The following is a 72089-nucleotide window of genomic DNA, read 5'->3' on the forward strand; positions in this document are numbered from 1 at the left end:
TGTCTCCCTCTCTCTGACTCTCCCCGTTCATGCTCTGTCTCTCCCTGTCTCAAAAATAAACATTAAGAAAAATACATTTTAAAAACTTATCATGAATTTCAAGATGGCAACAGCAGAACATTAAGCCCAGCAGGGGGTTATTCTGAACTCGGGGCCCTGTGTGACTGCCACACGCTGCACATCCACGGGACCTGCTCTGCTATGAGATACAGACCAAAATATCAACTGTCTCTGAGACACCTCCACTTGGTTGTCCCACAGGTACATCTCCAACTCAAAGTGTCCAAAACTCATCTCTATGCCTCTATTACGTCAAAACCCCTCCTTCTCCTTTGTCTTGGGAAGCAGCAAATGGCATTGCATCCCCTTAAATAGCCAAGTCAGAAATCAGAATGTCATTCTTACCTCCTTGGTTTTCTCATCATCTGCAGTCCCAGCGATCCAGGGTGATTCTGATCCTTCATACTCCATCCTCGCTACGTCTCTGGTTTCAGACCCCACTGACTCTCATATAGATGACCCCTGCATCTTCTCAGCTAGTCTCCCTGCTCCTGATCCTTCTCTTTTGCTAATCTATTTTTTCCTACCGTGATGAAAAAGATCATTCTGTAGTCTAAATTCAATCCAATACCTTCCAGCTTATAAACCTTCAATGGTTTCCTGCTGCCTTCAACATAATGTAAGTTGGGTAGCTTGGCAGATAAATGTCCTCATGATCCAGCACTGGCCCCCACCCATGGCCATGAATATTGGACCACAGGACATTCCACAACCCTTTCAGCAAAGAACTACATTGCCAAATAAAATTGTTTTAACCAGATTTCCATGTTTAGTATCCCTGACTCTCTCAATCCCCTTTCCTAATTCTTCTTGTTCTAAAGGCACACCAAGGGCAGGGAATCTCTCCAGAGGTGGTAGCTAGCTGTCTCTGATTGGCCTCCTTATATGGCTATTGTTTCTGTTGAGCAGGGAGGTCCTGGCCATAGGTCAATTCACCCATACCCATAGTTAAATTTGATTATGAGAACAGGTTAAATTAACTTCTGGCTTTCAATGTCTGTGATTGTTAAATCACTATCACTGACACTCATCATTCATGTGGAACAAGAAATGACTTCCATACACCTATTCTGTGATCCAACAATTCCATGCCTATATATTTCAATAAAAATAGAAACACTTATTTCAAAAGGACAAAAATCTTCCCACAATGGAACACCACTCAGCAAAAAAAAAAAAAAAAAAAAAAAAAAAAAATGGATGTGCTACTGATACATGCAGAAACAAAGACAAATCTCAATGACATTATGTTAAATAAATTTTTGAAAAACTGCAAAATAGGGGCACCTGGGTGGCTTAGTTGGTTGAGCACAGGCTCATGGTCATGATCTCACAGTTTTTGAGTTCAAGCCCCACATCAAGCTCACTGCTGTCCACACAGAGTCTGCTTCAGATCCTCTGTCCCCCTCTCTCTGCCCCTGCCCTGCTTGAACTCTCTCAAAAGTAAATCAAATGCTTAAAAAAAAAAAAAAAAGGAAAACAGCATCTATTTACATGAAGTTCAAGGACAGACCAAACAAGTCTATGATGACAGAAATCAGAATAGTGGTTACCTTCTGGCTCCCTCTGAATGGGAGGAGGATGAGGAAGTTCCCCGGGTGGATTATCATGTCAAATTAATCAAACCGTTTGTTGAATCATATTATATTGTGCACTTGAAACTAATATGTTTAACTGTAATTTAATTATATGTGAATTTAATAATAAAAAATAATCACAGTGTACACTTAATATTTGTTCAGTTTATTATAGGCTCAATTTTTAAAAAGTAAACATTGGGAAAAATGAAAAATTAACTAGATAAAATACTAGGAGTGTTTATCAGATCACTTAGATTTTTCTTGTGAGGTTAAGTAACACTTATGGAAAACCATTTTTTAATTAAGATTTTGTTTTAATTCCAGTGTAGTTAACATACAACGTTATGTTAGTTTCAGGTGCACAAGATAGCAATTCAACAATTCCATATATCACCCAGTGTTCAGCAGGACACATTCACTCCCCAGTCCCCATCACCTATTCCCCCATTCCCTCACCTCCCCTCTGATGACCATCAGTTTGTTCTCTAGTTAAGAGTCTGTTTCTTGGTTTCTCTCTCTCTCTCTCTCTTTTCTCCTTTGCTCATTTGTTTTGTTTCTTAAATTCTACATATGAGTGAAATCACATGGTATTTGTATTTTTCTGACTGATTTATGGAAAACCATTTAAAAACACACCAAAATATGTAGGTGAGCAAAGTTCATGCATCATAAGTGTATGGAAGGAAGATCTGTCTTAAAGACATCAGGTAGTAAAGCATCCAAGTGGTTCAGGCATTAAAAAGCTGGAAGCAGAAGCAGTCACATTAACTACATTCCACTAAAAGTTAGAGGTTTTGGGTGTAAAAATGACATGTTGAATGCAGTCTGAGCAGCCTTTTGCATAGTCCCAGTAGCATACTACACTCCTGTCAATGCCCCAAAGTAGACAGACTTCCAGGATCAAGGAGATTTTCACTAGTTTTATCACTCTGGTGAGAATCTAGAATAGCAACTGATGCCTGTATCGGCCACAGCAGCTCCCAGGTGGAAAGCACTGGGCATGGCGAGGAAAGTGACACAAACACAGGCTTTCCTCCCAGGGCTAATCTTTGAGTTAGAGCTCTAGGAATCTTAACAATTGAAAAACCTGGAATCATCATGGCTTGTTGAAGGGTTCCCTACCCCTATCACCATGATATCTTTTAGGAATTCTTTCTGTGACTCCCCTCAAATGGCAACTCCCTCCCCTTGCTCACCACCAACCACAAAAAAAGGGAATGGAGTTCAGGAAAGGTAGGCAGGAGTGGAGATCGACCAAAAAGGCCCTGATATCCATGAGTGCTAGGGAGAGTTTTCCTTCTAGCACATACATGCTCTAACGAGGATGCTGTGGTACCTGGTCAGGGCAGGACAAGAGGATCTGCCTTTGTTCCTGGGAAACCACCTTTGGATTAAGACCCACTAGGGAGATGGCAGCGTAGGAGGACGCTGGGCTCACCTCGTCCTGCTGATCACTTGGATTCCACCCACACCTGCCTAAATAACCCAGAAAACCACCAGAAGACTAGCAGAATGGACTCTGCGGAGCCCAGCATAGACAAGAGACCCACAGAAGAGGGTAGGAAGGGTGGAGAGGGGGTGTGCGCTACATGGACTGGCGGGAGGGAGCTGGGGCCGTGGAGGGGCAGCCTGCCCGGGAGGCAGAGCCCCTGAGTCAGACTTGCAAAAGTGGAGGGGCCAGACTCCATGGGTTCTGACAGCCAGTGGGACTTAACATCTGGAATGTTAAAAGTCAACAGCTCTGCTTGGAGAGCAGGAGGGCGAGAGGACACCAGGAGGGAGAGGTGTTGAGCCCGGAAAACAGAGCTCGGCTTGGTGGGGAACAAAGGCGCTGGCCAGCGCCATCTCCCTCGCCCATCCCCCAGCAGAAACCCCAAAGGGAACCAGTTCACCGAACTTGCTTGCACCGTGCAAACACCCAACACAGTGCTTCTGTGGATCCATTCCTCTGACGGGTCTGCCTGCCTCCCTCCCGGTGCTGCAGGGACCCTCCTACAGGGGACCACCAACGGCAAAGTGAGCTGAGCCTGCCCCTCCCGCCTCTGTGCACCTTGCAGATCCACCCCAGCTAATATGCCAGATCCCATCGAAGCAGCACCACAAGTCTGGCAGTGTGCAACTAGCCCAGACAGGGGCCACACCACTCCACAGTGAGTCTCGCCCCTGGGAGAGGGGAAGATAAGGTACACACCAGTCTGACTGTGGCCCCCCATGTGGGCTGGGGGCAGACGTCGGGTCTGACTGTGGCCCCGCCCACCAACACAAGTTACTCCAGACAGCACAGGGGAAGCACCCTGCAGTTTGGAGCCACCTCAGGGACTACCCAAAATGACGAAATGGAAGAATTCTCCTCAAAGGAAACTCCAGGAAGTAGATCAAAAATGATTTAAGCAGTATAATGGAACAAGAAGGTAGAATAATAGTCATAAAGTTAATCGCTGGGTTTGAAAAAAACATAGAGGACAGCAGAGAATCTATTGTTACAGAGATCAGGGGACTAAGAAATAGTCATGAGGAGCTAAAAAATGCTATAAGTGAGGTGCAAAATAAAATGGAGGCGGCCATAGCACGGACTGAAGAGGCAGAGGAGAGAATAGGTGAATTAGAAGACAAAATTATGGAAAAAGAGGAAGCTGAGAAAAAGAGAGATAAAAAAAATCCAGGAGTATGAGGCGAGAATTAGAGAACTAAGTGATGCAATCAAACAGAACAATATCCGTATCATAGGAATTCCTGAAGAGGAAGAGAGAGAGAAAGGGGCTGAAGGTGCACTTGAACAAATCATAGCTGAGAACTTCCCTGATCTGGCGAAGGAAAAAGGCATTGAAATCCAAGAGGCACAGAGAACTCCCTTCAGATGTCACTTGAATCGATCTTCTGCACAACATATCATAGTGAAACTGGCAAAATACAAGGATAAAGAGAAAATTCTGAAAGAAGCTAGGGATAAACAGGCTCTAACTTACAAAGGGAGACCCGTAAGGCTAGTGGAAGACCTATCTACTGAAACTTGGCAGGCCAGAAAGGAATGTCAGGAAATCTTCAATGTGATGAACAGAAAAATTATGCAGCTGAGAATCCTTTATCCAGCAAGTTTGTCATTCAGAATAGAAGGAGAGATAAAGGTCTTCCCAAACAAACAAAAACTGAAGCAATTCATCACCACTAAACCAGCCCTGCAAGAGATCCTAAGGGGGATTCTGTGAGTGATATGTTGCAAGGACCACAAAGTACCAGAGACATCACTACAAGCATGAAATCTACAAACATCACAATGACTCTAAATCCATATCTTTCAATAATAACACTGAATGTAAATGGACTAAATGCTCCAACCAAAAGACATAGGGTTTCAGAATGGATAAAAAAAACAAGACCCATCTATTTGCTGCCTACAAGAGACTCATTTTAGACCTGAGGACACCTTCAGATTGAAAATGAGGGGATGGAGAACTATCTATCATGCTACCGGAAGTCAAAAGAAAGCTGGAGTAGCCATACTTATATCAGACAAACTAGACTTTAAATGAAAGGTGGTAACAAGAAATGAAGAAGGGCATTATATAATAATTACAGGGTCTATCCATCAGGAAGAGTTAATAATTATAAATGTCTATGTGCCAAATACGGGAGCCCCCAAATATATAAAACTATTAATCACAAACATAAGCAACCTTATTGATAAGAATGTGGTAATTGCAGGGACTTTCATACTCCACTTACAACAATGGATAGATCATCTAGACACAAGATCAATAAAGAAACAAGGGCCCTGAATGATCCATTGGATCAGATGGACTTGACAGATAATATTTAGAACTCTGCATCCCAAAGCAACAGAATATACTTTCTTCTTGAGTGCACATGGAACATTCTCCAAGATAGATCACATACTTGGTCACAAAACAGCCCTTCATAAGTATAAAAGAATTGAGATCATACCATACACACTTTCAGACCACAATGCTATGAAACGTGAAATCAACCACAGGAAAAAGTCTGGGAAACCTCCAAAAGCATGGAGGTAAAGAACACCCTACTAAAGAATGAATGAGTCAACCAGGCAATTAGAGAAGAAATTTAAAAATATATGGAAACAAATGAAAATGAAAATACAACAATCCAAATTCTTTGGGATACAGCAAAGGCAGTCCTGAGAGGAAAATACATTGCAAACCAGGCCTATCTCAAGAAACAAGAAAAATCCCAAATACAAAATCTAACAGCACACCAAAAGGAAATAGAAACAGAACAGCAAAGACACCCCAAACCCAGGAGAAGAAGAGAAATAATAAAGATCAGAGCAGAAATAAACAATATAGAATCTAAAAAAACTGTAGAGCAGATCAATGAAACGAGTTGGTTTTTTGAAAAAATAAACAAAATTGATAAACCTCTAGCCAGGCTTCTCAAAAAGAAAAGGGAGATGAAACAAATGGATAAAATCGTGAATGAAAATGAAATTATTACAACCAATCCCTCAGAAATACAAGCAATTATCAGGGAATACTATGAAAAATTATATGCCAACAAATTGGACAACCTGGAAGAAATGGACAAATTCCTTAGCACCCACACACTTCCAAAACTCAAACAGGAAGAAATAGAAAACTTGAACAGACTCATAACCAGCAAAGAAATTGAATCAGTTATCAAAAATCTCCCAACACGTAAGAGTCCAGGACCAGATGGCTTCCCTGGGGAATTCTACCAGACATTTAAAGCAGAGATAATACCTATCCTTCTCAAGCTGTTACAAAAAATAGAAAGGGAAGGAAAACTTCCAGACTCATTCTATGAAGCCAACATTACTTTGATTCCTAAACCACACAGAGACCCAGAAAAAAAGAGAACTACAAGCCAATATCCCTGATGAATATGGATGCAGAAAAACTCAATAAGAATGTAGCAAGTCGAATTCAGCAGCATATAAAAATAATTATTCACCATGATCAAGTGGGATTCATTCCTGGGCTGCAGGGCTGGTTCAACATTCACAAATCAATCAATGTGATACATCACATTAATAAAAGAAAAGATAAGAACCATATGATACTGTCAATCAATGCAGAAAAAGCATTTGACAAAATTCGGCATCCTTTCTTAATAAAAACCCTTGAGAAAGTCGGGATAGAAGGAACATACTTAAACATCATAAAAGCCATTTATGAAAATCCCACAGCTAATATCATCCTCAATGGGGAAAAACTGAGAGCTTTCTCCCTGAGATCAGGAACACGACAGGGGTGTCCACTCTCACCGCTGTTGTTTAACATAGTGTTGGAAGTGCTAGCATCAGCAATCAGACAACAAAAGGAAATCAAAGGCATCAAAACTGGCAAAGATGAAGTCAAGCTTTCACTTTTTGCAGATGACGTGATATTATACATGGAAAATCCGATAGACTCCACCAAAAGTCTGCTAGAACTGACACATGAATTCAGCAAAGTCGCAGGATACAAAAATCAATGTACAGAAATCAGTTGCATTCTTATACACTAATAATGAAGCAACAGAAAGACAAATAAAGAAACTGATCCCATTCACAATTGCACCAAGAATCATAAAATACCTAGGAATAAACCTAACCAAAGATGTAAAATATCTGTATGCTGAAAACTATAGAAACCTTATGATGGAAATTGAAGAAGATATAATGAAATGGAAAAAACATTCCACGCTCATGGATTGGAAGAACAAATGTTGTTAAAATGTCAATACTACCCAAAGCTATCTATACATTCAATGCAATCCCAATCAAAATTGGACCAGCATTCTTCTTGAAGCTAGAACAAGCAATCCTAAAATTTGTATGGAACCACAAAAGACCCCGAATAGCCAAAGCAATTTTGAAGAAGACCAAAGCAGGTGGCATCACAATCCCAGACTTTAGCTTCTACTACAAAGCTGTAATCATCCAGACAGCATGGTATTGGCACAAAAACAGACACATAAACTAATGGAATAGAATAGAGACTCCAGAATTGGACCCACAAAAGTATGGCCAACTAATCTTTGACAAAGCAGGAAAGAATATCCAATGGAAAAAACACAGTCTCTTTAACAAATGGTGCTGGGAGACTGGACAGCAACATGCAGAAGAATGAAACTAGACGACTTTCTTACAACGTTCACAAAAATAAACTCAAAATGGATAAAGGACCTGAATGTGAGACAGGAAATCATCAAAACCCTAGAGGAGAAAGCAGGAAAAAACCTCTCTGACCTCAGCCATAGCAATTTCTTACTTGACACATCTCCAAAGGCAAGAGAATTAAAAGCAAAAATGAACTATTCAGACCTCATGGAAATAAAAAGCTTCTGCACTGCAAAGGAAACAATCAGCAAAACTAAAAGGCAACCAACAGAATGGGAAGAGGTATTTGCAAATGACATATCAGACAAAGGGCTAGTATCCAGAATCTAGAAAGAACTCAACAAACTCCACACCCAAAAAACAAATAATCCAGTGAAGAAATGGGCAGAAAACATGAATAGACACTTCTCTAAAGAAGACATCCAGATGGCCAACAGGCACATGAAAAGATGCTCAACATCGCTCCTCATCAGGGAAATAAAAATCAAAACCACACTGAGATACCACCTTACGCCAGTCAGAGTGGCTAAAATGAAAATATCAGGAGACTATAGATGCTGGCGAGGATGTGGAGAAAAGGGAACCCTCTTGCACTGTTGGTGGGAATGCAAACTGGTGCAGCCGCTCTGGAAAACAGTGTGGAGGTCCCTCAAAAAATTAAAAATAGATCTATCCAGCAATAGCACTGCTAGGAATTTACCCAAGGGATACAGGAGTGCTGATGCATGGGGGCACTTGTACCCCAATGTTTATAGCAGCACTTTCAACAATAGCCAAATTATGGAAAGAGCCTAAGTGTCCACCATTTAGAATGATGAATGGATAAAGAAATTGTGGTTTATATGCACAATGGAACACTATGTGGCAATGAGAAAGAATGAAATATGGCCTTTTGTAGCAATGTGGATGGAACTAGAGAGTGTTATGCTAAGTGAAATAAGTCATACAGAGAAAAACAGATACCATATGTTTTCACTCTTATGTAGATCCTGAGAAACTTAACAGAAGACCATGGGGGAGGGGAAGGAAAAAAAAAGTTAGAGAGGGAGGGAACCAAACCATAAGAGACTCTTCAAAACTGAGAATAAACTGAGGTTTGATGGGGGGTAGGAGGGAGGTAAGGGTGGGTGATGGGCATTGAGGAGGGCACCTGTTGGGATTAGCACTGGGTGTTGTATGGAAACCAATCTGACAATAAATTTCATATTTGAAAAAAATACATATAAACATTAAAAAAAAAAAGACCCACTGGACCATGAAAATGGCACTAGGATTAGGCACATCGCCCAGTTTCCACCAGTCGCATTCTTAGAAGGGAATGTCACAGTAGCTAAGTATGTGGGTAGTGGTCCAAGAGAACCCTTTCCAACACTCCTAATCTTTTCAGAAACACTGTGTCCAGATGGAGCTCTTCTTTGATCTTCTCGATCAAAATCAAGACCTTGATTTCATCATTTATGTGTGATTTTTAGAGATTTTAGGCAAAACCATGTATTCAAGTGGCCATCATGATACAATCTTTGCTTTCCTCGGGTGCCTCATGGCTCAGTCAATTGAACATCGGACTCTAGTTTTTGGCTTCGGTCATTATCCCAGGGTCATGGGATCGAGCCCTGCATCAGGCTCTGTGCTGAGCATGGAGCCTGCATAGGATTTTCTTTCTCCCTCAGCCTCTCCTGGTTCACATGCTTTTTCTCTCTCTCTAAACACACACACACACACACACACACACACACACACAACCACAAAAAAACAATCTTTGCTTTCCTTAAAATGCAATTTGCATCAATTCTGTGCAAGTTGTTTTTTGCTTGTGATTATTGTATTGCAATAATAACTTTTCATGGTTATAAGTGGAAAGGAAAGAGTTTTCGTTTAAGTAGAAGATGTTTTGGAATATACTTGAAAAACCCAATTTCTACATATTATAACAATGCCAGAGTGATATCTACTTACAGGCTACCGGCCTTGCGAAATGAGCGTCTATTCCCAAGTTATTCTGCCTTTATTCTCCATAACAACTTTTGTTATACAAAATGCTATCTCTGAATGTGCCAGTTAATACCCTGAAGAATGGTCCATGTCTCTCTTGTTAATCTCTGTGCAGGTTGTTGCCTCGTCCTTTAAAGATCCAGTAAGTGGGTCTTTCTTTGGACCAGAAAAGTTCAAGAATAACTAAATCTTTTGGCACTGTCTTCTATTCAGAGAGAATAATCGGTCTTTATTTCTACACAATTGCAATTACATTAAGATGCTTCTTAAGCTCCAGACATGTGCATTTTTAAGATCCTGATTGCCGTCTTTTTCACTGAAAGTGGCCCAGATGGGACTGGACTGAGAAGTGTTAATGAAGAGGAGGGACAGGAAAGCTTTGGATCATACCTTTAGCAAATCAGGAGGCTCCTGCATGTGCCAGGTGCTGTCTCAGGATACAAAGATGGAGTAAGTCCGGGTTCCAGCCCTCAAGGACCTCTTGGTCTCAAGGTGGAGAAGGACACAATAAACACATTAACATACCCCAGGGCTACAGAGGAGGTATGAATAGAGAGGGGGGAAAGCCAAGGGCCCTGGGCGGTCCTAAAGAAAGGACCTTCTGGGGGCGCCTGGGTGGCGCAGTCGGTTAAGCGTCCAACTTCAGCCAGGTCACGATCTCGCGGTCCGTGAGTTCGAGCCCCGCGTCGGGCCCCTGTGCTGACAGCTCAGAGCCTGGAGCCTGTTTCAGATTCTGTGTCTCCCTCTCTCTCTGCCCCTCCCCCGTTCAGCTCTGTCTCTCTCTGTCCCAAAAATAAATAAAAAAACGTTGAAAAAAAAATCAAAAAAAAAAAAAAAAAAAGAAAGGACCTTCTGTAGAAGGAAAATGTCGATTTCTTCCTAGTGGCACTTGCTATCTGCACACAAGAGAAAGAATCCCCTTGATTCTGTGAAGTTCCCGTAGTGATGCTATTGGTGTCCAGATCCCTTTTATCAGGCAGGTGCTCCCATAAGCAGCTTCTGTGAATGTCAGATAGCTGTCTCTTTATCCCAAGATATGCCCTTGGTCTGTTGGGAATCACTTCTGGAAATGCCTATCTATTACGCCCTTTCCACCAGTGGCATACCAGTCACTGACTGACACAGGGTACAGAAGGCTGACCCCCTGGCCTCAGGGAAGGAACCCTGTACTGTACTCACCCTTCTCGTGAAGTCAGGCTGAGGCTAGACTTCAGCTGACTCACATCTTTGCCTGGCTTCTTTCCCTCTCCTGCCTGCTCTCCTCCCTCTCATGGGAATTGAGATCATTCCTTCCATTATTTGCAAATAAGCCATCTCAGGTTCTGCTTTTAGAGAATCCACATAAGATAGTTTTCTATGTTTACTCTCAGATTGTTGGTGGTATGGCTCTCATGAAAGAAGGAAAGAAAGAAAAAAGAAAGAAAGAAAGAAGAAGGAAGGAAAGAAGGAAATAAAGAAAAAAAGGGAGAGAAAAAGGAAGGAAGGAAGGAAGGAAGGAAGGAAGGAAGGAAGGAAGAGAGGGAGGGAGGGAGGAAGGAAGGAAGGAAGGAAGTGAGGAATATTATAGGGAGAGAGGGAGAAATGGAAGGGAGAGAGGAGGGTCAGGGAATAATCTTATCAGGGCATGTCTCAGCTCCATACCCCTCTTCTAAGTGAAAGGACCACTGTTATAAGGAGCAAGGTGGCATGGAGGGAGGATCTGGGAGGGAGGGCGTATACACGGAAGGCTGGCCTCCTTCTAGAATCTGAGAGACCCTCAGCCTATTCTAAAAGTTAAATTGAGAATTGATTGAAGTTAGGAGTGAAATCACTTGGATGCTTGAGGTTTCAAAATTCACTTCCATGGCAATAAAAAAGTATATATCCTGGAGGAAATTGAACTCATAATCAATTTGTTTATGATGTTCTTTGGCTTTAACTTCTGACTTTCACAACGGATTTAAATCCACCCAGGACTGTCCCTGAATTCCCCATAGACCAAAGCCCTCCTTCACTGGGACGGCTGGGGCTTGCCCCGGGGATCAGCTGGAACAGAAGTTGTACTTTCTAAGGAACATCCTGGCTACCTAGGCAGGCAGTGCAGACAGCTGAGTCCACTCAGGAGAGAACATTTATCCAGAAGAGCTTTCATTCTGAGCACAAGCCCTGGAGGAGGCACTTGGAAGTTTTCTTGGATAAAGTGTTTTTGTATGCATTAGCAGTTTTTCATTAAGAAGATTGGAGCAATTAATGTTATCTTGATTAATGAAGCCAAATTAGCTTTCTCATTTCTAATGCTTCTTTCTTCTTGCTAGGCAAGAATTTGGAACTGACTTAATGCAGCCCACCAGGCAGACTTTTACACAATGCTGGAAATTGGCTGCAGCTGCTTTTCAGTGAAGTAATCGGCAAAGTCAGGCCTGATCTACTTGTGTATAAAATTAGGCAAATAGAGAATAGATTTTAAGCATCCCAGACCTGAGTGCAAGTTCTTGCCTGGTCACCACCAAGCTTCAGTTTATTAAATGAAAAATGGACATCACCCTAACACCATCCTCAAAGTTGCTCTAGATTGATGGTTCACATAGTACAGTCCTCAGACCAGAAAAGTCAATGGTCCCTTGGGGCCTTGTATGAAATGCAAAATTGTGGTCCCCACCCCAGATCTACTGAATCATCAACTCTCAGAGGGAAGCCCAGAAATCCTTTTTACCGACCCTCGGGGGCATTCTGATGCACGCTGGTCTAGAAACCACTGTCATAAGCCATGGTGCTTCACTCTGGTTGTGTTCATTACAAGCACCCAGTGAGTTTTTAAAATGTACTAATGCCATGTTCCAACCCCAAGCAAGTCCACTATACTGATCCCAGGTGGACCCACCAAGTGTTCTTTTTTAAAAAAAATTGTTAATGTTTCTTTATTATTTTTTATTTTATTTTTTATATTAAACATAATTTATTGTCAAATTCGTTTCCATAAAACACCCAGTGCTCATCCCAACAGGTGCCCTCCTCAATGCCCATCACCCACTTTCCCCTCTCCCCCACCCCCCATCCATCCTCAGTTTGTTCTCAGTATTTAATAGTCTCTTATGGTTTGCCTCCCTCCCTCCCTGTAAGTTTTTCCCCCCTCCTGCTCCCCCCTGGTCTTCTGTTAAGTTTCTCAGAATCCACAGATGAGTGAAAACATATGGTATCTGTCTTTCTCTGTATGACTTATTTCACTTAGCATAACACCCTCCAGTTCCATCCACATTGCTACAAAAGGCCATATTTCATTCTTTCTCATTGCCACATAGTATTCCATTGTGTATATAAACCACCATTTCTTTATCCATTCATCAGTTGATGGACATTTAGGCTCTTTCCATCATTTGGCTATTGTTGAAAGGGCTGCTATAAACATTGGGGTACAAGTGCCCCCATGCATCAGCACTCCTGTATCCCTTGGGTAAATTCCTAGCAGTGCTATTGCTGGATAGATCTATTTTTAATTTTTTGAGGGACCTCCACACTGTTTTCCAGAGCGGCTGCACCAGTTTGCATTCCCACCAACAGTGCAAGAGGGTTCCCTTTTCTCCACATCCTCGCCAGCATCTAGAGTCTCCTGATTTGTTCATTTTAGCCAGCAAGTGTTCATATAGTTAAAAGCTCCCAGGTAATTCTAAAGTGTTATCACAGTTGCTCTGACGATTAAGTGACAGGCACAGTGCACAGCATGTAGTAATTTCCCAAATGCTATTTATCATTCACTTATCGTTAATAATATAGACGAAGGTATTGCGGGTGACACTTGAGTAACTGCATTTACTGGGCTTTTCTCACCTCTGCAGGGAGTTGTACCATGAACCCCCACACCCACCCACTCAGGCTGTCTGCTAAGTACAACTGTTGCACTGGGTTGCAAAGTAGAAAAGATATTGGTTTTGGAGGAAGTCGGACCTGGTTTGAATGTGAGCATTGCCTGGCCATGCTGGCTAAATCACCATAGGGAAGCCACTTAATGTCTCTGAGTTTAAGGGACATCACCACGAAATTAAGATGAGACCATCTCACTGGCTGGCAACAGGAAGCACTGTGACCCACCTGTCTATTCTTTTCCTTCCTCTTCGTCCTTCCCCCAGACTTTAATCACTCTCTCTTCCTCTTCCTTGAGTGCCAAGACAAGTGGCACTCCAGTCATGGGTGCATTTCATTCTGAGTTTGCTCTTTTCCCTGGATACCTGTATATATCCCTATGTTCAAGAGTCACCCTTTTCATTTTGTGAAGTTTCCAGGAACAACCTCTGACCTCTTTCCTTTCTGTGGCCCAACGTACCAACGCAAGAGGAAGCATAGGAATGACCATCAAGTCTGAAGATGATGTAAATCCAGAAAGAATAGGAAACAAATAAACTGAGCAAATACATGGGTTGTGCTCCACATTACTCTAAATCGAACAGAGGAACATGAATGAGGAAGACTTTAAGGTTCCGGGACTCAAGATTCAAAGACAGTGGTACCAAACACTTCCTGAGACTAGGGACAAGACATCCGACACACCCTTTTACATTTTTTGATGTGCTTCTTTTCTAAGATTTGGGTTCTGTCTGAATATTGACTCTTAGGCACAAAACCTGGTGTTGCAGAGAACAACAGATGCTGTCAGTGGCTCTCTGCATATTCCCTTGGGCCTTAACATTTTAGTGCCCACTGGCCAACGTCCAGCTATAACATCTGCATTCTCTGGACGCTGGGGTCTTCTGCCTGTGTGCAGAGCACGTCACAAGCACGTGTCAAGAATTAACATAATACTCCTCCTTCCTAAGAGGCAGCAACCCCAGGTGGGTTAACCCAGTGTGTTCTATGCTGGTTCCCAGAGCCCCCCAGTGGAATGCACCTGCAGTTAGCCACACAGCCACTAGCTTGATAACGAACCCTTTATCGGCTGCCTGCCCCGTTTCCCCATGCCTCTCTCAGTGTCTCTTGGCATCATCTCTCAAGTAAATGGCTTGCCTCAAATCCTTGCCTCTGGGTCTGCTTCTGGAGAACCTGAACTAAGACACAGAAGAATCCCACAGTTGCACTGTGGTTACTACCTTCAGTAGGGATGTGGGGCCGGGGGCCACTCTACTGAACTTATCACCACAGCTTAAATCTAAAGCCTGAGGCTGCTCAGGGGACAGCCTTATTCTTCCAGCCTACAAAGAGTTAATTTTCTTCTAGTCTACAATCTTCCAGGGCAGACAAAACAAATTGAGCTCTTGGAACAGGCATAGTAGAGATAAATTTATTAGTGCCCATTGAATTAGGAAGGAAGTTGACTGCTTGTCCTGTTTCCCTCTGCCTCTGTTCTGGGTGATGACTCATGTCCTAAGTGTCCTCCCTTGGGATGGATGTGACTAACAATGGCTCAGATAGCAGTGGCTCCTGAATTTCCAGTTCTGAGGAAGGCTAAGGGACAGAGAGGTGGTCTCAAAGATCGGTCATTCAACTGTGATGAGTGTTATGGAATAAGGGGTTGGGTTATTTATAGAAGTTGGACATTGCCCAACTATGGGAAAAGCAGGGGGAGTGAAGTTCTGAAAGAGATCAGGAGCTCAGAGAAGCCCTCACCAGACGTCCTGAAGCACAAGTCAGGTGGACAAGTCAGAGGCTGCAGGGATCTCTGAGAAGCCAAGCGTGTCTGGTTCCCCAAGCAGATCTGTCGTGGAGATAAAGCTGTTGTCTCTCAGCCACCATCTCTGCCCCTCCACAGTCACATTTCTGGTGGTGAACTGGGGTCGTTGTCGGTCAGCAGGACCAGCTGTCGGGAAGAACCAGACAAGGAGTGGAAGAGAATGAGGACAAGCTGGAGTTGGCTGTGTGTCTGCCCCCAGACCCTGAACGTCTTCTGACAGTGATGGCTGGTGCCTCACTTTGGCCTCCCAGATTCGATGCAGGTTCCTCTGTTGACCAGCCCTGTCTGAAGCCGCTCAGGGATGGGGCTTCTGAGAAATCTAGTTCCAGCTTACAAAGTTGACAGCAGAAAGACCCAGCACAGCCAACTCAGGGAGACGTCCTCATGCTGAAAGACCCACCCTGCGCGCTGACCAAGTCTTGGGCTGCCTTTGTTACTGTTTTCGCTTGTTTATTTTTATCTATTCTCTTCTCAAAAGTGGGGGACTATTTGCTATTGATTTATCTACTCCAAATGCTATGATTCTAAGATGAATTCACTAGAACATTGATTCTCCGTGGGAGGTGATTTTGCCTACCAGGGGACATTTGACAGTGTCTGGAGACATTTTGGATGTCATGACTAGGAGGTTAGTAGACCTGAGGGATGTGGCTAAGTATTCTACAGTGCACAGGACAGATCCCCACAACAAAGAATTACCCCACTCAAAATGTCGATAGTGTTTAAAACCCTGAACCAGAAGTAAATGCCTACCTCTGATTTATTCACTTCCTTCATTTTGCTTCATCAAGCACATTTAGAAATACTAACAGAATACAAAAGCATCTACTGATAACTATGGTGTCTTAGCTCCTTCCTTTACCCAAAGCCATGCATCCCAGACCTAAACTTTGGTAATAATCTCAGGACGCTCCCCTTGTCTTTTCCTAACTGGGTATCATAATGACATCATTCTTCAGTACATCTTCCCTAAGATGTAAAGTTACCCCCAACCAACTCAGATCCCCATTAGTGACTCTTATGATGTCCTGAATGCTTCCTTTTCATCATTCATCACAACGACAACAAACACTTACCAGTATGATCATGATTTGCTGGATGCCCGCCCCACCACAATGTAACCGTGATCTCACAACAATCCTATGAGGAGCACGTTCTTATCCCATTTTACAGATGAGGAGACCGAGATTTAGAAAGGTTGAATGCTTTGTCTAAGCTCACCCAGATAGCCTATGGAGAAATCCAGTATGTGCTGTAGTAAACAGTCCCGAGAACAGATAAAATATTACTAACACAAAAAGCAAGATGGAATATCTGCTTCATAAGTGTTTTCCCGTAAGTATTTAAATGATGCTCTGGTAAAATCCCTTCTGCCTGCAGGTCTGTGGATAGAGGCAGACCCAGCTCCCAGAATCATTAGCCAGCATGTCTAAGCTCTTCTCGACATGGCTGTTCGTAACAAAAATGCAAATGAGGGTGCCTAATTGCAAATTGCTCCCGCCCCATTTTGAGACCTTCTGCGTGACTGGGCCAAAACTTCCTCCTAAGCAGACAGATGTGCTGGCTTCTCTGTTCTGGAGCTTAGCTGTTTCCTTGGCAGGGAACCAAGCCTGTGGCAGAATGACATTGCTGTGCCCACTGAAGGACATCTGAAGATTGTGGTCCCTGCTGGAATCCACCCACCGAGGGCACAGCTGTGAACAGAGCCCCTCCACGTGTGCTAAGAGTACAGGACCTAGAGCCCTCGCTTCGCTTTCAATTATAAACCGTTATGTTCCCATGTTAAATGGTAGTCAGTGAGAATAGCATCAACACATATTAAGACATAACGCGTTTAGACACACGCACATGCACAGGCACGTGTATACAGGAGGATGTATAACTATATGGTATGGAAGTGACTAGAAAAGTCAAGCCTTTCCAAAAAGGAAAATACAATGCCTGGAAGATAACCTTTCTTTCAAATCTCACACACTTACAATGCAACAATGTCTGGTGTCTTGGTGTTCGTGCAGGACTTTCCCATGTTAAGTTAAACCAAATGAAATTGACGTTTTCGTAGGTTAAAAAAAAATATATGGATAATATGGTTTAACCGAATATGTAGTGAGCACCCAGCAGGGTGGAGTTAAGAGGAGCCCTTCTCCAGGAGGCCCAGCAAGTGTGAGGACCCCAAGCTAGGAGGAAATGGGGAGGCTGCTTGGCCGGAACCTAGTGAGAGCTTCATTCAACCACAGCTGAAAGAAAGCGCCCAGCCTCCAAGGACCAGGATCAGCCAAAAGGGCTGCTCGGGGACAGGGGTCAGAGAAAGTGGCATTGAGAGGGCTGGCTGGGCCCCGCCCTGGAGCTCCTGGCACGGTGACCCTCGGGAAGGACCACCTCTGCCCCGTATAGGTTGAAGGCAGGAAAAATGTCAGCTGCAGATGGGGAAAGCATTACAGGGAGAGATGGATCAGATGCTGAGTTCTTCCAGAAGCAAGTGGTGATGGGGTGGAGGCAGAGGTGAGATGGGGAAGCCGAGTGGCCTCTGGACAAGAATGTGTGCAGGAGAACCAGAAAAACTGTGCTCGTCAGTGGGTAGCACAGAGATTGCATAGGGCAACCAGGAAAACTATTCTCATTTCAGACTTGCTCTCAGCTAGCTGTGCTCTTTGGCAGACGGCTCTGAGCCTCGGTTTCTTCATCTAAAATGGGAACACAGTTCAGTTTCTGGGTCCAGGTTACCCAGCAGAGGACTGATGGCTGGTCAGAAAGCGGCTCACTGGGGAAAAGAAATGGCATTCCAGAGTATTTTCATTTATCTCACCGAGGTGTAATTCCAGAAAATGGAGTCATGGCACCCAGGCATATTTTAATCTAAGTAGACTTCTTAGAATCCTAATTTTTGAATCTGACTGCCATCACATTTGCTGAGATTTCTTTTGTTTGTTGCTGTTTGTTATGAAAAACAGGCCCATGATTTAAAGAACATGTCCAGGACTCTCTCTTATGGGGACGTTTGTATGGCCACAGATGAAAGTAAAAGTTCCCTTTTCATAGAGAAGAGATGTCTTAAACCGTGGCCCCCTCCCCCAGGGAAAAGCTGAAGCTCACTTCAACTTGGGACACAGTTGGAGTCATAATGGCATAATGCAGATTGCCATAGTTGGTGCTAACAGTTATTTCTAAGAGGCATTTATGCAACTTCGGATTTATGTGTACTAATAAATTAAAGCCTAAAGGGATACATGGAAAAACTAAAAAATTCTCTTCATTAAAGCATTTTTTGGTATACATAATTTGATCATAATTTCCAAAATATTTAAGTATTGGCATGTAGTTATATATGCTCATAATTTTCCAACTTATGAAAGAATTAATTTAATGCAGAAAGCTTGAGGGCACACAAACAAAAGTGCACCTCCTGGCCCCACCATCCAAAGTTAAGTATTATTAAAATTTTGGTATGTAAATTTCCGGTCTTTCATTCATTCCATAAAAATTTATTGAGTGACTACCAGAGCCAGGCACTCACTGTGTTGTGTGCTAAGAAGGAAATGATACTATGGGTTCCATTTCTCTTTTCTTACATGTTCCACCCCCCTCTTTCCCATGCAAGTTTGTACCGGAATAAGACCAGGGCAATATGGCGCTGTGGCTGGAGGCAGGCGCTGGCCCCACTCCAGCCTTACACATTTGTTGCAGGGATTATGATGAATAACTAAGGAACCTGGCAGAGAGCCTCCCAGAGCCCCAGACTCAGCAGGCGCTCAATCAACAATAGCTATTATTACTTTGTATTACTGTTATTTTTATGTGAAGGTTCTTATTACCAATTGCAGCTAATTTTAGGTCTGATTCTAAGATTTTCCAGATGTAGTTTTAAGTGCTGAGTCTCCTCCATGGAGTGTCCTTCCATGCCGTCTCCAAAGTTCTTGCTGCTGGTTATTTATTTCCCCCAGAAATGGCTTTTCTTGCCATTGTGGGGGGGGGGGGGGTTGGGGGTGGTGGTTAGCTTTTATTATTATTTTTTTGTTTCAAGTTTTTATTTAATTCTGGTTGATGAACATAGAGTGTAACATTGGTTTCAGGAACAGAATTTAGTGATTCATCACTTACAACACCCAGTGCTCATCACAAGTGCCCTCCTTAATGCCCATCACCCCACCCACTCCCTCCATCAAAACTCAGTTTGTTCTGTATAGTTAAGAGTCTCTCGCTTTGGTTTTATACTCTATGCTGTTTGCTCAGCCAGTTGTCTGCCTGCTCCCCATTGTGGAGGTAAGGGTCAATGTTGATGTTACACCTCACCCCTTTGGGCAAAAGAATGACCCCAGGTAGGTCATTCAGTTAAGTGGTGAAGGATGGTCCTCTGGGGAAGAAACAATGCCGTTTTTATATTTCCTGTAGTCCCCTGCTCAGACCTCCTAGTTTAAACAACTCAGTAGTTTAACCACATATGAATCAATCATGGGGCTGCAGAGGACACAACCTCCCGGGCATTTCCAGAAAGAGCTCTCCTTGGCCAAAAACAGTTCTTCTCCAGGGAAGTGGACAGTGGAGAGCCATGTGAGGGCACACACCCACTAGGGGATGGGTCCATTGGCTCCATTAAGGGGTTCTGGGACAGGAAACACCAACACTGACTATACCAGCCTAAAGCACGGCTCCCTTTCCCCAAAGAATGAACGTAAAGAACTCTGAATATTCCTACATGCCACTTGATATAACTCAACTGTATATACAATTGTAGCAGTAGTTATTTCTGTATTCCACTTAAGGAACTGGGTCCGCCTCATGGAAAGAGGGGAGAGTCAGGGACTTGGGGTTGGGCAGAATCATGCTTTATTAAAAAGGCAATAAATTTGGTGTTACTCTAGAAAAGAAAGGAATGAGAGAGAAAACAGTTAATGATTTTCATAGAATGTTGCCAGATACCACAACCCCCTGTCCCAACCACTTGGAAGATTATTTGAAACATTGGGTAAGCACTATCTAAATAACATAGAGTACTACATTTATTTATATATAACGTCTCTATATTACATATACACATAATAGTATATATATACGTAGTATTATATAACACAACACACAAATATATATATATATTATATATATTATTTACATATATACACACAACACATATAAAACATTAAGCATGTAGTTTGAAAAGAGCCACTGGGAATTTCTGGGTGACAAAAGCATGCACAATGTACTTACCTCACCTCTCCGTAGGGCCCCATTCAGATCCTCAGCTGTCCATGAGCACAGAATTCTATCATGTCACTCAGTTTGGTCCCCCCTGTGACCAGATGGCTTTTGTCACTATCTTTTTCTCTCTGTCTGTCTGTCTTGCTCTTAGCCATGGTTGCTAATTTTTCCAGTTCTCTGGGTCCTAGTATCATGCAGGCTTTTTATGGTTTTTCTTCCACTTCAGGTCCCAGGCCAATAGCCCCTTCCTTCTGTCCCAAGAAGGCTGCAAAGGAAGTGACTCCATTTCGCTTCCCCTTTCCATTTCATTGGTCGGAAGGATGCCTTGGACACTGGAAATACTCATCAGGCCTTGTTTCTTCCAAGAATCCAAACATTCTTCTTTACATTTTGGCTACGATAACCTGATTCTGATTTTTCCTGGAGCCACTCCAATCTCACATGATGAATCAGTGTCCCGAAATTATTTATCAAACCATATGTCTTCATGTTGAAGTTATAATGCTGTCATTGTAGTTGGCCTGATTTCAAATACAGTCTCCTTTACCTCTTGGATCCTGAGTCTATTAGAGATGTTGTCCCCATTATGGATGGCTTGGGACATCGAAATACTGTTTGCTGTGCCTGGCAACCAATTAATTAAACAAACCATTAGTCTAGGAGCAAAATGGTCAACATTATTAATTTCCTTATCATTGTCACTCCGTAGCTAGACACAGTAGTGGTCCAGCAACTGAAAAATGAAAGGTACGGATGTGTAGCTCAGCTGCCAAGGCAAAGACAGACTGGGTATTTCAACCTCCTTACCCCAACTTTGGGGCGCTTTTTAAAATGGAAAAAATTAGAATATAACAAATGACACCAACATATCATCCTATTTTTAGCAGGAGAGGAGACAGCCTGTATTACATACACTTCTTGGATTCCCTGTGCTGATCACTTCATCAAGCACAGAGTAGCCTACTAGAAAAATAAAATGATTAATTGTTTCCCACTGCATGAGCATTTACTAGGAAATGGGTGGGAAAAGTAGAGAAAAGTGGAAACAAATTAGTGGAAATTGTTTGCAGAACGACTTCTTTCTAAGCTATCTGATCATACCTGGTAGCAACCCGTGGTGGCAATGCCGGATGGCACAGGTGGTGAGGTTGCTTGACTCTCCAGCACTCCAAGGTAACTAAAAATTCAAAACCGTGCCTTTTTCTTTTAGACTACACTAATTTCATTTTCATTCTAATAGTGCACGTGATTTTAATAGGTATGCCATGTTATTAAAAGTTTTTAATTACAGTAATATATTTCGACCGGGCTTAAGTCCGGAGTATTCACTGTGGATCAAGTAGGAAAGTCCAGAAGAATAATGGAAGTCCATTCAACAGTTATTCAGTAAGGATTTATTGAGCGCTTACTATGTGGTAGTACTTGTTTACGCACTGGAGTGTACGTATGGAGTGTGTGTATGAAGCGAACACTGCGGGGTTCGCAGCCGCTACCGCTATGCCTTCCTCGGCTCGCTAACACCCGCGCCCCCTCCGGCTCAGGTCGCTGCTGTCCAAGGAGGAGAATCAAGGAAGGGGTCTCTACACCGTGCCGACTGCCCGCAACTCCGCCGGTGGTAAAGCACAGAGGAAGCAACTGGCTACAAAAGCTGCTGGCCAAAGTGTGCCCTCTACTGGAGGGGTGAAGAAACCGCGTGGTCACGGGCCTGATCCTGTGAAATGAGACGTTATCAGAAGCCCGCAGGACGTCTGATTCGCAAACTTCCTTCCCAGCGCCTGGCGCGAGAACTTGCTCAGGACTTCAAAACACCTCTGCCCTTCCAGAGTACAGCTCTTGGTGCTTTGCAGGAGGCAAGCGAGGCCTATCTGGTGGGGCTGTTTGAAGACACCAGCCTGTGGGCTGTCCATGCCGAACGTGTAATAATTACGCCAGAAGACACCCAGCTAGCGCACTGCACAGAGGAACGCGTGCTTAAGTTAACATGGTGCTATGATGGAAATCGTTTCGTTCCTAGAAATAAATAAATAAATAAATAAATAAATAAATAAATAAATAAATCGATCTCTTCTTCCTGTTATTGATAGTTCCAAACATTAGATATTTTTTCCCCATGGGGCCGAAGGGCACCTACGTATACCATTGCGAGTGGAAAAATAGGGGACACAAGTCAGGTATTGGCAGTTTTTCCATTTTCATTTGTGGGTGAATTTTTAATATAAACGCGGGGACAGAAAGCATTAATGCAAGTCAAAATGCTTCTGTGAACAAGTTCAACTGTATAACAATTATAAATAAACCTGTTAAGTTTTTCTGGAAAAAAAAAAAAGTGAAGTGAACATTGCTTCTGCCTGCATGGAATTTACAGCCTAGTGGGAGAAGTGCCAAGGATGAGATCCCAAATGCGGACAAAGCAGCAAATCATTCTAAGTGCAATGAAGCCGTAGTAGGGGTGCTGAGAGAAAGTGTAGGGGAGAACATTTCCTACTTGGGGTGGTGGGCTCAGGACAGGTTATCTCTGAGGAGGACCTTTAGGTGGACCCCTGAAGCATGAATAGGAGGTAAGCAGGTGGGGAATGAAGGGAAGAACATCTCACATAGAGGGAACAGCGTGTCTGAAGGCAAATTTTAGGAAGGCTTTATGAAATAGTGACTAGAACGAGGAGAAGAAAGGACAGAGTTACAGGGGAAGAGGCTAGAGTTGTAGGGCCTCGTGAGCCAGGATGAGAACTTTGAATTTCACTGTGAACAATGAGCAAATGAATGGAAAGTAGGGCTGCAATTAGTTTCAAGCCCTTATTTTTTTTTTTTTTTTCAAATGTTGATTTCTTTTTGAGGGAGAGACAAAGCACGAACAGGGGAGGGGCAGAGAGAGAGGGAGACACAGAATCGGAAGCAGGCTCCGGGCTCCGAGCGGTCGGCGCAGAGCCCGACGTGGGGCTGGAACTCACGGACCGCGAGATCGTGACCGGAGCCGAAGTCGGACATTCAACTGACTGAGCCACCCAGGCGCCCCAGGTTCAAGCCCTTATTATAATTAGAACATATCCACCACGAGCTCTTCTCCAGGTATTAGAGACACCAGGTACTAGAAGATATTCCACAGCTGTTGTCTCAAAGGCCAAAGGGGGGAAACATCTCGAAGAAAAGAAAAGGAATTTCCCAAGAAAAATGCTTGGGACTCATCACTGCCTTCTGTTGTCTCATAACAAAGATGAAGTCTACGAAAACTATTCAAATTCTCGACAGAAGGACCTTTATTTAAGCCACAAAACGAGACTCACAAATCTCGTTAAAACATTATCGAAAGAAGTTTGATGGCCCTTGAGCTATTCTGATCTCCTCTCTTGTTCCATTTCTCTTAAAACTCAGCTCTTTGCAAAATGTTGATGACAGGGGCAGAAATGTTTTGTTGAAAAGGTCCTTGCCTTCTCACCTCCTCCCCCCCTCCCCCTCCCCTGTTCTCCATTCATGAGAGAGGGCTCAAGGAGCTTGATTTGAAAAGATTATTGTCCAGGTGATATCCTTATACCCAGGCCGTCTTTATTTCTTGGAACACATAAGCAAACATAGCTCACCTCTGGCCGTGGAAGTATTGACCAGCTGACAGGGTCTTTCTGCTCTGAAAAGTACATTGGCCTGAGGTCACTGCTAGGTAGTACTGGGATGGAAACATCAAATTCTCTTTCTGTCTCTATGGAGATTATCATAAGACTTTTCTTCTTGAGTCTGTTAACATGGTAAATGGTATTGATTCTTCAGTGTTGACCCAACCTTGCATTTCCATAATAAACTTCACTTCATTGTGATGCAGTATCCTGTTTCTGTATAGCTGAATTCGATCTGCTAATATTTGGAGGGGGGTTGTATCTATATTCATGAGGGATATTGACCTACAGATTTCTTCTGTCTTTGAGAAGTTTGTTTTTCTTCTATATTCTCAAACAGTTGTGTAGAATTAGTATTATTTCTTCTTTAAATGTTTGGTATAATTTGCCAGTGAAATCTTCTGGGCCTGGAGTCTTCTTTATTGCTTTAAAACGATATTAGCAATAATTTACTCAATTTCTTCAATAAATTCAGCAATATTCAAGTTATCTGCCCTTCTTCTTGAATGAATTTTGATAGTTTGTGTCTTTCAAAGAATTGATCCATTTCACCTAGGTTGTCAAATTTATAGACATAGTGTTTTTATAATATTCCCTTATAATCTTTTTATCTTTTGTAATATTCCCACATCTTTTTAGTTCCTTCAATGTCATCTTTATGACAGATGAATTAAGTATCTTTTTAGTGTTTTGGCATATCTGTAGCAGTGGCCTCTCTTTTATTCCTTCTGTTGTTAAATTGTATCTTCACTTTTTTTTCTAAGTACATCTGGCTAGAGATTTACCAATTTTTTTTTTTTTTAATTTACATCCAAGTTAGTTAGCATATAGTGCAATAATGGTTTCAGGAGTAGAGTCCAGTGATTCATCCCCTACATATAACACCCAGTGCTCATCCCAACAAGCGTCTTCCTTAATGCCCATTACCCACTTAGCCCATCCCCCCACCCACAACCCCTCCAGCAATCCTCAGTGTGTTCTCTGTATTTAAGCATCTTTTATGTTTTGTCCCCCTCCCTGTTTTTATATTATTTTTGCTTCCCTTCCCTTATGTTCATCTGTTTTGTATCTTAAATTCCACATATGAGTGAAGCCATATGATATTTGTCTTTCTCTGACTAATTTTGCTTAGCAAGATACAGTCTACTTCCATCCATGTAGTTACAGATGGCAAGATTTCATTCTTTTTGATTCCTGAGTAATGCTCCATTGTATATATACCACATCTTCTTTATCCATTCATCCGTCAGTGGACATTTGGGCTCTTTCCATACTTTGGCTATTGTCGATAGCGCTGCTATAAACATTGGGGTGCATGTGCCCCTTCGAAGCAGGACACCTGTATCCTTTGGATAAATAGCTGGTAGTGCAATTGCTACATTGTAGGGTATTTTTAATTTTTTGAGGGACCTCTATACTATTTTCCAGAGTGGCTGCACCAGTTTGCATTCCCACCAGCAGCGCAAAAGGGTTCCTCTTTCTCTGCATCCTAGCCAACATCTTTGCTGCCTGAGTTGTTAATTTTAACCATTCTGACAGGTGTGAGGTGGTATCTCACTGTGGTTTTAATTTGTATTTCCCTGATGATGAGTGATGTTGAGCATCTTTTCATGTGTCTGTTGGCCATCTGGATGTCTTCTTTGGAAAAGTGTCTATTCATGTCTTTTGCCCATTTCTTCACTGGATTATTTGGTGTTTTGGGGTGTTGAGTTTGATAAGTTCTTTATAGATTTTGGGCACTAGCCCTTTATCAGATATGTCATTTACAAATATCTTCTCCCATTCTGTTGGTTGCCTTCAGTTTTGCTGATTGTTTCCTTCACCATGCAGAAGCTTTTTATCTCAATGAGGTCCCAATAGTTCATTTTTGCTTTTGTTGAGATTTACCAATTTTATTAATGCTTTTCAGTAACCAGCCTTTGGTTTCATTTGATTTTTTTCTACTCTATTTTTATTTTCAATTTCATTGATTTCTCCTTGTATGTCAATAAATTCCTTCTTTCTGCTTGCTTTGGATATAATTTGCTCTTTTTTTTTTTAGATCCTTGTTTTGGAAGACTCGATGCTTGATTTTAGAACTTTCTTTTTCTAATATAAGCATTTAAGCTATACGTTTTCTACAAGCACTGCTTTCGCTTCAGCTTACAGAATGTTGGTGGGATGTGGCAGAACTGGAACTCTCGTACAGTGCTGATGGGAATATAAAATGGCACAACCACTCCGGAAAAGAGTTTGTCAGCCTCTTAAAATATTAAACATAACTTACCATATGATCTGCTCATGCCACTTCGAGATATCTATAAAAGAGTAAAGAACATTAACTGTTGTTTCATATTAGATACTTGCTAAAACATGTGTCCCTACAAAACCTTGTACACGAATGTTCATAACATCTTTATTTATAATAGCCTGAAACAACATAAACGTACATTGACAGCTGGTGGATAAGTAAACTGTAGTATATCCATAGGATCAAGTACTGTTCATTAATAAAAAGAAGTGAACTGTTGATATATGCAACAACACCGATGAATTTCAAAGGTATTATGCTGAGCGAAAGAAGTCAGACTGAAAACAGTACATTTATATGAAACTCTAGGAAGCACAAAATAATGTTTAAGTAGATTGCAATAGAAAGTCTTTTCTATAACAATGTTAGTTCTTTAGACTTCTATGTTATAAGTCAAAAATCACATTCACTAGTGTGAAACAATTTTTTAAGCAATCCAGCAGCTTACCATTTAGGTTATTAAAGACAACAGATGCTGTTTGTCAGCCTGATCTCCAAAGTGATCACTCCAAACTGATCACTTCCCTGATCTCCAAAAGTGTTTTTACTGTCTTTAGGGTCACCTTTTCAATCCTGACACCATTATTCTGAATTGTGCCAGAGATATTTACACCAAGGACAATCATGTACAGTAGTAGTTTTCTGGGTGGGTAAGAAGTGGACCTTTATTTTTTCAAGTGGGATAAGGGTGATCATTAAATGGGAGTTTGGAAAGAAAAACCCACCAAGCAAACTAGTTCTAATAAATAGTGCATATGTTCAGGATATAGGAATTGATTCCCATGAAACTTGCCCATTTATCTCCCTAAAGAATCTTTGTATACTCCTGAGGTAAGTGTATCTTATATTGAAGACTGCTGGAATAAAATATTTATGTAATATTTCAAAAATAATTATAAGAACAAAATGTTTGAACTATTTTTCTATTGCTTTTAAGCATAAAGGTTTGACAGAATGGGCACCTGAGTGACTCAATCAGTTAAGCATCCGACCCTTGATTTACACTCAGGTCCTGATCTGATGGTTCGTCGTATCGAGCCCCATATCAGGCTCTGTGCTGAGCATGTAGCCTGCTTGGGATTCTCTATCTCCCCCTCTCTCTCTGCCCCTCCCCCACTCATGATCTCCTCTCTCTCTCTCTCTCTCTGTCTCTCTCTCTTTCTCTCTTCCATTTTTAGGAAAAAGTTGTAACTTTTTCCTAAAGTCTATAGAGGTTTCTTCATTGTACTTTGGGGTCTAGTATTTCCTTCCAAGGAGATGTGAGGCCAGTCGGATTTCCATTCCCAGTTTTTCCCACTTTATTCAATGCTCATAGAAATTTCTGTCCTCCCTCTCTCTCATCTATTTGTCTACCTATCTATCTACCTACCTTTCATTCTTTAAATACAAAATTTACCCATTATGCATTTTGTGCTGCTATGCATACCCTGGTGTTCTTTTTAGTTCAGAAATTTTTTTCTTCAACTATTAAAATGACAAATATTGATTCAATGAGTGCTATGTGGCAAACATTCTAATGTGCTCATGAAGAAGGCAGAGTGACTCTCATTTCATAATGCTAGCTTTCCCCTTCCGTTTCATAGAACATGACAATTTCTTAAGTTTTATTTTATTGTCTATACAAGTCATTTTCTCAAAGACGATTCTTTCTTCTAATCTTCAACAGACGCTTCTCCTGTTACTTGTAATTTTTAATTACTACATATTAGCTTTTTAAGGTTTTATGCATCTTAAGAAGGAGGGAGCTGGCAACTTTGTGCAAGAAGAGACACTTAGAATAGTTAAATTCGTCATTCACAGTACACAAGATGTGTAATAGCATAATTGTGGTGGTGGAGAGAACTTCTCCCATATACATATATATGTAGGATCAAGTGAACTTTAACCTTTTTCATGGCAACTTAGGTCAAGCAACTTTGTGTGGAAATTGCAGGTGTGGATGGTGTGTACTAAAATGCTGTAGAGCAAATTCTGAAAGTTCTACGTGACACGGTTGCTTGCTGCTGGCATATTTGCAGTCCCTAAAATGAGAGAATTGTCTCCACTTCCCTAACGAACGCCGAGATGAGATATACCTACATAAAATAAAATTACATGGAAGTGGCCTAGAAAGAGGTGGTATGTGTCCATTAGCAGACCAGACATTTATTTTAGGGATGCAAAATCCCCTGGAGCTGATTATTTTACTATTGACTGAATAATAACAACTTCATTGGAAAACTCTGCCACCTGTTAAGAGGAAACATTATCTCAGATAACTTATTTTTGAAAGTTAATGAAATTTTTAAAAAGATTGGATGGATCATTTTTTAAAAATCCACTATTCCTCTCTCTTTGAATTCCATTTCATTGACTACATAAAGGGATTTGAATTTTACTTTATTGCTTTGCGTATTTTAATTAAAATTTTGTATTTAATCTTGAAGAAAAGGAAGTTTTACATCACTGAAGAGACACTTGTACTTATAAGAGCTCTTTGAATAATGAAAGTACAAATCATTAGTAAATTATTTTTATGAGAAATTACATTGACTAAAATAATAACAAGATTAAATTGGGTAGGCATGCAAATCAGCATTGGTTTATTGGCCTGGAGCCTGGATATATTTGTGTTGAACCTAAATAGTTACTATCTAGTGATAAAAAAAAAAAAAAATTCTCCTCAAAGGTCAGCAAAACATTAAGAAGCCAGAAGCCTACATCCTAGAAAGGGAGGACTTTACAGGTAATTCGATTTACTTTCTCTAAGTTAATGAATGCATTAGGAAATAAAAAAGGCTGAAGACCAAAGGGTCAAGGACATTGTCACAGTTAGATACAGCATCTCATAGAGTGATATTTGAATCTAAGTTGTGGGTGTAGAGGAAAGGGAGAGGTGATAATTGTGCAATGGATTTTCAACCAGTATATTCTGGTATAGCTGTCCTGGTTATTTATGGGCGTCATTCCTTCTGGATGCTTTTCCCTGAATATATTCCTTACAGTATCAGTATCAGACTCTGGTGCAGCCTTTCCTACGATGCTCTGAGGCTGTCCTTCTTTGTGTTACTTTCAGAAGCTGGAGGTTCTGGTCTGTAACTCATAATAGGCCCTCAGGCAAAGTGAGAGGAGAGCAGAGAGACCACCTACTGATGACAAAACAAAATGAATGTTTAATCTGTTGCAGTGACAAACGAGATTTAAAAATGGAGGATGATAGAATTCTTTGACTGATAAACACACACACACACACACACACAAAAGTATGGCCAACTAATCTTTGACAAAGCAGAAAAGAATATCCAATGGAAAAAACACAGTCTCTTTAACAAATGGTGCTGGGAGAACTGGACAGCAACGTGCAGAAGGTTGAAACTAGACCACTTTCTTACAACGTTCACAAAAATAAACTCAAAATGGATAAAGGACCTGAATGTGAGACAGGAAACTATCAAAACCCTAGAGGAGAAAGCAGGAAAAAACCTCTCTGACCTCAGCTGCAGCAATTTCTTACTTGACACATCTTCAAAGGCAAAGGAATTAAAAGCAAAAATGAACTATTGGGACCTCATGAAGATAAAAAGCTTCTGCACTGCAAAGGAAACAATCAACAAAACTAAAAGGCAACCGACGGAATGGGAAAAGATATTTGCAAATGACATATCAGACAAAGGGCTAGTATCCAAACTCTATAAAGAACTCACCAAACTCCACACCCGAAAAACAAACAACCCAGTGAAGAAATGGGCAGAAAACATGAATAGACACTTCTCTAAAGAAGATATCCAGATGGCCAACAGGCACATGAAAAAATGTTTAACACCACTCCTCATCAGGGAAATAAAAATCAAAACCACAGTAAGATATCACCTCACACCAGTCAGAGTGGCCAAAATGAACAAATCAAGAGACTATAGATGCTGACGAGGATGTGGAGAAACGGGAACCCTCTTGCACTGTTGGTGGGAATGCAAACTGGTGCAGCCACTCTGGAAAACAGTGTGGAGGTCCCTCAAAAAATTAAAATTAGGTCTACCCTATGACCCAGCAATAGCACTGCTAGGAATTTACCCAAGGGATACAGGAGTGCTGATGCATAGGGGCACTTGTACCCCAATGTTTATAGCAGCACTCTCAACAATAGCCAAATTATGGAAAGAGCCTAAATGTCCATCAACTGATGAATGGATAAAGAAATTGTAGTTTATATGCACAATGGAATACTACGTGGCAATGAGAAAGAATGAAATATGGCCCTTTGTAGCAACGTGGATGGAACTGGAGAGTGTTATGCTAAGTATACATGCACATATATATGGCCTTTTGTAGCAATGTGGATGGATCTGGAGAATGTTATGCTAAGTATACATGCACATATATATTTTTTAAATAAGTCAGGCTGAATTATTACCCTGAAGGTAAGAAGATATTGTAGCTGTGGAGAGCCTTTACAAATCTCTCCAGGGGCTTCCAATCCATCCTGTTAAGTGGGTGCAACATTAAAAAAAAGTTGTTGCACTCTGAAAAGACACATGTATAAAAGATGTTTCTAAAGGTAATAAAGTTGCATTATATCCAGAAAAAAAAATTGTTGCAGGAGATTGGCCTCTTCATTAGGATAGGAGCATAGGAGCCTGAGAATAAAAAATGCTAATAGCTTGGGTCCCTTATTAACCAGAGTGGCAATGCAACATTTAAAATAGGTACAGCAGGGACGCCTAGGTGGCTCAGTCGGTTGAACATCTGCCTCTTGATTTTGGCTCAGGTCATGATCTTGCAGTTTGTGAGATTGAGCCCTGTGTCTGACAGTGCAGAGCCTGCTTGGGATTCTCTCTCTCCCTCTCTCTCTGCCTCTCCCCTACTCGTGTTTTCTCTCCCCCTTCTCTCAAAATAAATAAATAAAGTTTAAAAAAATAAAATAAAATAGACATCACAGAAGATAACCTAGGAGCTTTAACAATTTAGACAAAGGAATTTTTGATGTTTGCTTATAACGTAATTCAAGAGCATGGCAAAAGTCAGCACAAAGACACAAAGTTATCCAGCACTCAAGTGAGAATTTGGGGGGGTGGGGGAGACAAGAAATGTCTGTTTTGGGGGCAGGTTACACAAAGTGGAGAGAACAGCTCTTTATGACCTCTTATTAAGAGCTAACTAAATTCTCCAAGCATCAGGTTTAAGCTACTAGTTCCCTCTTTTTCATCATGCATAGGCTTCCTTTGTTCATTAATTATAATATACTAATATAGGTATATGGAAATACACACACTAAACAAATAGATGATATTATTTAAAGCTTTCAACTTTAATTTTAAAATAAAATTAACTTTATCTACATGTTACAAATCATGGTGTATAGTTACTGATTTTAGCATCTTATTTTTTTCTTCCAAATTTTTATTTAAATTCTAGTTAGTTAACATATAGTATAATATTAGTTTCAGAAGCAGAATTCAGTGATCTGTCACTTACATACAACACCCAGTGCTCATCATAACACGTGCTCTCCTAATACCCATCACCCATCTAGCCCATGCCCCACCCAACTCCCTCCAGCAACCCTCAGTTTGTTCTCTATCGTTAAGGGTCTCTTATAGTTTGCTTCCTTTTCTCTCTCTTTTTTTCTTTTTCCCTTCATTTTGATTGAGAAGTTAACTTTAAGTTAGAAATAGGAAAACCTCAATATGTTAATCATTTCTAAAACACCAAATTACAAGCAACTCTCCTAAAAATAGAAGTAGATTTTTAAAAAGGAAGTAAATGTTTGCAGGGTTTTTTTTAAAATAGGAATAATAACCCACCGTTGTAGCCCAGAGCAAAATCTGGGAAGAAGGTTATTTCAGAACCATTAGAAAACTAGGTTTGAAATGTGTTCGTGAACTGATGTGCCCAAGAGCAGAGACAGATTCACTAGAAATAACTCACTTCCCAGTATAAGGTATAGAAATCCAGTGATAGCAAAAAGTGCGAGAACAAAGATACTTGCTTGCCTACAGTCATTTATGACCACTGTGAGCTCTTCAAGACAGGGACATGTTGGCCCACTGCCAGCACCCAGCAAAGCTTGTGGAGCTGAGTGAGGCAGCAGTTAAGAATGAGGTGCAGAATCCCTGGGGAGTGAAGGCAAGGCTGAGGTATAGGGAGTATTCCTTTCTCTGGACCCAGGGACCAGGCTGAGACTTTATCCTTCTTTAGCTCTTTCTACTTTCCTATTCTGGTTCCCTTCCTCACAGGTTTTTCCTGAAAAGCACTCCATCAATAAATTCCATAACCTGGAGTCTCTCATGGGCTCTGTTCTAAGAAACCCAACTCAAGACAGATGAGCACAAGTCTGATAACATGGGCGCACTGATAGTGGAAGATTTTCTGACACTTCTCATTACTGGTTACCAAGAGGCTAGGCTTGCTGGGTTATTATCTCCCTTCCCTTCTCCCTGCATCCATCAGTCTTTCATGATTCCTCTTATTAAGGTTAAAGGAAACTTCTCTTTAGCTCTAAGGTCTTGGGAATAAACTTATGCTCAAAGAGCCTGACCCTGTTCCCTAAAGGGTTATTACATGCCTATCTTCTCCCTTGTGGGGAAAAACACCCTAATAGGAGGCCAGCCAGTGCAGAGTCTGCTCTAAGAGACTGTGCAGAATCTATCTCAAGATACAAACCATTCCCCACTTCAGCTTCAAAGGTGATACAAAGTCAAGACAGGAGAAAGCCTCAGAACAGACGTTAAGGTCCTCTTTCCCCACAGCTACCAACCCTGGCCTGAGCCCTCTTGGCTCTGACCCAGGGAGGAACACCACAACACTTAAAGTTCTGGATCAGGCTCGACTTCTAAGGAGCTTTTTAGATGTCTTTGCTGTCCCATCTCTTCTTCCAGGGAAAAGGTCTCAGGATACCTAGGCGGGGAGCCTCAGTGAGCCTTTGCAAAGCCAGAGAGAAACATACTCAAGACACTGTTGCCTGCTTCTGGCTTGCTTATGCAGCAGGTAAAGGCCAGCTGGAGCCCTGACCTCTATGCAGTGGCTGCAGCTGAGTCCCACTGTTGAGAGTGAGGATAGAAAGGCTGACAGATGGGCAGGAAACTAGAAGGGCCTGGTGGATGCCCCTCGAGACTCCAGAAACAGCTGCAAAGACTACACTACACGTTTGCAGGAGATAATTAGGAGGACATGAGTGTAGAGCATCTACCTAAGTGAGGCCACCCAGACTGTTTCTGAAGATAAAGGGACAGATGTTAATGCAAATGTGTCATCACTGCTCCTCTCAAGGGGTTATGAACCAGTTCACCTCAGCAGCTCTGTGTCTGTGGAAAAGAGGGAGATGGTGGGACAGCGGCAGACCTGATTTGTAGTCAGCCAAGGATATGTCAATCCAGCAAAGATATCTGACAAGGGGTAAGAAAGTTCTGGAGGAACCACCAAAAGTTACCTCACTAACTCTCTCTATTCTTAAGATGAATCCAGCCTGTCAAACCATCCTCGGCCCATATGTCCTAGCACTGCTCCCTCACCCTTCCCAATATATTCTCCTGGTAGCTTCCATCCATAATCTTTCTATCATTGTGATTACCAAACTTTAATTTGCACAAAAATTAGCTGCCGGTGTTTTTGAGAAATGCAGACGCTTAGGTTCTTATCCTGGGTCAGAGGGAGGGAGCTGATTCTTGCTCGTATCTCAAATTCGGGATCTTCAGTAGTTGGCAGGAAGAAATGATCAACATTTGGACATAAAATGCCAAGAAACCAATACATCCTTCCATTGTAGTTGCCTCTCCACAACAAATGCCAGGTCTTGGATCTTCACAGTCGTAGGACTGAGCCTCTTATATAATTCATTCTGGCTAAAGAGAAAAGTGGATGAGGTACTGGGAAGCTAGGAAAGATCATGGTGGGAGACGGTGAGATGCTAGGAAGCTTGCTGTCATCTCTACAGTTTTGTGCAAAACCTCACGAAAATCTATCTTTCTCCACATCATGGCAGGACACAGGTTGATAAAAAGAAAAAGATATTAGAATAAGTGCCTACATAAATGGAGTTCTTTGACCCTGGTCCACATTGTCATTGTCCTGCCATGTATTATAGATCTTTGCTGGACACAAACTCTTAACTCTTTAAAAACTATTTCAGGAGCAAATAAAATACTGGCTCTTCCACCTAACTCTGGGTCAAGTATGAGGCCTCTCCTGGGGAGGTCTTGACCCTCCCACCAGATCTCTAGCATTAGACATGTGAATTACAGTCCCATTGGTCCTTACATTGGCCTCATACAGATGAATGGTCTGTCAAAGGTCTTTCCCAGCCTCTTCCATTTGTAGATGAAGAAGCCTCTCCAGGAACAAACGTTTCCATGAGATGTTCATTCTAAAGACATGTTCATTCTAAAGATTTCAGAAGTCACTCTCTAAGAAGGCTCTCTATCCTCCTGGACAAGATGGGTTTTAATCAGCCCTGATTACCCTGCTTCCTTCTGCATTAAGTATTCACCATATTCCACTGTCTTTAAAATGGTTGGTTATTCATTTGCTGGTTGGTTATTCATCAAATGGTTGATGAATCATTTGCTTGCTTGGTTCAAACAAAAATCTCTGTGTTCAGAAACAATACCTTTGACAACGCTATCAGTGGTTTTGTGGAGCCATGCAAACTTGAATATGGAAACAGAGAGAGAGCTACATTGCTCTGCATATGAATTGAGAGGAGAAGATGAGGAGGAGCCTACAGGAAGATGGCTGGAGGAGAGCAAGGAAATTCTGCGACTGCAAGTCCCAGAAGAGAGAATTAGAAGATATCTAGGAATTTTTGAGTGAAACACATCTATCGTGCTATGTAAAGTACTTCCTCCACCTCTCTTACAAATTCTTTAGTAAAATCTACATTTGCAGATAGGATTTGGAATTGGGGAAACAAGTAAATAGTGTTGTGAGGCTGGCTTTGGGGTGAGACCAGAGGCCGGGAACCCATGGCAGGTGGAATGACAAGAAGCAGCGCATAGGTTACACTAAGAATTAAAAGTGCGAGGCTCTTGAATTATCAGTTACACCTGAAATAATGATAGTACTTAGAAAGAAGACTAGAAGGCCTTTGACCCTGGGAAGCACTCCTAAAAGAGAAAGACCAAAGACATTGCCATGGACTGCCCCACTCACAACGAAAAGGTAAAGCTCTATAAGAAACAACCACAGTTATGCAGACTGACCTACTTGGGGCTGGTAATTGGTAAACTGCCCCTTAGCTGGGAGACCCTACAGAGTAGTGGTTAGAGAGGGTGATTCCGAACTCAGACGCAGCTGGCTTCAAACCTTGGCTGGCTCCAGCTCTGTCTTGGACATGTCACTTAATTTATCCTCATTCTCCCCATGAAGCTTCTTATTAATCCAATTTTTATTTTGGAGACAGTCCAACCAACTCTCAAAATTCTTTTCTCTAGGACAGCAGTTTTACTAGAACACTAGTCCAGCATGAACTGGAAGTAAATGCGGTATAGAGGATTGTGTTCTAAACCATTTTGGTGGCACTTCCTGTCCAACCCAAGAACTTGGAGCCTCTCTCCACTGCACCTGGAGAGGGCTTCTCAAGTCCCTTAAAAAAAAAGAGGTATTCAATGAGCTGGTTTTAAAATGAAAAATAGTTAAAGAGTATTGAGGGAGATGGAAAGAGGGAAGAGAAGGAGAAAGAGAGATGGAGAATCAATGGGGCTGGGGAGAGATGAGGCTCAGTGGCAGATGATGGGAGAAGGTAAGAGCACTCTTCAGCAAGTGTGTGGTAGAAACTATTCACAAAGCTGCCCCATCTGGGCAGTGTACCTGAGACTCTTAGTCCTTTAACTGAGAGTACTATGACATGAAAAAAATGATGCATGGTGGGTATATCATTCCATGGGGCCATCACACCTATCTTTTCTTTTCTTTTTTTTTAATGTTTATTTTTGAGAGAGACAGAGAGAGAGAGAGAGAGAGCACAAGTGGGGGAGGGGCAGAGAGAGGGAGACACAGAATCTGAAGCAGGCTCCAGGTTCCGAGCTGTCAGCACAGAACCCGACACGGGGCTCGAACTTATGAACCATGAGATCATGACCTGAGCCAAAGTTGGACACTCAACTGACTAAGCTACCCAGACATACCACCCTCCCCCACCACCGCCACACACACACCTCTCTTTTCTGCACTCTAAGCCCCTATATTGACAGTCAGTTCTTACTTATTACTACAGATTGATTCTCTGGGCACCGTTTCTTTCTCTTTTTCGTATTTATTTGCCCTGAACACACAGCTCATAGTCTGGGCCACTCTTCAAAGCTACATTAAAAAAAAAGAGAGAGAGAGAGAGAGAGAGATTGGGAGTGCGAATCAACATACAAATTGTCTTCTGGAAACTTGCAGTGATCACAAGACTTTATAAGTGGTGTGATGTGGCTTGAAGATCTCTAATGAATTAAGATTTGTCCTAGCTTTTCCATTGATATGATAGGAGATTTAAATGAAATAATGCACGTAAAGCACTTAGACTATGCCTGGCACATGGTGAGCACTACAGAAAAAGTACCTGTTGTTTTCAAAATTACTGCCGTCACTACTGCTTGAGGGTTAGGTAATAAGCAGCAAACGCAAATTCTCACGAGTGGTACCCACTGGACTCCGATGTTTCCCCGGCCCACATTTCAGAGGGCCTGTGGGAGAATGGCAGGTGTCAAGGCTACGTCCTTTGACCTGAGCCCGGAGGGAACACAGTGCACGTGGCAATTCTGTTCCCCGGCTCTTCCCGTGCAAAACTTCTCGAACCTTTCCTCAGCCATAACAAGTTCGAAAATTAGTGGAGAGATGTGTAACAAAGGGAAAAGGACCTCTGAATGGCTTTAAATTCTTCCCTTTATTTTTGGACCTCAGGTTTCTTATTTTAGAGAAATAAAGTCGTAAAGAATGCAGGAAAAATAATCTCATAGTTTACTCATTTAAATGTTATATAACAATTCTTCCCATATATCTTCAACATCTTCTAAATCCTTCTCAAACAACTTGGCAACTGAATGACAAAAAATACCTTTACATATCAAAATGTTGTAACATACTATCAAGCAGCATTGGCATTCTTAGCGTAAAAGGGTGATTAATCTCTTCTGTGAACCTATTGATTTAAAGGTGTAACACTTTTTATCATTGTTATATCAAAATGCCAAATGAGGGGAAGAAACTCTGGTTAATTTAGGAATATGACAACGATTTCACCTTTCGTTTTCCTTTACTTTTTAAAAATAACACTTTTTTCCTCTTCTTTTTTTGAGATAGAGTTAACCTAGAACATGGTAATTGTGAAATGATCACCACAGAAAGTCTAGTTAACATCCATCACTATGCATAGTTACAAAACATTTTTTTCTTCTGATGAGAACTTTTAAGATCTACTCTTCAGTAACTTTTGTTGGGGGAAGTCACTGACAGGATGTGACTGCCAGTTGACCCATAAGACCTAAGCTGGGCATTTGAGGCTCCTCACCCCCTCCCCAGTCCTTGGAATGTGGGTTTGGCTTGCCTTTCCCGCTCTCGGAGCCTGCTCCAAGGAAACAGCCTTAACATAATGGTGTGATGTTGAGAATACTTGCATGGCATATGTGAATAAACCCAGTTAAGGCCTCTCTATAAACTTTTAAGATTTGGCGTGTGAGTACAAGGACCCACTTGACACAATGCTGCCCAAGGCAAACCTGGTACATAAGAAACCTGCCACCTACCGCTCTGGAGTCGTCTGCCTCCTTCTTCACCTCTCCCTGCCCTCCAGTATGGGGGCCAGTTTCAGATTTTACCCTGGAAGCTCCCGAGGGGGTTGTGAACAAAGAACTTTCATATACACAATACAGCATTACTAACTATAGTCACCATACTTTCCCATCATCGATCTATTTTATAGCTGGAAGCCCTACTTTCTACGTTATTTATGGAAAGAGTCCCCCTCCTGTTGGGAATATGACAACCTACCCATCATTCCATTCCATGCAGAATGCTACTGCAGTTACAGCACCGCCTGATATGATCCCATCCTCTAATTACACCACCCATCTCCATGGATTTTGAACCAACTGACAGGTTGGAATTGAATCATAGTATCCACTTTATTGTTAGTGAAATTACAGAATATGATTCAGACCTGAGGCCAAACTCTGTTTTCAATGACCTCTCTACCCCCCCCCCCCCCCGCCGCCCTTAAACGTAGACCTTGCTTCTACACGAAGGGTCGGGGGCGGGGGGGGGGGGTGGTGGAATCATCTGCACAGGGGACTCCTATAGTCATGTGGATGATGGATCTGGAATGTACCTCAAGCCCCATCAGATGGGTGGACAAGGGGCCCAACCCAGGTGTACTTGCCATTAGAAGGAGGGGGGGACAGAAGAAAATAACAGCCTGTGTCCGTGAGGCTCAGCCAGAGAGAGGACCATGTCTTTTAATCTCGCCCATCAGGTAAGTCACTTCTCCTGCCATGGAAAGTGTGTAAGGGCAAAGGGTCTTCCCAATGGAAGTACTTCCCAATGGAAGTACTGACAGATCCTATCCCACGGACCAAATCGTATCTCTTACTCTACAGGCACATCATCTGTGAGGAAACGTCGCAAATGAAGCTATAAAATTTATTCCAAGTTCAGAACAATCAGATTATTATATATTTTTGGAGAGCCCAAACAGTAAAAATTATTTTTCCGACCTCTGGGCCTTCCTAACCAGTCCTAAACATTCAAGTCAAAACCGTCTATGTCTATGTATATGTCATTGCAAACGTCTAAATCATCTCACAGGTCTTGGGGAGACACAGCATATTCTTTTTTACTTTTCATTTTGAAATGAAGGAAAGAATCATTGCTATTTTTTACAGCTTTATGGAGAGATAATTGACACAATAAAGGACATATATTTAAAAAGTACAATTTGGGACGCCTGGGTGGCTCAGTTGGTTGAGTGTCCGACTTCGGCTCAGGTCATGATCTCGCAGTCCGTGAGTTTGAGCCCCGCGTCGGGCTCTGTGCTGACAGCTCAGAGCCTGGAGCCTGTTTCAGATTCTGTGTCTCCCTCTCTCTCTGCCCCTCCCCCATTCATGCTCTGTGTCTCTCTGTCTCAAAAATAAACGTTAAAAATTTTTTTAAAAATATAAATAAATGAATAAATACAAAGTACAATTTGATGACATCCATATAACAATCGCCACAATTAAGGCCATTGTCCCAAAAGTTTTCTCATGCCTTTGGTAGCCCATACCTCATCCCCAGCAACAAGTGATCTGCTTTCTGCCAGTATAGATGAGTTTTTATTTTATATAAATGGTTGCATACCATTTGCAATCTCTTTTTGTCTGGCTTTTTTCATTTAGCATAATTATTTTTTTACCCCTCCGTGTAGTTGCATGTATCAGCTGTTCATCTTCTTTATTGCTGAGTAGCTTTCCATTATATGCATGTGTCACAGTTTGCTTATTCAGTCATCTGTTGCTGGACATTTAGATTGCTTCCAGTTTGTGGCTCTTACAAATAAAACCACTGTGACCACTCAACGTTCAAGTCCTTGTGTGAACATATGCTTTTGTTGCTTTTGGGAAAATACCTAGGATCAGCTGGATCATTATATGATAAGCATATGTTTAATATTTAAAGAAACCGCCAAACTGTGTTCAAAATTGGCTGGTTTTTTCTTTTCATTTGGACAAATGGAAAGAAATCCTTGGTGTTTCGCATTTCACAATGGAGTCTTCTTTGCATTTTTTTCTTATATTCCCTAGGAAATGTTTGTCTTCGTTTGTTGTAAGTCTTCTGATTTCCTGGGATTTTTGTTTCAGTTATTACATTCTGGCCCTTCTACTGGCCTGTTTATCGTCTGAAAAATAGGGGAAAGTCACTGACCTGGGGATCTTTGGTTCAGAGACTTACTGTGAACATTAATGGAGATTTCAGGAAGTTTTCAAACAAAACACCTCACCTGTGGTGGGCCTAGATTGACTACCTATGTTTGTGAGGGGGGGGGGGGGGGGATTACGTTGTTTGCAAGTCAGGGATGGGACCCTGGCACGGGAGAAAAACAAAACAAAAGAAGAAGCTCTGTGCCTTTCAGCTGCACTGCCATCTCCTGAGCCCACGCACATTTGTTCCAAGTCTCTTAGATGTCAAGCACAGGAAAATTTATTACGCTCCTCAAAGCCCTCAGTGACTTGTAGCAAGAGAAAGGAGACATTTTTTAAAGCTTAAAAACACTCTCATGAAATGGGGAGAACAGCTTTACATGACGACTCAGGAACTGGAAGGGGTAGGAGCCAACCACCCACTGGAAGGAGCAGCCATCATGGGACCTCAGTTTCTGACCTAGCTTGAGCTGTTTGAAAGCACAGAGGCCTTCCTAAGTTTAGTTTACTCTGATTTCCGAGAAAATTACAACACGAATTCACCAGGAAGATGGATGTCTGATTTACAAGCTTCAAACAGACACGGCCCCTCCGTCCCAGTGCTCTTACTGTTGGGAAGAAAAACTCATTTACCAAAGTCTCTGAAGTGTGAAGGCAAGCTTCTGGCCTCTCTCCCCTGCTTGGCCTCTTCCCTCCAGGCCTTCGACAGGGCAGCCTGCTTGGGAAAGCAAGGAAAATGAAGTCTGATGCCTGGAGTGTGAAGGAAGGTTGTCCAAGGCCTGGGGAGATCAGTCAGCAACCAGGATGGGGCCTCTCTGCCAGAGGGGAACGGAGTTTGGACGGCTGGCTGGAAAGAGGAGAAAAGGACTTTATATTTACTCTGGCTGTCACTCACGATCAGTGACTCAGAGATGAAGGGAACAGTCAGGAGCAGACAGAGCCTCTCAGCAAAGGGAGCCCTGGGAGCTGAGTCACCCGTCCCCCTCCCCCACTGCCCTCCTCACTGAATCCCTCTCCCCAGCCGCCCTGCCTCTGCAAGCCAACTTCACACAGCCTTGAAATGATCTGGGAGTCTGGCTTCAACCGGAAGCGTGTGTTTGCCAAATTCATTCTACCTCTGCCCCGTTAGTTTGAAAATTTTGCCTGGTGTGAGCAGAAGCCTCCAAATGGTAAAGACAGGAGAAGCCCATTTTGTTTATCTGAAGGCATTTGCTCTTTCTCTGCCCATCCCCCACCTTATAACAACTACAAAATAATGAAAAACCCCATCTTCCCAATTTTCAATCTGATCCTTGTGGGAATCCTAATATGCAGTTTTGCAATTCTTATTATCACTGCACACACATTATTCCATGTGATATTACATTGCCATTAGAGGTAGCGAGCAGGCAAGAACGTCCCAGAAACATATGTAAGGACACATATATCAAAACAATGGCAATATTTCATTATTTAATCTACCACAGGCTGGCTGGCCTAGAGTTGGGAATTCAGTTATATCCAGTAGACACATATTTGAATATACACATACATTATGAATAAACATTCTGTGTGCCTACCTATCTATACATCTATCTAGACTACATATTGATATAGATATTGTGGTGGGTAGAATTTGAAGATGGGCTGAGCTTCCCAGCTCCCTGGCGTGCATGCACTTTATAACCCCAGCACTGTGAACATGGTGGGTTTCGCTATGTGATTAGGTTAAGTTATGGGGGACAGTTGTCTTTAAGGGAAGATTTCCCAGGTGGGCCTGACCTGTTCACAGGAGCCCTTCAAACCTGGGTCTAGAGGTTGGAGTTCAAAGTCAGGAAGATTCAAAGCATGACAGAGATTCCGAGTGAGGAGGGATTTTCTGTTGAAGATAGAGAGGATCATGTGGGGAGGAGTGTGACAGCCCCTCGGAATGAGAGTGACCCCAGCTGACAGCCAGTAAGGTTCAGTCCTATGACTCCTACCAGGACTTGAGTCCTACCAGACTTCCGACCTACGGACTGTGTGTTATTAAATGGGTGTTATATTTAAAGCTGCTACATGTGTGCTGATTTGTTATACAGCAGGAGAAAAATATATACATATATAAATATAAATATATACTCTATTTTTAATTTCAGCCGTGTCCCTGGGATATAGTTCCCAAAGATAAAGTGGTTGTAATTTCTCTTTAAACTCACCAATATATGATCTCATTTTATTTCTCTACTTCGATGGGCAGAAGTTGGTATTGATTAAGCAAGTTCTTGGGAAAACCTTCAGGTTATATGACTGTTCATATCCAACGACACTGAAAAACCCCTTCCTGTTAACACAGCCTGTGAGAACTAGCATACTTGGGTTCTGTGCACTTTTCTAACTTCTAATGCTACCCTAGCTGTATCAGTCAGGATTCAGCCAGAGAAGGAGAGCTCATGAGCAGGCCCCAAGCTTGTGCCCAAGCTGTTAGCCACAGAGGGAACTTTTTTTTCTCGCTGGCTCTCTCTCAGAAGCCTCAGCCCTGTTTTTAAGGATGTCCAACTGATTAAGTCAGGCTGACTCAAATTATCCAGGATAATCTTCCTTACTTAAATACAACTGATTAGGGTCATTAATTACATCTTCAGAATCCCCATCCATCAACATCTAGATTGGCATTTGAATAACTGGGGGTTATAGCATGGAAAAATTGACCCAGCAAAAGCCATCACTCCCTTAGCTCAGATATTAGCTCCAGCCTCCTGAATTTTATTTTTCTCTTCTTAAAACATCTTTATCTGTTGTTCTAAGTGCTGGCCTCAAAAATGAGCTGGGAAGTGTTCCTTCCTTTTTTATTCTCTTAAAGAGCTGTGTGATACTGGTATTATTTCTTCCTCAAATGGTGGCTAGAAGTCACTGGTAAAGCCACCTGGGCCTGGCGTTTTCCTTGTGAGAAGCTCTTTTTAAACTTTGAATTCAATGTCTTTAATAGACACAAGGCTCTTCAGACTTTTAACTTCTTTTAGTGTCACTCTGAGTAATTCTGTCTTCCAAGGAATTATGGATTTCATCTAAGGTGCCACATTTCTTGGCATAAAATAATTCATAGTATTGCTTGGTAACTTTTTAGTATCTGTATGTTGTGTAGCAATGTCCCTTCTTTCATTTCTGATAGTACTTTCTCTTCCTCTCAGTCCTACGAGAGGTCCATTAGGATAGATAGGACCAATCAATTTTATGGATCTTTTCAAATAACCCACTCTTGGTTTCTTTGCTTTTCTCTATTGTGTGACTGTCTTCCATTTCACTGATTTCACTTTACTATTTCTTTCCTTTTGCCTTCTTAAAGTTTAATTGCTCTTATTTTCTATCCTTTTTAAAAGATGAAATTCTACATCACTGATTTTGTAGCATTCTTTTCCAGAGCTGGGACTCCACCTAAGGACTTCTTTGGCTGGTATATTAGGTTTTAGTGGTCATTAGTTCAGCTCTTCCACAAGAAGAGCTTTTAGATCTGTTTTTAGATCTTCTTTTAGATTTTTTTTTTTTGACTTGGGGGTCATATAGAAGTGTGTTGTTTAATTTCTGAATACTTGGGTACTTCCCATGTATCATTTTATTGTTGAACTTTTAGTTTAGTTCCATTGTGGTCAGATAACATATTCCATATGATTTCAGTCCCTTTCAATTTATTGAGATTTTTAGGGGTCCAGCATATGGTGTCTGTTGGTGAACGGTCCCTATGCACTTCTGAGGACTGTGTATTATTCAGTGAATAATGAAGTGAAGTTTTCTCTAAATGTGTAGTTGGTTAAATTATGTGATAGTATTGCAAATTCTCTACACATTATTTTTTATTTAAGTGTCCAAATAGTAACTAGATAAGAGGCATAAATTCTCCAACTATAACTATAGATTCATCCATTCCTTTTTTTAGTTCTGTGATTTTGCTTCATGTATTTTGAATTTTTGTTCATAGAAACATAATGATTTAGGACCCCTATGTCTTTTTATGAACTGAAAGATCGCTCTTGAACTGTACTTTGAATATTAATACAGAGACTTTGACTTTCTTAGGGCTGCTATTTACATATCTGTAACTACTCACAGTGTACCTTGCTGTAATATAATAATTCTTTATATCTAATCTAAGAATCTTATAACAAAATATTTTCATTTACCCTCTTCCAGTCACCTGTTTTGTTTCCACATAAGTTTTTACCCTACAATACATTATTATTGCTCTTTTTTTTTAAACATTATCAATGAGAAAAAGCTTTGTGATTTACCCACATATTCACCATTTCTAGCAATCTCTGTTCCCTTGTGTAAATCCGGGTTGCACTCTGGCATTATTTCATTTTTGCCCTTCTCTCTGAATGACTTCCTTTAGTGCAGGTCTGCTGGCAGTAAATTCCCTCAGCTTTCGTTGATCTGAAAAGTCCATATTTCATCCTAATTTTTAAAAGATACTCATGCTGGATATATAGTTCTAAGCTGACTGTTTTATTCTTTCAGCACATAAAAGATGCTGTTACATTGACTTCTGGTAGCATTGTGTTTGATAAGACATAAGTAGAGATTCTTATCATTAGTTTCTATGTGTATTTTTCCCCCTGCTTCTTTCAAGACTTACTCTTTATCTTGTTTTTTATCAGTTTGAATATGATGTGTTTATGTGGGGCTTTCCTTGTGTGTAACCAGCATGGATTTGTGTAGCTTCCTGAACTTCTGGATTGATTTTTTTTTTTAAATCAAAACTAGAAAATTTTCAGACATTTCTTCAAACATTTTTTGCACAATCTCTTTACTCTTCTTCTAGGATTCCAATTATTCACGTATCAGACCACTTGCTGTTGTTCCCCAAGTCACCAAAGATGTGTATTTTTCCAATAGCTTCTTCTTTCTGTTTAATTTGCATAGTGTCTATTGATCTATTTTTAAGTTCGCTGATCATTTCTTTTTCAGTGTCCACCTTGTGTTAAGCTCATCCAGGGAATTTCAAATATTGTACTTTTCAGTTCCTGAATTTCTCTTTAGTTGTTTTAGAAAATAGTTTTCTATCTCTTCCCTGAGATTACCCATCTGTTCATTCATTCAGTCTGTCTTTTTCTTTATTTTCTAAATTTATCTACATAAATTTTTAAGGTCCTTGTCAGCGAATTCCAGCATGTGTATTTTCCATGGATGTGTTTCTCTTTACTTTTTCTCCCTCCTGGTAATAGCCCACATTTTCCTGCCTTTTTGTATGTTTCAAAAATGTCTATGTTCTGAACATTGTGGCTGTTATGTAGTTGACAGTTTGCATTATGTTAGCTTTAAAAAAAAATGTTGAGCTTTGTTTTGGCCAACAATTCCTTTACTGGAGACTTGGCTTGATCTTATCAAATCTTGATTTTAACTTTTATTTGGAGGGGTATAGAGTATCTCCCCCCTTATTTCGTGGCCTTTATAGGATCTCGGCAGAATTTTTAGGTGCACAATGAAATCATTCCACTCTGACTGGTTGGAATTCTAAACCGTATCTATCTTTGTCATCTCTAAAATCTGTTCATCTCAAAGGTGAATAGAATCTCTGTTCACCTTACAGCCGAGTAGCTGTTCTCTGCCAAGCCTTTTGGAGTCTTGTTCTGCTTATGTCCATTTTAGTATTTGACCAGACTTCAAGGGGTTCCTATGCATATTTCTTGGGTTCCTTCTCTGTACACTCCCTCTTCTCTGCTTCCCTGCTCAGCAAATTCCAGTTGCCTCCAAAGCTCTGGTTTTCAGTATGTGTTTCCTTTGTTCAGGCAGATAATTGATCTCTGCTTGTGCTCTCTTCCCTACGCTACCATTTTGGAAGTGCCCTCAAGATGCCTCAGATGCCAGGATGTATGTGGGGTTCACTTCATGTGTTTTTTTTCCTTTTTCTAAAGGATCACAGATCTGTGTTGTCCGTGGTCCAAAGTCTTAAATATTTCTTCACATATTTTGTCCGGTTTTAGAGATGTTCATACCAGGAGTGTAAGTCTGATGCCCATTATTCTATCATGGTCAGAATCAGAAGTTTTCTTTAATTATCTTAAACACTTAAAATGTGTAGTTTCTGCCAGATTATTATATCACATATGTAGTTTTTTCATCATGGTGAATTATTTCCTCCTGTGTCTTGTAATTTGGGATTGTGAGCTAATCATTAACAGAACTTTATCTGTGAGAATTCTATAGAGTACAAGCTGAGGACATATTCTTCGGAGTAATTTATTTCTTTTCTTCCAATGGCCAAGAGTATTACTGTAAATTTACACATTACTTTCTTGTATCATTTAGTTAAAACATTTTTTTTAACCTAAAGCCCAGGTCAGGGACAGGCCCACATTCTTAGTCTCAGTTGAGGGACTTTCTTTTTATCCCCCACACCCAATGCTAGTGAGGGGATAAAATTGATTTTTTCCCCTAGGTTGCCTGTTCAGTTAAGGCAGATAGTGGAACCTATCAAAGATTCTAGCTTTATTCTAGGATCTTGGTTCTGCCTTTCATGGGCCTGGGCTTTATCTCCCTTCCCTACCTTTCCATCACAGCCCAATTCTTTAGGTCAGTCCTTAGGCAAAACTAACTACTCTTCTCACCACCAGACATCTGTGGAAGCCACAAACATAAACTCGTGAAGTTGCATCTCTGGTATCTAGTTTTCTTAGTTTCTGACAGTTGAAAATTTCCAAAATGCTTAGTAATACAATTCAAAGATGTTATATTTGCCATCATTTCTTAATGTTTTTAGTAGGAGGAGTTTTAGACTTCTCATTCCACAACATTGCTGAAACTAGAACTTTCTTTTATATATTCTTTAAAAATTAAATATGGCTTAAAAAATTAAATATGGTAAGTTACTTGCATGGCCTGGGCCATGTTAATGATCTCAACATGCTCAGTCTTCTGTGATTATTCAAATTTATTGCCAATTGCCTTCTTTTAAGCTTAGGAGAATAATTTATTACTAACATTTGCCCCAATCCAACCGAAGAAAAAATACTTATGATTTTACTGTGCATACAATCCCTCTGAACATAGCCAACTTGCAGCCTCATTGCAGAGACACTGAATCTCAAAGGAAATATCCATCTCATCCATTTAATGGGTGCCTGGAGTCTTTGGTTTTTGAATAGCATAACTAGGTATTATAAGACTAGGAATAAAAATAGGAAACTAAGAATAAGGAAACTAGGAATGCTGAATAGGCTTTTTTCCTTCCCTGTATTTGAGCAAAGCTGATCTTAAATGAATTCAGAAGTTTGAATTCCCTCTCCATCCAGCACCATTATTTCATTACTTAATATACACTTGTGGCATAGATTAGGTTCCTGGTTCTTCTCTACCAGATTCAGTATTTCACTGGAAAATGTATTTTGAAAACACTATTTGTTTTTATTTTGTATATTCATAACTATGAAATATCAAAAAAGGAAACTCGAAATATAGGATAAGAAACAAGAACTAGGGGCAGCTGGGTGGCTCAGCTGGTTAAGCATCCAACTCTGGGTTTCAGCTCAGGTCACGATCTCATGGTTCATGAGTTTGAGCCCCACATCAGTCTCCATCCTGGCAGTGCTGGACCTGCTTGGGATTCTCTCTCTCCCTCTTTGTCCCTCCACCACTCATGCTCTCTCTCTCTCTCTCTCTCTCTCTCTCTCTCTCTCTAAATAAATAGACTTTAAAAAAAACCAAGAACTTACTTAAAGCATAAACATTGGTAGGAAATGTCTTTCCCTGTAGTTCTAAACACGTGGCACATAAAATCATGCCTCTCACTCCCCCCCCACCATAAACTATTTGATATGCTATTACAATGCATTTTATAAAAATCTTAGTCTAATAAATGGACTACAATATTACTTATCATTTTTGGTAGTTGGGAGTTTGAGTTTCTATCAGTTAGGATTGCCTTGAGCTGTCCAACAATAAGTTGGGAGATACAGGGTCTGAGAGGGACACAGCAGCTCAATTTTTCTGTCAGGAGTCCAAGTTCCTTCTATGTCCCTGCTCTATCATCCTTAACATATGCTTCTTGTCTCCGTATTTACATGTCCACTATTTGCTTAAAAAGGCTTTTAATGTGAAATTACTGGGCCAAAGGGCATGAATTTTTTAAGGCTCTTTTTATATTCTTTCATAAAGTTTATACTACACCTTTTTTACTAATATACAATGCTATCGGATTCACATTTAAGATTCTGTTTACTTCAGCTTCTCCAATGTGGCATATCATAATTATGGTTACTAGATGTAGATGTTGTGGCCTTAAATTAGCTCCACTGTGCACAATGCAAGTACAATACATTGTTTTATTTTTATGAGACACATTCAATTGGGCCCCAAGCTCCCACTTGCTATACTGGTGATGATCCAATATCAGTCGTTCTGGAGGAACTTTATCACTTCCTGGAGTTACACAAGAGTCTTAGAGGCTTAACTGACGAGTAGGTGGAGGGCCAGTACTTGAACTCAGGCAGACAGGTTCTAGCACCAAAGCTTTTAAACATTATACTATGTCACAGTTCCGAAGACAAAAAGTAAGTAACATATATCGTCTGAAGTAGAGTTATTGACACGGACAATACACAATCAATATCTTCATTAAGACAAAAGGATAGATTGGTAATATGATGCAGAACAAGTAGTCACATGAAAGAAGCAAGTGGACGTATGACTCAAAGAACACAACAATTAGGACAAAGAAGAAATGGAGAGGCAAAGAACAAACAAATAATCTAGAACTAAAGGTGACAAACTGTGGCCCATGGGTCAAGTCTAGCCCACCAACAGACATTTTATTGGAAAAACTGGCAAGCACAAGAAAAGATGTCCTATGTCATTAGTCCTTAGGGAAATGTGAAATCATGGGAAATCCATGGGAAATCCATGGGAAATCCATGGGAAATGGAATCATGATAAGACAATATATTATCTACATACTTATTAGAAAAACTAAAATAAAAAATATGATGTGATGGAATGACTTCCTTACCCCTCCCCGGGCTGGACATGGGGTAAGTGGACAGAGGCTTCCAAACAGGGGCGTCACCATGCCTCACCTCTGAATTCATTTGTTCCACATCCCTGCCTCTCCAGTGTCTTCTTCTCCCACTTCTCCTCTCTCTGTGCCTCAGTCTCTTCCCAGAATAAATGGGTTGAACACTCAGGAAGGCTATCTGAGGAGGGGGGAGGGCTTAGAGGGGAGTTCTGTCCACTCCACACCCCTAGCCACAGGGGCTCCAGCCAGAGCCTGGGGAAGGAAGGAGATGGCTCTGTGCTGTTTCACTTTAGCCACCCTTCCTGTCCCCTCTTTCTTTACCACTGCTGTTCACAGTGAGTAGGAGGGAGGTGCAGTGTCCAACCCCTGCTCCCAGGTCTGTGTTTACTTGGGTTTTAAATGACTGGTTGGGATAAAAAAAAAAAACCCTAAAGAAATAAAAGTTACAATAGACACCAGAGGGAAAAGCCTCATTATCACATCATGCCACACTATCACACAACACATTGAGGGGATGGTCCCAAATGCTGGCAAGGATGTGGAGAACTGGATTCCTCAGATATTGCTGGTGAGAACATAGAAAGATACAGTCACTCTGGAAAACAGTTTGACGGCTTCTGAAAAAACAAAATACATATTTACCATATGACCCAGCAACCATACTCATGAGCATTTCCTCCAAAGAAATGAAAGCTTATGTCCATGCAAAACCTTGTATATGAATATACACAGCAGATTCATTGGTAAAAGCTAAATATTGGAAACAACTCAAATGTCCTTAAAAGGGGCCAATCGTTAAACACACCATGGTACTGCTATAGCCGAAAGGAGCAAACCATTGGTACATGTAATAAGTTGAATGCATCTCAAGGGCGTTGTGCTGAGTGATAAAAGCCAATCTCTTAAAGTTGCATACGATGTGATTCCATTATAGAACATCCTTGAAATTATAAATTAGAGATTGAGAACAGATTAGTGGTTGGTAGGGGATGAATTTGGCTATAACGGGGTAGCCCAGGGATCTTTGTGGTGCTGGAATACTTCTGTATCTTAACTGTGGTAGTGGTTACATGATATACACACGTGAAATAATTGCATGGAACTACACACACACATGTGCACACAATGAGTACATATAAGATGTGAAATGGGAATAAACTCTGAATTGAATCAATGTCCACTTCCTGGTTAGTTATTCCACTACAGTTTGGTAAGATGCTACCTTTGTGGGAAATCAATGGGAGTATACAGAACCTCTCTGCACTATTTTGCAACTTTCTATGCATCTATGATTCTTTCAAAACTAAAAGAAGTTTCTTAAGATTCAAAAAAAAAGCCATTAACTAGAAAAAGAAATTGATGGATTGACTTTCATTAAGCATCAATATGAGAGTAAAAAGGCAACCTACAGATTAGGAGAAGATAGTTGCAATGCATACAACCCACAAAGTTCCCATGTCCAAAATATATAAAGAACTTCCCTAAATCAGTTAGAAAAAGGCATGCCTGAGTGGCTCAGTGGTTAAGTGTCTGACTTCGGCTCAGGTCATGATCTCACGGTTCATGGGTTTGAGCCCCACATCGAGCTCTGTGCTGACAGCTCAGAGCCTGGAACCTGCTTTGGATTCTGTGTCTCCCTCTCTGTCTCTCTCTGCCCACCCCCCACCCCACTTGTGCTCTGTCTCTCAAAAATAAACATTAGACAATTTAAAAAAAAAAAAGAAAGAAAGAGGCAAACTACCCAACAAAACATAGGCAAAATAACTGAGCTGCCGCTTTACAAAATAAGAAATCCAAATAACATCAAGCATATGAAAAGCAGCACAACATTAGCAGCATACAGGGAAATGCAAAGGAAAACTTCAGCAAGAAAACTCTGTGCTTACCAGAATGGCTAAAATTAGAGAGCCTGATTAGAACCAAGAGTTGTTAGGAACGTGAAACAACTTTCTTGCTGCAGTGTAATTGGCACAATCAAGTTAGATAACTGGTTGTCATTATCTCATAAAGATAAATGCCTGCCTACCCAATGACTCAGCAGTTCCACTCCAGGGGTATGTTTAGGAGAAATGAATGCATAAGTCTACCATAAAACAATAGACAGATAATGAAATTGTGGTCTATTCGTACAATGAAATAATATAGAATAATGAGAACAAATGAATCACCGCTACATGAAACATCATGGGTGAATCCCAGGCAAATAACACTGAGTGAAAGAAGCCAGTCATAAGACAGCATATACCAAATTTTTCCATTTTTATGAAATTCAAATAGTCATAAAAGTTGGAATAGAAGTTATCTCTGGGGGCGCCTGGGTGGCTCAGTTGCTTAAGCATCTGACTCTTGGTTTTGGCTCAGGTCATAAGCTCGTGGTTTGTGAGATCGAGCCCCGTATCTCCACTGATAGCAAAAGCCTGCTTGGGATTCTCTCTCCCTCTCTCTCTCTGCCCCTTCCCCACCTATGTGCATGCTTTATCTCTCTCTCAAAATAAATAAACAAACTTCAAAAAAAAAAAAAGTTACCTCTAGGACCAGGGGTAGGGGTAGGAGTTGACCATACTGAGGCATGAGAAGTCTTCTGTGGTGTTGGACGTTTTCTACATCTTGATCTCAGTAGTGACCACACAGATACATTATACACACGTAAAAATTCATCCAGCTGTATTCTTGAGATGAATGTTAAACCTCAATAAAAATTTTTTTTTCTAAGTAGGTATTATGTAACAATCTGAGAAATAAAATCTATCTTTGGAAATACAAATTCAACCATTTTAGTGTAACACTGAATGTGAAATGAAAATGTCTTAAAATTCCTCTTCACGTTTGTTAATTACAGGCTGAAACTTCTCAGAAAAACAAAGCAAAAAACAAATTCATCCAAACAGAGCAGCCACAAACACTTTTAGGCCGCTCCCAAAAGTTTATATTTAGGGCTTTTTCAGACTGCAGGAACTAAATTCCATTACATACTTGAAAGTCTTTCCTCTGCCAGATGCAGGATCTTCCTGTTTGCCACTGTTAACTTAAAGGTGCTAAATTCAGATGCTTTCAAACTGTGTTTCTCTAGAGATCACCCTTCTTTCTATAGATGGGGCAATTAAAACAACTTCTTTTCTTCTGCCACTAGCCCATAGATATCATAGTTGAGAATGTAAGGGGTTTGGAAACAGGATATTTAACAGGGTCAGGGAAAGTATGTCTTTCACTAGGAATTGTGCTAAATTCCATTTATGCTAGATGAAAGATTCATTGTTGAGTTTCGCTGGGATCAGTGATATTTGATGGTGTTTTACCTTTTTGTGGTATACCATATGGCATGACTCCAAGGATTCCTCAGTATAATTTTAACCAGGATCCATTCTTGAAAGTTTTTGTGTGTTCTTGTTTAAAAAAAAAAAAAGAAAAGCCAAAGTTTTTTTTTCCATATCAATCACACCCAAAATAGCTCTGTATCCAAAAGTGAGAATTAATTTTATATTGAAAAGGAATGGTGAACTTTGCCACAGTGGACACCTATGGCTATGTCTTCACATCATGCCCATTCTTCTGAGAACGGCTGTTCCACTACTGCCCTGAGGTTCCCATCCACGATCTGCCCACGATTCCCCCCTTTTGGTGACATTTGCTTGTTCCAGGGATAGCATCTGAGTATTTATTTGTGTGTATGTTTGTTTGTTATAGTTATTTTTGCATTGGGATCTAGAGAGTTAATGTTTCTTTCCAGTGGTACAATTAATAAGAAATAATCCTCGGGAGTTGTCGGTGGCCATATTTCCCGTCAAAGGGCATATAAAGATGAGCATATGCCTGAGATCTTGGAACAGCCCTTCCTCATCAGGCCCGGAGGACTTCAGGACCATCACCATGTGCTAAAACTCTTATGATCTGGGAACATGGGATAGTAAGTTGTCAATAGGAGAGCAGGGTACAGCAATGCCTGGGTCGCTCCACTTCTTTGAGATCAATTTTATGTTACGAGAAAGGAAAAGAATAAATGAATGAATGTGATGCTCTTGCACCACCACATAAAATTTTTGCCCACTTACTACTTTGAAATACCTCTTCAGAGAGTAGGCAAAGCCTTGGCCTTAGGGTGCCTGGGTGGCCCAGTTGGTTGAGCGTCCAACTCATGATTTCAGTTCAGGTCATGATGCCAGGGTCCTGCAAACAAGCCCCAAGTCAGGCTCCATGTTGGGCGTGGAGCCTGTTTGGGATTCTCACTCTCTTTCCCTCTGGTTCCTCTCCCCTGCTTGTGGGCACACACTCTCAATCTCTGTTTCAAATTAATTAAAAAAATAAATAAGCAAGCCAGAATAAGCTTTATCATCATCAGTCATCATGGACATAAAGGAGGGAGACAGGCTATCCTGAGGGAGAACCACTGACCAGTTCATGTCAATGGCGCTTCATAACAGATGAACTTTTTATTTGTCTCCTCCTAAGACTGCAGGGAGGGTGACCCTGGGTGATCCCAGGGCAGGTATGATTGCCCTTTGAAACAATTAAAGGATGGTTGCATCACCAGAAGAGAATAGAGAAAAAATGGAAGGTATCCTCAGATTTTTACCCAATGGTATCTTGAGTAGGAAAAGTACTGAATTCTGTCCAAATCCTTTGCTGATTGATGTCTCTAAAGTTCCAAACGTTCTCCTTGTGACCTTCTTAAAGGAACCCGTTAGTTCATTTGGTACCTGGCTAAGGGAAAGGATTCTTCTCTGGCCTTTAGCCAAAAATTTCCCTGAAATATTCTGATGTCATCTGCTGGAAGTCTCTGGAATTCAGAATTCTTATAGACAGGCAATATGAAGAAGAGAAAGCAAGTTGAGTACTTGTGAGACCTGCAGGAATGCATGTGTGTTGCTGAATCCCCAACATCTGGGTCAGTATCTGGTGGGCAGTAGGTACTTAATGAACATTTGTTGAATGGATGAATGAATGGGTTCAGGCTGAAACATGGACCAGTAGTCTGGTTATTTATTAGTTTTTTGTTTTTCTTTGCTTTTTCTTTCTTCCTTTGTTTGCATTTGGTGATCTACATGATGTTTAAAATATGCAGTGGTTTGAAAGTTTTTCTAAAAGTCGTAAGAAGAGCTCCTGGGTGGCTCAGTCGGTTAAGCGGCCGACTTCGGCTCAGGTCATGATCTCGCTGTCCGTGAGTTCGAGCCCCGCGTCGGGCTCCGTGCTGACGGCTCGGAGCCTGGAGCCTGTTTCAGATTCTGTGTCTCCCTCTCTCTGACCCTCCCCTGTTCATGCTGTGTCTCTCCCTGTCTCAAAAATAAATAAAAAACGTTAAAAATTTTTAAAAATAAAAAAATAAAAGTCATAAGAAAAAGTCCACTTTTGCCCATTAAATGGAAGATGAGAGTGGCATCCTCTAGGACCTTACAGTTAAAATTCTTGCACCCCCTAATGGCCATCCGTGGGATCACACTTCAGACTTAGAAATTAACCAAGTTAGAAGTAGGACCATATTTTCAAGGAAAAAAAATTATATTCTGGACACTGGATCCAGCCAAGCACAGTCAAAGGGCACTCTTTGGCAGGATTTGTATGTTTTTTGATTACCACCAAGAAGTGACAGATTATTTCTGAACAAGCTCTCTGTAAATTTAAAGCGTGAGGTCAACGTTCACAACACAAATTAATAGAAGCAATCTTTCCTAGCTCACCTTTGAAAATAGGAAAGTCTAGAATAGAAGAAAACCCCACTTCGATGGTTTTTGGAAGGAGCTTATTTTTAGTTTGGATTCTGGGATGGGAGATGGGGTACTGTCAGCTCCAGCAATCTTTCCAGAAAAAGAAGCTGGCATGGACAAGGCAGGTGTGCCCTGGGATGGCCCCTCCATCCCAGACTTCGCCCTTTCCGTTCTCCCTGGGTCTTTATTTGAAGGTTAAAAGTAAAATCATATATTTTCTGTAATCCACCTCAGATTCTCTGGATAATTACTATGGATGTGAGCAAGGAGCCTGTGGAGGAAGATCCACTAACATACAAAACTCTGAAAAGTCTGGGCCGGAAATACACCAGGCTGAACCCAAGCATGAAGGTCTATTCCCTGACAAACCCATTAAAGTGAGAGGTAAAGAATAAGAAGTCCATCAGTTAGTAAGAACAAAGAGAACAGGAGTTCAGTCCAACAAAACTGGAGATGACATAAATTCCCATAAATTCCCAAAGGCTAAAAGTGAAATGGTTACCTGGTAACTAACCGGGTAACCTTGAACCGGGTGCTGCCGATGGTGAAGGCAGCAAGAAACAAGTGAACTTCCATCCCAGAATCAAAGGAGATGCGGAAGCTACACACACCAGTTACCTGGGAGGGTTGTGGGAGGCGGGAGGGTGTCTGTGGTGGGACGCTGAAGAGAATTTGCTGGTGGCGTCAACGTGGAGGTGATCGAACCCACCCATCAGATCTGTCCCCTACCCTCGGTGGCCTAGGAACGTACTGGCAAGAGGATTCTGGAGATTCGCTCTCAGCTGAGGATGTGGTGAGATGTGGAGCAGAGGAGCTGAGCCCGTGTCCTGGGTGATGGCACCTCACGCGCCTCTTTCCCATCTGACATAGTAATTCTGGTGTCAGACATACGCATCTTGGGAAAGAGACTGGAAGACTCCTTTCTGGGGACATTGATCTTTACATTTATGTAAGAGTAATACTTGGATTCAAGCAAAATTCAACTAAAGGAGAGGGGAGGGGGGCTCACCAGGAAGTTCAGCTCGAGTCATGATTTACAGCAGGCCCCCCCGGACACTCACATGTCCGTGGCTGAGAAGGTCATGAGATGCTATGGGAGGACAGCCGGCTTAGGCTGGGGGCTCCAGAGGTCCCGAGTGGGGACAGTCCGCTGAATATGCTTCTGTGAAAATTTGAACTCGCACTGGGTTAATATTTTAGGTGGTAGGAGTAAGGAGTTTATGATAGCCCACATTTGGGGGTAAAGAGGAACACTTCCGGTCATGTGAAACCCAAGAAGAAGGGATTGGATATTTATAAAGGAAAAGCCTCCAAACTCATAGCTACCCTCAGAGAAGTAAAAGGCAGGAGTCCTGAGTAGCCCTGTAATTTACTTTTTAGTGACATGGAGGAAATTGGCTTCTTATTGTCTCTCTCAGAGATTCATATCCCACTCTCTTAATAGCTTTTAGTGACGGCAGGGTATGATGAACCCTGCTGATGCCCTCCTGAATTCTCTTTACCACCTGGCATACCCATCCCCCACCACTACAGTCGCTGCAGCTAGAGGCTGATGTGGGCGAACTCCCTAGATTGCCCTGGCTGGTGGAAGCTGCCTCACCATGTAGCAGTCTGAGAAATTAAACCCCCAGTTCCCGGGAATGGGATCTAGTGGGCTCTACATCTTTCCTCTTGGAAACACTTGGCTTTTTCCCTGGAACTTTTCCATCAAGTCTCCTTAAATATAGAATTACTCAAAGGAGAAACCACTCCTTACTCTGGATTCAGGCATAACTTTTGCTATAGGATTTATGGACCTCTTATCTTGGTATTCTCTATTTTGGCTTGGTTTCCAGACTTTGAACTTTCCAAGTTGACCACATGCCAAGGCTTTTGCCCTGCTGACAGTGATGTCTGAGAGTTCAGCCCTTACCTGTGTTCATCAATTTCTTTAAATTTTAAAATTTTGTTAATTAACTCGTAGGCTCATTGAAGACTTGAGGTTTTGAAATTCCCAAATCCGCGAGGACACTCTGAACAGAATGGGCAACATACCATTTATATAAATGGCACAGGAAACTGGCTATGAGAGCCTTTATCTTCAACCAAGTCACTGCACTTTCTTCTGCAATAGCTCTGTGTCTTAGGTTTGTATAACTAGAAGCGGAGTCTGGGAAAGGAATTTGGATGCATGCAGTTTATTGGGGAAGAGGTAGGAGAAGGGGTTGGAGGGAAGCAAAAAGAGGCAGGGGACGTAGCTGAGCAAGAATATAGTCCCAGGTGAAGTCCAGCCATGGCCTGAACCTCAGCCAGGCTCTGGAGCGTATATTTTATCCCAACATTGTCCCACCTTGAGGCAAGGGGATAGTGTTTTATAGCCTTATGTTAATAATTGACCCCCTGGGAGTGGAGATTAACCTTCCAGTCATCTCCAAGTAAGGAGGCCTTATCAGTCAAGGGTAATTCTGAGAAGATCATAGAGAGAAAATTCCTGAGGAGTCTGGCGAGTAGAGGGCCTGTGGACCTGGAGCTTGACAAGAGAAGAGAGATGATATGTGGCATGTGGGACATTCAGGATGTGATTCCATGTGAGATGGGCATCATTGGATGGCTATGGGCAGGTGAGATAAATTTCGGAAGGCTCACATCTGGGAGTGCTAGGAAGGCAAGTACAGAAGCAGGAAGCCCACCTGAAGACTCTAGGAGAGAAATGATCATGGCTTATGATCACGGTGTGACGACTGGGGAGTCATGAGAAATGTCTGGAACCAAAATTTTGAAAAGAAATTGCTATTTTGAGAGAAGCATGTTTTGAAAGCAGAGTCAACTTGATTTGCTCGTAGGGCATATCTTAGAGAACGAAGGCAGTCAAAGTTGACTACAACAGTTTTGTTCTGAGCAAAGATGGGGAGGGGCGGGCTTGACGGAGAAAAGGAGAGGACGTGGAAAGAAGAGTTCAGTGTATTTGATAGTTCTTCCCTTCTTGTCACTCAGTAGTGTTCCATTGGGTGGCTACACCACAGCAGGTCTATTCGTTCGCCCACTGATGGACACTTGAGTAGTTTCCAGCTCGGGGCTATTATAAACTAACAGTCTAAAAGTATTCTTATACAGGTCTTCAGAAAACATACGGGCGAATTTCTGCTCAGTATATATTGAGGAGTAGAATTCTTGGATCAGAGGGTAATTTCATTTTTTAATTCTAAGATTTCCATTTGATTCTCACTTACATATTACAGTTCTCTTGTGAAATGCTCTTTTCTTCAACATGTTATTTATAAAAATTTCAAAGTCACTGTCTGTCATCTCCAACAGCTGTCTCATCTGTGAACATGCTTCTATTGTTTGTTTTTCTCTTGGTCCAGTTTCTTAGGAAGGCTTTGCGATTTCTTCCCGAGTGCTGTGTATTGTGTGTCAAATTGTAGCAACTCTGAGCAGTATTTTCTTTATCTAAGAAGGCTCAATCTATCCTCTGGCAAGCAGATCATTGAAGTGATGGATTACCTTAATCCAATCAGGGACTGAGCTAATTCAAGGTTGGACTGCACTTTTTGCACAGTCTACCTCTGATTCCACTTGCTTCTGAGGTTGTGGTCCTTTGGGGTTCCTGACTGAGCTCCAAGATTGTTAACTAGCCCTATCTCCTATGATCAGTCCTGAACTCAAATTTTTATTTTCTCAGTACCATGAACAAAAAAATATGCTTTGTCCTTTGTCTTTCTTCCCAGTATCTTAAAATTTTTTAGTGTTTATTTTTGAGAGAGAGAGAGAGAGAGAGAGCAGGTGCGAGGGAGGGGCAGAGAAAGAGGGACACAGAATCCAAAGCGGGCTCCAGGCTGTAAACTGTCAGCACAGAGCCCGACACGGCGATCAAACTCACAAGCTGTGAGATCATGACCTGAGCCGAAGTCGGACGCTAACCGACTGAGCCACACAGGTGCCCCTCTTCCCGGTGTCTTATATTTCTTTCCTGTACTGTTTAAGAATTTGACAAATGCCTCCAGAAAAACCAACAGCATCGGACTCGCTTCCAACTACCAGCTGCTCCCGTTGGGGTCTTGTGGCTTTTTGGTCAACCCCAAACTCCCCTTTACCTCCCCAGATATGTGAGATTGCTAGAATTTCTGCTGGCTTCTTGGCTCTAAGCAATGAATCTCTTCCTTTCTCTGCCTTCTGCCTGGGTTGGTGCCAAGAATTGGAGAATTCCCGGAGGGCAGAGCAACCCTAGAATGTCTACTCACCAATCTGCCTTCTTCTCATCTTTCTCCAGAATCGTGGCCCCCAGAGTACTCACCAGTTCTCTGTGGTCTCCAGACAGATGGGATTTTGTATTTTATCCAGCTTCCCTAGTCAATCTTGGGGGAGCATCAGGCTGTTGTAACTTACTCTATCATATTCTCTCATTTAAGTTTAATAATTTCTTATCATATAGCACATGTCTTTTCATTTTTATCCTAATTTACTATTTTTAATTTCCATGTTATCTATCACTTTTCATCATTATTTTGAAAACCTTAGTTATTAAAAAAATGGGATTCAGCCAACAATGCACCAAGAAGACAATCCAGAAGCATGCACATTTTCATGTTAAACAAAAGCAAATAAAGAAATTACATTAATAAACATTTGACTCGCAAAGTTAGAATGAACAAATCTGAAAAAGAGCAGGAGAATTACATCAAGGTTAAAGAAGATATTAATGAGTTAGAAAAACAAATATATTAAGAGAATGAAAGACAAGCGGGAGACTGGGTGAAAAATCTTTGCAAAACACATAATTGATAAAGGACTGGTATCCAAAACATACAAAGAACACTTAAAACTAAGCAGTAAGAAAATGAGCAACCCAATTTAAAAATGGGCAAGAGATCCTGAACAGATGCCTCACCAAAGACGATATACAGATGGCAAATAAGCACATGAAAAGGTGTTCAATGTCATATATCATCAGGGAATTGCAAATAACACAACAATTAGATACCACTATATACCTAGTAGAATGGCCAAAATTCAAAACACTGACAACAGCAAATGCCAGCAAGGATAGGGAGCAACAGGAACTCTCATTTATTACTGATGGGAATTCATAATGGATAGCCAGTTTGGAAGACAGTTTGGCAGTTTCTTAGAAAACTAAACATACTCTTACCATACAATCAAGCAATCATGCTTCTTGGTATTTACCCGCAATGAGCTGGAAACATATGTTCACACAGAGGCTTTCACATGAATGTGTACAGCAGATTTATTCATAATTGTCCAAACTTGGAAACAACCAAGATGTAATTTGGCAGGTTAGTGGACAAACTGGTACATCTAGACAATGGAGTATTATTCAGTGATAAAAGGAAATGAGCTATCAGGACACAAAAATACACGGGAGAAATTTACATGCATATTAGTAAGTGAAAGAAGATTATCTGAAAAGACTACATACTGTATGATTCCAGCTATATGACATTCTTGAAAAGGCAAAACTCTGGAGGCAGTAAAAAGATCAGTGATTGCCAGTGGTTCGGGGGAAGGAACAGATGAATAAGCAGCACAGAGGACTTTTAGGGCAATGAAACTATTCTATATGCTATTATAATAGATATGAATCATTGGAGATTTGTCAAAACCCAATTAATGTACAATACGAAAAGTGAACTCTAATGTACATTATGGACTTTAATTAATAATAACATATCAATATTGGGTCATCAGTTGTATCAAATGTACCACATTAATGCAAAATGTTAATAATAGGGGACACTATGTGCATATTGTGAGGGCCAATATGGAAACTCTGTACCTTCCATTATATTTTTCTGTGAACCTAAAATGCCATTAAAATAAACTAGATATATATATATATATCTACTTTATTATATAGTAGATATATATACTATATATTAATGTACATATATAAAATATATAGTAGATAGTAGATAAACATATCTGCTATATTTTAATATATATAATACATATATCTACTATTATGTAGATATACATAATACCCTCAGACATATAGTATTATATATATATATATGTGTATATATATATATATATATATATACATACATACACATACATACTATGTTTTAATGAAACAACAAAATAGAACTGATAAATTAGGTCATGTACTGGTTTTTTTGGGGGGAGGGTTAATAATAAACATGACTAAATAATTCTGCTACAGTAAAGAAAGAAAGAAAAATAGCCAACACTTATTACCCACCAACACTGTTCTCAGCACTACACAGCAACCCAATGATATCGAGCTATTATATTCCCATTTTACAGGTAAGCAACCAGGGCAGGTTTGGATAACTCATCCCAGCTTACATGACTTGACTGAGGGTCACACAGCAAGTGGTGAGGCTACGTTTAACTCCATTCATGGTGTTCCGGTGTCTGTCCTCTTAGTATCAGCATATACTTCCAGAACATTTTAAGTAGTCAGTAACTGTTACCTACTATTTTATAAAGAAAGCCCAACTAAATACACAGCATTAGACATTATAATAGTCATATAATAAGAAATATTTTTTGTTCATGACAAAATATTACCATAGGAATAAAGTTGAAAATCTGGACGAAATTGACATGTGACCGTGTGACAGCCACTCTCCTGTCTGGGATCCCTGTCAGCCCCTCATCTATATAGATTTCTGGGAACCGTCTAGTTTTCACTGTGCTACACCACCTGGCAGTCAATCCTAGTGTCCCCCCAGCCCCACCCCCTGACAGCTACTAATCTACTTTCTATCACCATAGATTTGTCTTTTCTGGACATCTTGTATAAATGGAATCCTGCCATATTTGGTCCGCTGTGCTTGGCTTCTTCACTTAGCGTCGTGTTTTCAAGGTTCATTCATGTTGTAGAATGTATCAGTACTTCATTCCTTTTTATTGTCAGATGATATTCCATGGTGCGGATATATCACATTTCATGTATCCATTTATTATCTGGCAGATTGTTCCCACTTTGTTACTATTATGAACAATTCTGCTATGACCATCCTGTACAAGTTGTTGGGTAGACATATGTTTTCATGTCCTTGGAGTATCTACCTAGGAATGGAAGCACTGGGTAATATGGCAGCTCTTTGTTTAACCATTTGAGGGACTGCCAGGGTGCTTTCTAAAGTTGTCTGCACCCTTTTACATTCCCACCAGCAGTATATTAGGGTTCCGATTTTTCCACATCCTTATAGCCAGTCAAATATGTGTAAAGTGGTATCTCATTGTGGTTCTGATTAGCATTTCCCTGATAGTTCATAATGTTGAACATCTTTTTATGTGCTTATTAGCCATATATACAGGTTTGTTTTTTTTTACTGCAGCATTATTTACAATAGCCAAATTATGGAAACAACCCAAGTGTCCCTTGATCAATGAATGGATAAAGAAGATGTGGTATATACAATGGAGTACTACTTGGCGATGAGAACGAATGAAATCTGGCCTTTTGTAGCAACATGGATGGAACTGGAGAGTGTGATGCTAAGTGGAATAAGTCAGGCAGAGAAAGGCAGATACCATATGTTTTCAATCTTATGTGGATCCTGAGAAACTTAACAGAAGACCATGGGGGAGGGGAAGGAAAAAAAAAAGTTAGAGAGGGAAAGAGCCAAACCATAAGAAACTCTTAAAAACTGAGAATAAACTGAGGGTTGATGGGGGGGTGGGAGGGGGGGTGGGTGATGGGCATTGAGGAGGGCACCTGTTGGGATGAGTACTGGGTGTTGTATGGAAACCAATTTGACAATAAATTTCATAAATATAAAAAAAAAGAAGATGTGGTATATATACACAATGAAATACTACTCACTCATAAAAAAGAATGTTGTCATTTGCAAAAAACGTGGGTGGATACAGAGAGTATAATGCTAGGCGAAATAAGTCAGTCAGAGCCCAGGGTAAGAGAGGAGCAGAGATAGCCAGTGAGCAGAGGGGTGCCCCCCTGAGCTGGCGTTTCACGTAAGTCTGGAAGTATCAGCCCAAGCTTGTGGGTGAAGCAGCTTGAATCAGGTCTCACTCTAGTTGCCTCCAGCTGTGTGACTTTTTGCAAGTTGTTGTGTAACCTCTCTGATCTTGTTTGATGGGAATCATTCCTATCTGACAGGATTGCTATGAGAATTAAAGGAGATACAGAAATAAAATGCCCAGAACAGTGCTTTGCCTCTAGTAGCCACCCCAAATATTTGGGAGAAAGTAAAAGTCAACATGTCGCCATGGTGCCCATCCTTGCCTCTGGCTCTCCCACCTCCCCTCTGTGGCAGTCCTGGTCCCCTGCGTCCTAGAAGCCCTTGACCCCCGTCACTATTTCCCCTACTTAAGTCACAACTTTCTTCCTCCAGTGTATGTAGCTTTTGCTCCATTATCTTCTGGTGTTTTCTTTCGGAGACACCAATAGGGAAACTTTTTAAAGTACTACATTTCATATTTACTAAGAAGATGTTAATAATTCTTTCCTTCTAAATATAAATACACTATCTCCTTGTGGTAGAAGATTTTGAAAGTAAAGACAAGGCTATGGACTCTCTCTCTATTTGTACATTCATCACATCTTTATTGAACAGCTACTAGATGCCAGGCCTTGTTCTGAGCACTGGGTACACACGGTCAAAAAAGCAGACACCGTCACTGCTTTTATGGAACTTGGGCTCCAGTGGGGGATGACTGACATTCGTCACCAACGCTCAGGATCTTGGTTTTATCAGGACCTGGGCTGAGGCGTTTCCTGAAGTTTCTACAACTTGCTTACAGATGTCTTCTTGCACTGATGTTGGCAGAGATCGCTGCAGGGTATGTGAATTATTCTTGTACATGTAAAGCTCATCAGAGTCTTTGCTGTTTCATCACTGTGGGCATTTGTTTACAACATAGAATTTCCTGATACAAGAAATGACAGGCGTGCTCTGCCTGACGACTTCAGCCATACTAGAATGTGAGAACTTTCTGGTTTTAGCAAGCATAATTCCTCCCTAACTATGAGTCTAGCATTCTACCAAGTCAGCCATATAAAACTCAGTTTTATCAGATGTTCACACCCTCTATACCCACATATTCAAAGAGGATGTTGCTTTTTTATTTCCTGTGACTGATCTAATGTCCCCCTTCTGTCCCCACCCACTGGGTTGCAAGGAAAAATAAACCTTGAATGTTCCAGTGTATGGTGTCTCAGTCCCTTCTGGCTAAAACCATTTTCTTTGGATCTCTGAGTCTTTTTAGGGTGGATATTCAGGGAATTTGAATATCATCTCTTTATCACAGAAATCCCTCTCTTCTATCTCCTTCGCAGTGTGGCAAATGGGTGTAAGGGGACCCTTAGAAATCTCCCTTTCGTGGGAGAGGAGAGGCCTCTTGGCGTCCTGCGTACTAGGTTTTCATGGTCTCCAGTTAAGATATTGGATCTTGCTTATCTCTGAGGAAGAGCCTCTGGCCTCCCTGGGGCCACTGGCAATGTCAGTAGTTTTATCCAGCCCTTGGGCAGATAAGAAAGTTCTTTAAGTTCATTGGAGGCCAAGTCTTCTTCAAGTTTTCTTTTCTGCTGTCCTAAAGGATAGTCCAAGAAACCTGTTGGAGTACCAGTCTCCATGTCTACATTCCAGTCAGGGGAAAGGAGCTGCAATCCCCTCCCTTTAAAGATGGCTCGTTACACATACTAGTTCCGTTTATATTCCACTGGCCAGACTTAATCACATGAGTATACGTAGTGCAAGTCAAGTTGCCCAAAACTAATAGCTATTCTGGGTGGCCATGGGCTCAGATAACATACGGAGATTCTACTGCAGAGGAAGAAGGTGCTCATGCCGAGGGTACTGGCAAACCATTTTCTGTCTGTTAAGGTAGACGACCCTGAAATTGTGCTCAAAGACATGAGATCTCATTCTTAGAATCCCACCCTGAGGGGCTTTTCATGAGGCCACTCCTGATACCAACGCCTGTATCGATCAAGGTCCTAAGGAACCACTCTAAATATTTTAAACAGAGGAAATTTAATGCAGGATATTGGCTGCACCGATGATGAAATGCTAAGAAGCCAAACAGGAAATTTCCAGGCGACCTAGAAATCAACCTCCGTACGAAACTACTTCCAAACCATTTCATAGCAGAAACCCAATTTCCCGTTACTTATCAGAACAAATCACCCTAGATGGTTACTGACCCCATTGCAATGACTGTTTCAACTAACCTTGTCTCAATGCCTATTGTTTCAGTGGTATGAGGAACCCAACCTGGCCAGGTACAGCCTGTGTTTCAAATCTGATGCGGCCATTCTTTGTCCCGTGGGAATGAAGACCTTTAGATCAAGAGATCTCCGGGTTCTGGGATGGGAAGCAAAAACTGTATCATTAAGAGTAATAATGAGAGGGGTCATTACAACTTTGTAGTAGTGTTCTAAAGCTCTACATACCAGCTGCAGGTTGAGAATATATATACCACATTCCGAGAGATAGCACCCTGATCACCCAGCGGTTTGTTTTCCATTTAGCAACATAACCATTTTAGGTGGCCAGCTCCTTCTCAGTGATAGAGTAGATGGTGAGTCCTGAGAACTCCAGAGGTGAGAGCCAAGTGGCATACTTTTCATGCTGTGAACTGGGTTGCTCAGTCTGAATCTATGTGGTGTGGGTTACGTAATGAATTTTAAGGCATTCAATAAATCCATAGATGGTGGGGCTGGTGCCAGCAGAGAAGGCAAATCCATTCTCTAAACAAGAACCTATTCCAGTGAGGACAAATCACTGCCACTTCCGTGATGAAATGGGTTCGATGTCACCAACCTGATGTTGCCCAGTTTTTCATCAAAATTTGCATTGTTGAAAAAGGAAAACTGCAAAAAATTTTATTATCAATCATTCTAGAAGAAAGACATTCATCTACTGTGTGGTGTGCGTGTGTGTGTGTGTGTGTGTGTGTGTGTGTGTGTGTGTACATGCATGCTTATTTGCATCTTTGAGGGGAACGTTTTAAAGTAAAGAATGGAATAACCTAGCTAATTCACAAGAAAACAGGAAGTCCTGAAAAACCGAAAGTTTTCAAAAAGATGCCTTGCTCAAATATAGAATTAGCCCCTGCTCCCCACTCCACACCCCCACCCCAGCCTGCACACCAAATGTAGTCAAGCCTGGCACTTTCATAAATCTGGTAGTTTCGTAGATTTTTAAGTCTTGAGCCAGATGTTTAATATCCTGTTGAAAGTACTGCTTGTTTTAGTAACGACAACTATACTTGCATGAGATGCTTCTCTGGGATGAGGGCTCCAATCTATTTCAAGTAATTTTATATCTGTGGAAGTTTGCAGACCGTGACAAGGACTTGGGAATTGGGTTTTCAAGGAGATAATAAACTTGTGACTTTGATTTTGCTGTGTCACCTATACATGATAGGTGATAAATTCAGTCACGTAGGCTGAATCTGATGCTTGACAATTGCTTAAGATAGTCATCTATTTGCTCTTTTTTGAGAGAAATTTTTAGAAAGCTTCAAATGCTTGATTACTCCATATTAATTTACTCTTCGATTTTGTTTTTGTTTTCCTGCTCACATATTTTGCTCTTTCTTGGCACTTTCCTACAAAAAAGTGCTCATAAATAAGCATTATATTCTGGCTGCTTAGTTCACAACTTTGCCTAGATTCTGAGTTGGGGCTTAGAACTGAAAGAGACCCCCACTGGGCCAATTATCTGATTAAGAATTAAGAAAATTGAATGTCGAACTCTCTCTTCCCTTAAATAGACCTACTAGCTGAAGATTCCAACCAACTGGCCAGTTAGGGGCTCATAATGTACATCAACAACTTTGCCCAGTTATAAGGTCCAACCCCCAGGTTTATGGTCCAAAGATTCAATGTTATCAATATCCCAAACATGATCATGGTCTAAAGAACACTATCACACACATTACGGTCTAGAGATTCAATGTTATCGATATCCCAAACATGATCATGGTCTAAAGAACAGTATCACACACTCTCAGGAGACTGGGGGAAGGAGGTTTTGGAGTTGTTTCTCTTTACATATATTTTTTAAAGTTTTGAGAGTGAATGTGAGCCCTGTGTAACATTAGGTTCATCAGAGAAGTTAAAGTTCTATGTCTGGCTTCCCTAGTCTTCAAGGACAAGATCCTTTCATTAGCCAACTGTAAGGTGGCTTAGCATGACCCATTGTGATTGGACTAGTGACAATTCTAAAGCTCCCAAATATTTATGTTTAAATGCAGGCCTTACAAATTTATCTACTCTCAACATCTGATGTCAAGAAGTTGGTCGTAGAGAACAGTGTAAGAATAAGAACTTAAAACTAGAACAAAAGCTGGTTTCATGTATAATAAAAATGGATTCAACTTCAGAGCAGCCATACAAACAGGCCTGAATATCTTTCATCTTAAGCAAAGTAAAACAGAACAAACACTCCCTTGACTTTTTATCGACCTCCAGATATGGCCACATTTTTTACCCCCTCCAAACCCAAATCACAAAATAATTGTCTACACAGTGTTTCCATTCCCTTATCACCTGATATCTCTCCTCCTACTCCAATCTGGCTTCTCTCCTACCATTTTTCCTGAAATTTCTCCTGTCAAAAGTCACCAACAAACTCCATGCTATCATATATAATGACACCTTTGTTGTCATTCTGACCTCTCAGGAGTATCTTTCATGGCTGGCCTCGGTTTTCATGACACTTTCTTCTCTTGGGCTCCATGGATGCCACTCACTCCTGATGTGACTGATCACACACTATGTGGTTCTCTTCCTACTACCCATCCCCTAGGTACCTCTGTGAGTTGGAATTCTTCACCATTCAGTTCTCACCTTATTGTTTACCTTAATGCTGTTCTCCTGAATGGCATATTGTTTGTTTGCCCCAGCTTGGGTCATATGCCTACCCTGTTGAGAGTCATGATTAGAACCCCCACTAGTTGTATAAGGCATGGATAGAAAACTCTCCAAAGTAAATCAGAAGGGGTTGAGTGAGAAAGATGCTGGGTGTGCAGCTTTTACCAACTGCCATCAGATTAGTTGAACATTGATTAACATCCTCTCCTCCCATAGTGCTAACCCCATGAAATAGTGGCCTCAAATGATCAGATCACTTCTCTGTGCTCTGCTTTCCTCCAAGATCCTGGACCTGTAATTCTTCACTCTCTTGTTGGTTCATTGATTCCTCTAAACACATACTTCAAAAATGTTTTCTTCTATTGTTCTTAGTGAGAAGTTGGTCTGAATTATTTAGTTACTGTTACCAGAACTGAAAATTCTCACAGTAGAATCTTTGTTTTATAAAAATCCAAAAGTTTATCAGAGTTTCCAGTGTCCTGATTCTCTAGCCTCATGGCCCATATGCTCTGGTCATAGATAAAAATGCCCTCAGGTTCTGCATTTGGTAACCACAGTGCTTTTGAACAAAAACTCTTTTCTAGAGTTCTTAGACACATTGATGATAGGAGAAAACGTTCTGTTTCCTGAATTAAAACTCACACACTCTAAGTAGAATCTGAGGTTAATGTCCTAATTTTCCAAAGACAGTGTGGCATTTAATCTGTTAACTAAAGCTCATTCTTGATGAATCATAGCTAGAGAGTCTGGATCACACATCAGTGATTTTTCTATTGCTGTAAATAATTTGCAGAAGAAAAGCTGTGACTCTCTGATAGGTGGTCTAGTTTAAGAGCAGGAACTTGCTTGATTTGTCGGATTTCCAATAAGCACTAAAAACTCAGAGGAAACACGAGTGTCTTGAAATATTTAGTCTACCATCTGCTTGGGTATAAGCACTATTTATTCTGACCTAAGAAGGCCATCACCCTTAACTCAGATAGAGCTACTTTATGTTCACAAGTCACAGCGTAATAACCTCTCACATTTAATTTTGTTCAGTTTATTAATTCAGAAGAAAGAAGAGTGAAAAGCAGCACCACAGGCATTTAAGAGTGAATACAAGCCTCTGTCTTGTAATTCATGGCTCAGATGGATGAGACCCTGAACCTTAAGCCTGGATATGTACTAGTAAAGTCTTGTGAGAAAAGAAAACAGATGGCCCTTTGTATGTTTCTACAATCAGAGCCACCTACCAGTACATGTCCAGTGCTTTGCAGACTCACATAGCCATCAGACACACCATGTGGAAGAGAGGGCACCACTAGGTAGGCTTACCTAACAAATGCTTTCAGGCAGATATCCCACCAGTTTATGCCTTTCTAGCCATTTCTGGATGTCTTCATATGCAGCTAGGACCCACTTACCCAACACAAAGCCCAAAGCCCTAGTCCTTCCAGTACACCATTTCTATTTGCTGACAAAGATGTCTGTCGTCTCTCTTGAGAAATAATGCAAAGAGTCTTAATTGGGAGTCTTTGGTACATCTGTGCTCAGTTCCCAGGAATTCTGACTTCCACATGCCATGTGGAATGACATCTCAAGATAGCTCTGCCAGTCTTTAGCTTCTAACCCACTATAGTATAGAAATTCTGCATCTGGAATGGTGGGGTAGCCTCCCATGATGGCCAAAAACTTCCCTAGTTTGATGAAAGACATAAAGTTAAAGGTTCAGGAATCTCAGCAAACTCCAAGCAGGATAAACAAAAAGGAAACCATGCTAAAACATGTCATAGTCAAACTTCTGAAAATCAGAGGTAAGTGGAAATCCTGAGAGCACCAGACAAAAATGCCAAGTTACATATAAGAGCATTATCTGAAATAGGGAATACTTCTTATCTGAAACCATAGAGGCCAAGGTGACAGTGGAAAACACTTTTTAAGGTGCTACAAGCAAAGGGGAGCAAACCCAGTTAATCTGGCGTTTTTATATCCAACAAAAATATCCTTCAAGAATTTTGGGAAAATAAGTACATTTTGAATAGGAGAAAACTAAGAATTTTTTGCCAAAAGATGTGCTACTGTGAATGAGGGTACCAAGGGAAAACTCAGATTTTAAGGAGGTAGGAAAAGCATTAGAAATGGTAAATATTTGGGTAAATATAACAGATCTTTTTTCTCTTACATGGCTTAAAATACATATGACTGTTTAAAGTAAAATTTAATACATTACCTTGTCAAATTTATAATGCATAAAAATGTAGTACATTTGACACCTATAGTATGAAAAATAATGGAAAATAACTGAACCTATATTGCAAGGTTTCTATATTTTACATAAATCATTACAATATTAGCTCGAAGTAGATTATGTACATTTACTATATGCTACATGAATAGAATTTGAAACTTTAAGGGGCTTTCACATTTATTTTGATTCCAACCATCCCAAGACAAGAAAAGTTTTCATTATCTCCTTTTATAGATTAAAAAAAAAAAAGGCTCAGAATCATTAAGAAATGAGACCGCAGTTACACAGCTAGAAAGAATACAGATCTAAATCTTAATTCAGGGCCAATCTAGTCCATCATTCCTCTTTTGTAGCCCCTTCATGACAGTTTATTGTGGATTTTTCTGTGATATGATTTCACCATCAGAGGCTGTTGAGATCTTTGAGTAGAATCCTGTCCCTCCCTGCTGCCCCACACCCAAATTTATATGTTGAAGTCCTAATCCCCAGTCTCCGAATGTGACCTTATTTGGAAATAGGGATGTTGTAAATGCATTAGTTAAGATGAGGAGGATAGGCCCCTAAATCAATATGACCAATATCCTCGTAAACAGGAGAAATTTAGATACAGACAGCCAAAAGGGGAATGCCATGAAAAGATTGATGTTATATTGACACAAGCTAAGGAAGTACCAGGAGCCAAGAGAATAGCCTGGACCAGATCCTTCCCTACTGCCTTTGGAGGGAGCATAGCCTACTGATCTCAAACTTGTTTTTTATCGTGCTTTAGCAAACTAAAAAGAGGTCTGTGAGTGGAGTTATTGTTCCTCACACGTGTCCATCTCATCCTTCCTGTATTCCTGCCGCTACCGTCATCCCACCATGTTTTCTGTTTCCAGTGTGTTTCTGAGTGGGTCAGGAAGCCACATAGCCGTGGATGTCACATGTATCTGAAAACACAGAAGATAAATAGGTTCTGTGTGAGCAGATGACAGATTCAAGAACTTAGGTTTAACTTTTTATAAGAGTAGCAACAAAAGATGAAGACAGTTGGATACTGGTTGAAAGACACAAAGAGTTTAGGTTTGCAACAAGACTTACTGTCTTCCAGTGACTAATACCCCAAGCCCTTCAATCACTGAAGCAGAATTGAGAGCAATCAAGTGGCTTGAATCCAACCTCCATTTCTTGTCCTCTCCAGTAAGGTAGCATTGCTGTCACGACTGTTGCCTTTAAAAACGTTACTTTTGATAATAAATGTCAGTAAATGTTTAGAGCTTTTCTAGAAAAGAAAATGCACACACATCAGAAGTGGTAGGTGTGGTGCCCAAACTTGGAAATGCAAAAACTTGGAGACACAACAAGAGAATGTCCCAAAAGCTAGTTGTGTGGACACCTTGGTATGTGCTTTAAATTTGAAAGGCAGGCAGATTGGCCTTTTTCTCAGAACAGCTTTTTTTTTTTTTTTTTTTTTAATTTTTTTTTTTTCAACGTTTTTTTATTTATTTTTGGGACAGAGAGAGACAGAGCATGAACGGGGGAGGGGCAGAGAGAGAGGGAGACACAGAATCGGAAACAGGCTCCAGGCTCCGAGCCATCAGCCCAGAGCCTGACGCGGGGCTCGAACTCACGGACCCAAGATTGTGACCTGGCTGAAGTCGGACGCTCAACCGACTGCGCCACCCAGGCGCCCCCAGAACAGCTTTAATAAGGCCTTTAGTCTGTTATTATATGGAGACTAAAGCCCAAATTCCTAATTAGATGATTTTTAACAGACGAGTCAATAATTTCTTCAGTAGCATCTGCTTCCTGTGGTAACCATCAAAATGGCGCTGCATTCCAACCAACTTCAGTAACCAGGTCACTTTTCACTGACTGCCCTGCTTCCAAAAATACTTTAGGCTGATAGAGTACCTGTCATCTATGGCCTGCATGCTTTGAGAGTAATTCATCCTTAACATCTGTGAGAATGAGAAGCCTTTCCTTTTGATTAATGAGTTGATAAAATGATGGCATTAAGACTCGCTCATTTCCAAACATAAGCATTTGGCATTTTTGAGGAGAAAATAAAGTCACCAGAAAACACATTTTGTATTTAAT

The 72089-nt window shown here is 41.1% G+C and overlaps 1 pseudogene; it reads left to right on the forward strand.

The window, feature by feature from the left end:
- The first annotated feature begins 19816 nt into the window (after positions 1–19816).
- Positions 19817–22584, forward strand: LOC125921670 (histone H3.3-like; annotated as a pseudogene).
- Positions 22585–72089: the final 49505 nt, after the last annotated feature.

This window comes from Panthera uncia, chromosome C2 (genome assembly GCF_023721935.1).
Source record: "Panthera uncia isolate 11264 chromosome C2, Puncia_PCG_1.0, whole genome shotgun sequence".
NCBI classification, from domain to species: Eukaryota; Metazoa; Chordata; class Mammalia; order Carnivora; family Felidae; genus Panthera; species Panthera uncia.